The 72089-nt window shown below is 42.8% G+C and overlaps 1 protein-coding gene across 1 annotated transcript; it reads left to right on the top strand.

Annotated features, from left to right (window-relative positions):
- Positions 1–44448: 44448 nt before the first annotated feature.
- On the top strand, positions 44449–67108 carry ankrd50l (ankyrin repeat domain 50-like; the record flags this gene model as incomplete). Its single annotated transcript, XM_079276344.1, has 3 exons — positions 44449–44867; positions 60531–60742; positions 61494–67108. The coding sequence occupies 3 exons, from the start codon at positions 44449–44451 to the stop codon at positions 65042–65044; spliced, it is 4182 nt and encodes a 1393-aa protein (XP_079132470.1). The 3' UTR covers positions 65045–67108.
- Positions 67109–72089: the final 4981 nt, after the last annotated feature.

Raw genomic sequence — 72089 nt, 5'->3', positions numbered from 1 at the left:
GGACCTAAAATCGTTTTTGTTTTGACAGAGCGCGTCTATTTTAACCGGCGCTGCGCAGCTTTTTCACTCGTTCAGCGATGCAGGAAACGCACCGACCAATGCGTTGTAAATCACATCACGTGATGGCAGCTCAGCGAATCAAATATGGGTATTACGAGCTGTACACACACCGGGGGAGAGACGAGGAAAGAGAAGGAAGAGCAGGAGAATATTACGTGAGTCAGAGAAGTTATTTCACATGACATTCTCCAAAAAGAGAAAAGTGGTCAAAGATACCAGAGAGACCAGAGTCTTGAACCAAGAATGAACAGACACTTATAGGTTAATTCTTCACACGGACAGTTTAAAACCAGTGTGTCTCACATGTTTAGAGACCTTGACGATAATTAAAAGCGGTAAATGAAGCGCCACTACGAGACAAAGCACAACTCTTTTGAACAAACATACCCACTCACATCTAAATGAAGACAGAAAATAAACATAAGAGCCCAACATGATCAGAATCCTAACGCATGAATTCACTTCACAACAATGATGTTAACAGAGAGAATAGAGCTGAAACAAGTGGATTAATAACCACAGATAAAGATCATGCTCACTAATTTATCTTTTTAGAAGATGATAAAAATATATTGTGGCTTTTTTGACATCACTTCACACCTAAATTAACTGAATTTAAAGCTGCAGGACAATTCAGTGAAATTAACTTTTTCTAAAATTCATCACTTTATTTTAAGATGCACATTTTTGAAAAGCTTTCTGTTATGTTATTCTTTATTCCAGCCCTTATTGTACTTGAAATTAGAAGAACATTTATTCATGTATTTCTATGTATGATTTATAATCCATCCAGTTAAATTTGAAAATTGACAATAATTGTTAAAATATAATTGATGTGTACTTTCTTTATTTGATTTGACAGTTGTTGACGACACAGAGACATTACTACTAGGCTTCTTGAATATATATATATATATATATATGTAATGGCAAGCCATTCTGCCTTATATTTCAGGCGTCATTAGCGCATTTCAAAGCTTCAAATCTTCAGCGCCACTTCAGCTCACTCCATGCAAACATTTCATAGTTCATTTCAACATTTCATTCCAGGAATTTCCAAAAGGGACTGAACTTCGCAAGCACAAGTTGGTCACTTTGAAAAGTCAGGCAGAAAAGCAGATACAGTTTTTCCAAAAATTTACGAAGTACTCAGAGACCGTAACGCTTGCATCGTATCAACTGGCTTGGAATATTGCACGGGCTAAAAAGCCATACAATGAAGGGGAGTTCGTTAAAAAATGCCTCAGTGATGTTGTTGAAATCTTGTCTCCTGAAAACAACAAACTAAAACGAATGGTATCAGACGTACAACTGTCCCGCCACACTGTTAAACACAGAATATCGGACATTAACACGGCTATTGAATCACAGTTGCACTCTGACCTTCAAGCATGTGAGTATTTTAGTGTCGCATTGGATGAGAGTTGTGACATACAAGACAAGCCTCAGTTGGCAATATTTGCACGGTCTGTGTCAAACGATTGTGTGATCAAAGAAGAACTCCTTGACATTGTGCCATTAAAAGACAGAACCCGTGGCATAGATGTGAAAGAAACAATGATGGCTGCATTTGCGAAAGCAAATCTGCCCATACCGAAACTAACTGCAATAGCCACGGATGGAGCACCAGCCATGATCGGATCTGTGAACGGGCTTGTGGGGCTGTGCAAAGCTGACCAAACATTTCCCGAGTTTTGGAATTTCAACTACATCATCCACAGGGAGCAACTCGTGTCTAAATCATTGAATTTAAACAACGTCATGAAGCCTGTGATGGAAATCGTCAACTACATCCGCACACATGCACTTAGCCACAGGCAATTCAAGAATCTCATCGCTGAGCTGGACCAAGGGCTTCCAGGTGACCTGCCACTGCACTGTGAAGTGGCTGTCAAAAGGCCAGGTACTCTCTCGCTTCTTTGAGCTTTTAGATGCCGTGAAACTGTTCATGGAAGAGAAGGACAAGGACTATCCCGAGCTCTCGGACCTCGAGTGGATTATGGATCTGGCCTTTTTGGTCGACATGCTGTGTCACTTGGACAGACTGAACCTGACCCTGCAGGGTAAGTTAAAAATGCTGCCTGACCTGGTGCAAAGTGTGTTTGCGTTTGTCAACAAACTGAAGCTGTTCAAGGCGCATATTCAAAAGGGAGATTTAATGCATTTTCCCACTCTGCTAAAAGCCAGCGGGCAAGTCACCAGCGCCGCCCTGAATAAGCAAAGAGCCAGATATGCAACACTGATTGAAAACCTGCACGAACGCTTGTGACCCGGTTCCGTGATCTACAACTGAAAAGGCCACAGATTACGTTCCTCGTCGACCCATTTAATGCGGAGACGGACTGTTTGAAAGCCCCGCTAGTCACAGATGAGGCCGCGGCTGAGTTGGAGATGATCGATCTTTGTGAGGACCAACTGAAACCTGCTTTAAGGGAAGGGACCATTGAGTTCTGGAAAAGTGTGCCAATGGAAAAATACCCCAATGTCAAACGGGCTGCACTTAAGATACTGTCAATGTTTGGATCAACATAATAATAATAATAATAATGTATTTTATTTGTAACGCACTTTTCATTTTTTTTTTTTTTATCTCAGAGTGCCACAGAGCCAGTACATAGTAAAAACATGGTAAAAAGCATAGTTAAAACATAAAAAAACTATAATAAAATAAAAACCAGTGAATGAACGGAAACACAAAAGAAATAACTGACAGTGACTTAGGTCAGAAAGGCTTTCCTGAATAAAAAGGTTTTTAGGCCAGTCTTAAAAGAGACCAGTGTCTGTGTTGCCCTTAGATGGTCAGGGAGACTGTTCCATAGGCGCTCAGCGCCGGGTCAGGTCAACATACGCCTGCGAGTCTGTGTTTTCTACCCTGAAACACGTGAAATCAAAGCATCGATCTGTTCTGACTGACACTTATGTGAAAGAATTGCTTCGAGTGGCAACAACGGAATACAAGCCAGATTTGAAGAGGATTGTTCAAGGCAAGGAATGCCAGAAGTCCCACTAAGCAACATGCATAGTAAAAGAAAAACGCAATTGTAAATTATTATATTTTTGTTTGTGGACTTGGTTGAACTGAGAGTTTGTGTGTGTGAGACAGTGCACACAATGTTCATTGTTGAAAATGACTGGCCTGTGGTCTTAGTACTGTAGGAGTCAATTTCTGTCATTATCATGTTGGTGTGTGACATTTACAATAAATCTGGCTGAGCAGAAGTCTGTGTGTGTGTGAGGAACGGATGGGGTGATGTTCATGTGTGCCCATGTGTATGATGTGGCTCTTTGCGGTAACACAGTAAAAAATGTGGCTCTTAGTCTCTGACTGGTTGGCCACCCCTGCCCTAGTGGCAACACATAATCAACCATTCAACAAGCACACCCGGAAAAAACATGTTAAGCTAGTTTGTACTACCAGCATAACAGTTCACTAATGCTGCGCACTGAACCAATTGGTGAAGTCGACTCGTATAATAGTGTGTTTCCTTGTCGTTTACATTTTTATCATGGGCATCAGTCAGTCTTACAGTTGTGTTGTATTTTGTCACTGTTGTGTAACATCTCAAACCCTTATGGTGCGTTCACACCAAACGCGGCGCGAATTATTCGCACGAGTAGATTACATACAAAGTCTATGCACAGACTCGATGAAACTGGAGTGACGCGAATTCGCGATGGCACGGCACGATTGATGCGAATTCGCGTCAAATGCCAAATCGTCCCAAACGAGTGAGTTGAAATTTTTCAAATTAGGCGAAAAAATGGCGTGACGCTGTGGCCTATCAGCATTGACGTCCTGCCGTTGTTGAATCAGGAAATGAATACTGTAGCCAGTGTTGCCAATTTAGCGACTTTCTCGCTAAATCTGGCGACTTTCCAACTAATCTTTTTCTAGTGTTTTGGAGACTCTGACGTGAAAGCACGAATCGTTCGGCAGTTACTGTCCTCAACGAGCAGCGGGTGCTGCTGTGAGTTCCTCCACCGTCCCAAAGCACTCAAAGGCTGTCAGTCTCACAGTAGCCCCTCGCGTAGCAGTCCCAGCTGCAGAAAGAGACCCACACTCTCCGCGTCCATACTGCAAATGAATTGCGCATGCGCAAAGCCACCGCTGTTCCGGCCTCTCTCCTACAGCGCCCATTACAATTATGCAAATCAGGCTATGACGTCATTTAGCGACTTCTAGGACAGCCAATAGCTACTTTCCTTACTGAGGAGTTGGTAACAGTGACTGTAGCCGTCTGTTCACCCAGAGCTCTGCGATACCTCATATCAATAGAGACCGGACCAAACTTTGTGTATAAATGTGTGTGTAAACCATATGGTATAAACAATGAATAGATGCTGCCGTATTTATGTCTAGATGATGTTATTTTGAGTGTTGGTGGAGCTGCTACAATGTTAGCATACCCTAGCACCAATCGATCCGAGCTCCATTGAGAAGACAAGTACAAATCATTACCATCATCATTACCTAGTTATTTCGGAGTCCGTTTTTGTCAGTTTATTGCCATTAAATCACAGCCAAATCTGTTTATTTTATGTTCATACAGCTGTAGTAAACAGCGACGTGTGGCTTGCTAGACACAGTGAATACACCTCGATAAAATCCACGGAGCTCCTCTGGACAATGTTATGAACCCAGACATGACGGCGTTTAGTTTCCCGGGATATCTGTGACTTCCACAACACGTACTAAGCAGAAATAGAGGTTATTTTTTCTATGGTTGATGGCGGACAGTTGAACGGCTTTCAGGGCGATAAGCCACGCTCCCTCTCCGGCACGTCCAGCGTGATTCACGCGAATGAACACAAATAGTCCCCGGGGAGACCGGTGGCGCGAATGACGAGAATGATTCGCGCCGCGTTTGGTGTGAACATGGCATTACACACACTGTAACCTCCCTCCGCAAAAAACTTTATTTGAAATTGTCCACTACTTTGGTTTATGACCAAATACCTGCAAAACTAATTACATTCCCATCAGCCTCGGCTGTAGTTGGTGATACTGCTGATTAGCAAAAGACAGAATGCTAACGTGAACATCGTAAACATCAGCATGTCAACATTGTCATTGTGAGCATGTTAGCAGCATGCATTTTGCCCAGAGCTGTTGTGCCTAAGTACAGCCTCACAATGGCTGTAGACTGACGTCAGTGGTTCAGAAAGTAGAGAAAATATTAAAAACTTGGGTCACTTCTGAACATTCCACCAAATACTATCTGAATATTTTAACGTTATTATTATTGTTTTTTTTTAATACTGCATTTTCTGCTAATTAGGAAACAAAATCAGTCAAACATATGGATCCAAAAAACATGACCCCCATTTCAGAAACCTGGACCCTGACATCTAAGAAAAAGTAAAGTTTGTGTGATCACCTCAACTTGTAAATGGCAGATCAGCACTTGTTCTGTAAAAGACAGCATAAAACCACAGAGACCCGTGTCTGGATATTGTTTCCCAATTAGCCAGAACGGCGGTCATTTCGGCAGAGACTGTTGCCAACATCTGAAACAACAGCTAGTGTATTTAGCAATTAGCTGCAGTGTGGCCCGATGGGGGTGGGAGGGTCCTGGCAGAGAGAGAAAACATCAGGGACGGACCTGGAGACGGAGCAGGGTAGAGAAGACTAATTTCCCTCAGGAGGACTCAGATGCACACACAAGCGCAAGAATACAAAATGTATACACACATACAGACATATGCACACAGACTTGCATTTCGCCAAAAACACACACACACACACACACACACACACACACACACCACCTCTTTACATCTTTGATAAAACCTCAGGGGAGTTCAGGGTTGGAGCCAGTCGCTGCAAACTGAGTGTTGACCGGTGTGTTGTGTTCATGCCGTGTATCTCTTGTCTAATGAGGAGGTGCCAGTCCCACCAGTTAATTTAGCAGAAGACAATCGCACCCTGAGTCACACTGACATTTATGCAATTAGGACCTGCCTGAGAAATGTGTGTGTGCGTGGTTGGGTGTGCATCTGTGATTTTGTGTGTGTGCGTGTGTTTTGTGTGTGTGTGGTAAGTGCAGCAGTTCTGTCGACATTTTTATCAAAACTGACAGAACAGCCATGTAGCTAATTTTGTTTGCATAGAGATAATGGGGAGACACAATTTGAATTGCATCATGACATTAAATTAAACTGATTTTGTGTATTTTACAAGGCCTGTAACCGGTACAAGTACCTATGGGGGCACATTTTACACACACAGAAAGTAAGGTCACGGAAATGTGACCTTACTGCCATGAAGTTGGCGTGTGTATTGGAAAATATTGTTTAAAATAATTAAGTTATTCTCTTTTTTTTATTACTTTGTGACTATGAAACCTGGATGATTTAATTTTTTCAGGTCAGAACGTTTGTCAGTTTGTTCTCTCTTAGCCCTTAGCTCGTATTTACATAGTCCAAAATCACAAATTTACAATCATATGACATCCTCTCTATCCTTTTGATTTGCACAAGGGAATGATCCTCCAAAAAAGTGGGACAATTTATGGCTCAGAGTCTGAGACAAAAACTAAAGACAAACGATTGTAAAAATAAAATAAAATAAATATAATCACTAACAGATAACACCATGAAACTTCTCCATTGATTACTGGCATTATCTAATGCCAGTGGCGGCCCATGCATTTTGTACTTGGGCCTTCACTGCTGTCTTACCACCTAATAACCTCATGATGGCGCCACAGCTACGGTTATTTGTTTCTAGGGGTGTAACATCACGTATTCGTATTAAACCGTTCGGTACAAGGCTTACAAACCGAACAAATACAATGTCCACCAGTGCATTTGGAAAATGCAGAAGCTTAAATTGTGGTAAACATAATGTTTTCGGTGGAGACACCGGTCTGTCTGTTTAGTTTTCGGGTCAGCGTCTGACCCCGGAAGCAAAACAAAACACAGCTGAGGCACGTATGTTCTGCGAGGCTATGCTAAACTAGCTTAGTAAGGAAAACAACACGCACAAACTCAAGCTACATTCTCCCCGCAGCGTTTAGGCAGCTGTTCCCTACTGATTCAAACAGGGCTAACCAATCGCCACACAATCCCCATTTCTCCAGACCATAATTCTTGTTTGTGAAAGAAAACAGCCCAAACAGATTCAATTATCCAGACCCTAAACCCACGCAGGACGGTATGCTTCGTAATTAACAGACAATGCATATGGTCAAAATCGATGTAATTAACACAATGACAAGAGTGAACTCATAAGAACCAGTCAATATATTCACAACAAAGCATGACAAAACAATCCAGCAATGCTCACACGAGGGGCCATTCAAATATTATTTACATCAGGGAACAATATCCATAAACGACACGATAGGCAAAATGAACACACTGCAGATGTAAAGAAAACAAAAGCAGTTTCACTTACCAAATGCTGTTCTATTTAAATTAGTGCTGGGCAAGTTAACGCGTTCATTTTGCGTGAACGCATTCATTAATTAACGCCGACAATTATTTGTTAACGCATTTTTTAAATTTATTATAATTTTTTTTTTTTTTATTGAAAGACAAGAGACAATACATATACATAACAACAAGAGGATGACGAGGACAGTGGGATAAAAGCCAGCAACCATCCTATAGTCAGTCATTTTAGTGCACCATATGCTGAAATTCACGGTAAACGCATTTAAACGGCACAGATCGGGAGCGAGCGAAGGACTTTGAAAGTTAGCGGAAAGATTAACGTGAGACAACATCCGGTTTCTTCAGACGAACATCCGGTTTTCAGAATAAGATGCCAACAAAGTATGAATTATATTCACATTAAGTATAAAACATGCTACCTGCATCTCGTGAACCAAATGTTATTGCCCTTTTGTTCATGTAGCAGTACTTTTAAAATAATAAAAGTGCGCAATACACGCATACAATCCATGCGATTAATCGCGATTAAATATTTGAATCGTTGCCCAGCACTAATTTAAATACAAAGTCCATCCTCCTGTCTTTGTTTACAAAGAGTTTAATAACGCGGCTGTGCAGTACATCCGTGCGTTTCAGTTCCCGCAAGAGGTCCTTTTCAGTATTTCCCTATTCTTTTTCATTGTGGAGCTCCGTTTCCCTGCAAACTTGTTCGTTGATCTGGAGATCCACTCGGGTCCCTCCAAACGTTTTCAAGAGCACCGTAGCTTGTACGTGTCCCGCCGAACTTTGGTGTCGTGTAGCGGACTTGCTCAGGCAGCTCAGGTTACCAAATCCAGCATGGCTCCATACACCAAGACGTTCAGTCGCAAATAACAGGCATTCCCATGTCAAAGAATACGCCCAACATGTCAAACTAAAGATCTGATTGGTTGAAGACTATGACAATCAACAATATCGTCCCCATTCACTTAAACTGCACATGGACGCACTTGTGAGTCTGCAGGCCTGGGGCCTCTCTTCTTACCTAGAGACACAGGTGAAATCTGATTGGATAAAAGCTCTGCTTAAAACAAGCTGCATTGGAAGCAGAGCAACTGAGGAAGACAGTAGCTGTGCAATGAGAAAATAAGATAATGGGGAAAATTATTTTCTAAATTATAATACTTGTAGTGTATTTAAGAAAAAAAAAGTAATTATAAAATAGACATAGCTTTGTGATTCTGTTTAGGCCAGCAGAGAAGGCTTTGCAGGCCCTGATGGTCCGCCACTGTCTAATGTTAAGTTTTGGTGAATTTAGGAGAAATCTACAGACACAAACAGACAAAATAGTTTAATAAACAGTTGGGGTGTAACGGTACGCGTATTCGTATTGAACCGTTCGGTACGAGGCTCATGGTTCGGTACGCATGACGAACCGAATACGTTTGAATAAAAAAAAAATAATCTTTTTCACAAAAAATCTTTTTTTTAAAAACAAAAACCTTTATTTAACCAGGCAGTCCCATTGAGATTAAAAATCTCTTTTGCAAGATGTAAGTAACAATACAAGATCTAAGCAAGATGTAAGTAACAATACTACATGACATTAAGGAGCAGTTTTTGTTTTTTATGCTTATGTGTTGCTAAGAAGACACCCCAGAAGATGGGTCACTCAGGTATAGTTCCATCATTGTTCAAAGTCAAAGAATAACTTTATGATGTTAGTTGTAATGAATAAATATATTTTAAAATCAAGTACATTTCTCTGGCATTTATAGTTTTCTACTGTACCGAAACGTACCGAACCATGGCTCCACTGTATCGTACCGAACCGAACCGTGAGTTTTGTGACCCGTTACACCCCTAATAAACAGACATGTGTGTTTTGGAAGTTTTCTTTCCACTACACCTGTTATAGAAGCAAAATAGCCCAGAATCTCAAAATTGACCACTGAATGAAAAACCTGGTTTTGTCCTGTAGTGAACGCAACTTTAAGGCACTTCTGCATTGCCTTCACTTTTCAGAACCAGACGTAGCCGCCTTCTCCAAAGCCTGTATGTCCCGAAAAGCAACTTTAAATTCTCAGCAATTCTCCTATCAAAATTCAACATTCGTACAACATTCGTAGAGTCTCAGAAACACGCTCAATGATGTTTTGAGAATGGTTTGTAGTTTCAGTCCTCAGATGAACCATAGCATCTCTTACAGTCAGTCAAAGGTCACCACACAGTGCTGAGCGCTGTAGAAGCGATCGCCTGGACGATCGTGTGTGATGTAATGCTGCTTGCATCACAATGTATCTCCCCCAGCTGATGACAGTCAGGCCTGTTTCCCCTGCCAGCACATCCCAGCTGCTATGAGGCAATGTAGTCTGCCAGGCACAATACGGCATGTCAGCCCTCAACAATGGAGGACTTGTGCTCCCTGGATGGCATCATTGTCACCGTTTTTTTTTCTTTCTTTCTTTCTTTCTTTCTTTCTTTCTTTCTGATTTTGGGAGGGAAGGCTTTGTGAGTTGTTGTTGTTTGTGGATGTTGTTGTAGCTACATGTCTCTCTAGGTTAGCCAGTTATTAACCCTTGCATTGTTGGCTGGGAGACAATGGCTGCAGTGAGTGGTGATGCACGGCTCATATGCACTGGATGTGGGTCATGGGAAGAAAAAGGGGTACGATGGTGTCGTGGGATCGCAGTGAATCTATACCTTTAGCTTTTAAGGACGCCAAACCAGGTCAGACACGGTATGGCAAAACCAGACCTGGAGACTTGAGGTGGACTTATTACGTGGCTTTAGAAAGAAGACATAACTCAATCATCTCTCACAAATGAAACGTTAAATTAAAAAGCAATAAAGCATAAGGTTGCTCAATTTAGTCGCCACATCTATTCTTGGTCTGGTATGACCCGTAGCTTATGGTGGCTAAATTTAGAACGTTTTAAATAGATATTTCTGTGTTATTGTGTTATAACTTTGCTTATAGTATCGTCACACTACATTTTAGCATTTCCAGTTATTGTTGCCACAATTGCCACTGTTCTGTACTTTAAAGCTACTACCAGGAACTTTAAATTTTGTGATGATTTTGGCGGCCCCTGTGGACAAAAGCGGTAGTGTTTCTGAGTACCAGAGTCCCTTTAGAAAACCTCTCATTTTACTGCTGGGCTGGTCAATGGCGGAGACCCAGACTGTAGTGTGAGCTGAAAGATCTGATTCTGCGTGGAATCCGACGCGGTGGCACCAATGATGAGCATTAAGCATCACAATATAGAAATAGCCAATCTTGCTGATGGTGTTGTTTGCTTATGTACATCATATATACCGTACTTTCCGGGCTATAGACCTGTATATAGGCCGCACCTGCCAATTTTTAAAAGAAGAAAGAATGTGTACATAGATAAGCCGCACTTGTCTATAAGCCGCAGGTGTCCCCGTTGAACGGCAAGATGCTTTTAACAGTACTAAAGTTGTCTTCTTCTCTGAACATCATAACATGTCCGACTCGCTAGCTTCTAAGCTAATTTTAACATTACCGCCAATAGGGAAATGCTAACCGCAATTAGCAAGGCTACCAAATGGAAGAAGTAAAACGAAGCAACGCGTCTTCTCATTAGAATCTAAAAGCAACGAGGCAATCACTGTTGTTGTAACTCGTAGCTCTGAATAGCATTTACGGCTAACTGGCTTGGCCACTTAATAGGGCTGATGAAGCCGCTGGTCACGGCGCTCGCTAATCGCTCCAATAACAGCTGATTCCTCCGCAGACTTTTACAGTCCAGTAAAAGTCTGCATTTCTGTGGAGGAATCAGCTGTTATTGGAGTGATTAACGAGCACCGTGACCAGTGGCGTCATCAGCGACGTCAGTTGCTGCTAGTGTAGCAGTTGTGTACTCTCCGTTGCGTTGTGTTTAATTCAGGACACGATATCTTTTGATGGCTCCAACCAGACGTTTATTCATCGGACAGAATATAGCTGGTAAAAGACAGAACAGCTTCAGTGACTCTCATAGACAACGTTGTGGTCACAAGCTCCGGAACACATGAAAACAGCTTGCTTCTGTAAGAAATTTGAGTAAAAAACTGTAGTTAGTAGATATAATAAAAGTGTTTAATAATTCATAATTAATAATTCATAGTTAGTCATAATCATAAGGGTTTCGAGGATGCATAATTAAGATAAACAAACATGCAGAAGCATGAAACTTCTGCCAAGTTGCAGAAGTATAAACTTTCATTTTGAAGGATTATTATAGATGGGATTAAAACGTAACTGACAGTCATTGAATGTGATAGTAAACTCAGAGCCAGACAGCCGAATACACTCCTGGAAGTTAGCCAATAGGAATCGAGATAAATGGAAGGGGAGGTGTTTCGAACAGATGTGGGTGGTTTAAGTTAAAGCCTTTTTCTCTCTCACCTGGATGCTCGCAGAGAACAGACGTGTTTTTTATATCTGAGGAGCTGAGTAGAGTTTTTTGCAAATGGGGTTTTATTGTTTTAATATGTCATAGGAGTATATACTCCATATGTATAACTGTAATCGTGCTTACATCAGTGGAATTAAATTCCTTATAATTGTAATCCAGCCTTGGTAGCGTTATTATTGCAGCGTGTCGACGGCACATGGCAGTCACATGTGCTCTGGCCTTCTCTCTTGTTGTGAGGTAAAATTCTTCCATAACAAATTTGGCACCCCAGATGGAGACTTCCTTACCGGCCTCGCTGCGTGGGCTGAAGGCTGCACTGGTCAAACACACTTCCTGGGCCCATCATATCGGTAGGCAGAGCCGTTTCATGAAATCTGTGAGTTAGTTTTGTAAGAACTTTAGAGGAAGTGTCTTTGGCTAGCGTTGCTAACAGCTAGCTCTGAGGTGCCGGTGAGGACGTTCCCCGGAGGAGGCCTCGTTCCACTGAGGTAAGCTATGATTTGCAGTCTGAAGTATACTAGCAGGGTGAGCAGAGGGGACTAGTTCAGTGAATACTGAGATTCAGAGCGTTTGGTAAACTGCGAGGACTGGGAGCGCTGAATCGATAAGCGTTGATGGGCGGCAGCCCTGATCGGCCGAACTGCGTGTTCTTTGGGAGTGGCGGACCAACACTGCTCGGTATAGGTAAGAGCCCGATGTCCGCGGATTACCTCGCCGGCCTTACCTAGAGTTTGAGTTTTGGATGGTGTGGTTCAAAATGGAATAAAGACACTGACAAGAAGGAGCTGGTGAGCCAGGACAGCTTCGGTAGCTTTGGAAGCAACCAGGCACTGCTGCCGGGAATCGAGTCTGCAAAAGGTAAGATTGCCGCGGGGTGCTGGGAGGCTTTTGAATGCAAGATATTAAAGGACGTTCGGGTGGGTAAAAGATAAATAAGTCCGGTAACAATTGTGTCTTGTCATGTGCGTGGTTGCCGTGTTGGCGATACGATTGTGAGAACACACTGGGTGAAAGGTTATATACGACGATCGTAGGGTCTGGTTAAACCAGAGGATTTAAGGTTACTAAAAAAACGGACATTAAGTCCGATAATACGTGTGACTAGTCTGTGTTTTAGCAGCGTGGAAATACGTTTAAAATGATGACTAAATAAAACAATAATACGTGTGACTAGTCTGTGTTTTAGCAGCGTGGAAATACGTTTAACATGATGAATACCGTTGCATGACCTGTGGTAGCTGTGTGAGGAGCTAACGTTGGCCACGACGTAGCTCCGGGTTTATTGTACTGTGTATGAAAAATAAAAGTGCTTGTAAAGAAAATAACTGCTGGAGTGTGAGAGGAGACAGAAGGCGTATGAGTGAAAATAAAGTGTGGGATTTTGGTGAAACTTGTGTGTGCGTATGCTCCAGTAGAAGCTCCGGTTTTGCTGTTAGCATTCCGTTAGCATATTCCGTTAGCATTTACGTAGTATATTTGCTGGCAAAGGCTGAATGTAAACAGGAAGGTAGATAAACCGTAGAAGAAGAAAACGCCAGAAAGCAACTCCACCAACTAGTGGCCAGGAGGAGTAACTGCTAGTTAATGATAATAATAATATTAAACCTAGTGTTTTGAATCTGTCATTACATTAGTACTAAAAGAGGCTGACATCTGGTGACTTAGAGAGACAATCACAGCATAGTTTTATGCCACCCAGTGGCTTCCTAGATAAATTACACAAAACAGTCTTAGAAATTCATTGTCTATGACCTTTGTGCTTACATCCTGACTTTAGTTTTAATTAAGCATTATAACTTTAGTTGTTGACTTTGGTTTTAATTCAGCATTTTAACAAAGATTAATGGTTTCAGTTGTTCTTCAATTCTTGAACTTAATTGTGATTCATTCTTGTGCAGACCAGAGTGTAAGTGCAGTTCAACAGTTTGACTTGCCTTGGTATTTCTGATTGAATATCTTGAACACAGTTATTGATTTTAAAGTTGAATTTAATATTTAATTGATTAATTATTCATTGTTTTTTAATTTCATTTTACTTCCAATTTTAAACCTTTCGAATTCTGATTTGGAACTGGATTGTGATCGTGATTCTGATTTAGATGTTGAGTTTGATTTCGGAATTCTAGCTTCAATTTTGGATTCGAGATTCCTTCACATATCCAGTATTGACTAATTTTGGTACATTTACTAATTTACACAGTTCCTAAGAATCAATTTTGACACAGACGGCGCAAACATATTTGAGAGGTCATTGACCTCTCTTACACTACAGACGTATGCTAACATTTACTGCTGAATTTTTGGCAGTTTTGTGTTGGTTTTAGTCAAGGTGCGTGGTTGAGTGGGTCCAGATCTGGGAAGTGGAGCAGCGGATCCCAGTTTTGGAGTCAGCGGCCACACACCATACAGCACAGAGGGTGAGTTGACTTTGACTTCAATGACAAGTGTGTACATTTAACACACACATTAGAAACTAGACAAACACCACGCACACCCACATAACACATGCGATTGAAGGATTTAGAAAGTTACAGCAAGTTACGTTAACTATTATGCTAAAGTGTTTAGAATGTCACATGCAGGCTGATTCACTGCACAGCACATTTAGAGCATTTATTGGACAAAATATACTGCTGCTGTCTCTGTTTCTCTGTTCCCCCACAATCTGAGTTGTCAAGGGGGGAGATTCCACACTCGGACTCACTTTACTGACTACAGGAACAACGCAGTTCCGGGCACCTGTGTACAGAATAAAGGGGGGACATGGACGTGGAGACTCCAGGGGGCTGCCAGGACGAAGCAGGTCAAATGGGGTGCAGAGGAAATAAGATAAAACGGGAGTGGAAGATGGGGAGTGGTGAGTATAAGACAGACGGTTATGTGTTCCCAAAACCCAGAAACAGACAGAGAGCAGCCACAAGTGATGATGACACCCTTGACGACACTGATGAGGACAGAAGAGAAGAGGTAAGTGGAGCAGCCGGAGGTTGTCCACTTCCCAGACGGTTCAACAGGAAAAGGAAGGCACCAGAACGCTGTCGAGAACGTCTTTATCCTGTAAAAGGTGAGATGCCACCATTAGCCCAGACCCAACAGTACCCCTTGCTGGTGAAATACAACGGACAAGCGGAGTATGTGCCATGGGGACATCGAGACATGGACACACTGGAGAAGGCACTGCCACCGCTGGGAGGAGGAGCCAGCCCTTGGATCCGTCTCTTTGAAAAACTCACGGCAGCGGATAAATTGGCACTGGGAGACATACGGGCCATGATTATCCGCACAGAGGGGACAATTAAGTTAAATGCCCTAGAAGCAGGAACGGGAACGGCCCGCAGAGTGGACCAGACCCCATTCGACAACTTCCGAGGAATCTACTGGGAAACTATGAGAAGCATCTGGCCCACGAAGCCAAACATGACTTCCCTCAGTGGATTGAAGCTAAAACCAGAAGAAGAGCTGCATCGGTATCTAAAAAGAGCTGAAGAAGAGTGGCATGAGGCCACAGGGGGGAGACATGACGGCAATGAAGCCACCACTGTAGTATGGCGACACACTGTGCAGAAGGGCCTGCCCCTACCAGTACAGACAGCGCTGGGAGGAGTGGTAGGCTTGAGCAACATGGAAGATGCCATGTGGAGGGAACACCTAACTCACTACAACCAGAGACATCTAACTGAGGAGACAAGAGGACAGGAAGATCTGGAGAGAATGACGCGGCGGCTGCTGAAACTTCAAATAGCGGCGGCCGACAGAGAAATAACTAGAAAACATCTGGCCAAGAAACAGATGGCCGTAGCCAAGGCTCAGGCCCCACAACAGCCCCAATATCCAGCTGCACCCCCGACCTCATACCAACCAAATCCAGCAGTACCAGCCCACACAGTGGTGTACTACCAACCTCCACCACATTACAGAGGCAGAGGACGTGCACGCGCATCTAACAGAGGGAGAGGTAACTACAGAGGAGGTTATGAAAGACCTGTAGGTAGAGGGAAGTGCTACGTATGTGGGAGAGAGGGTCATTGGGTGAGGGATTGTCCACATAAAAGGAGAGGAAGACAGATCAGTGCACCACCACAACATGCTCCGTTCCCACCACAACATCAGCAGTACCTACGACCAGGTCCAGCTGGACCTCCTCCCATGAGACATCAACAGATGCCCATGCTGTCACCAGGACCATGGGGAGGTTCAATGTATAGCCAAGATACATAGATGGTTGCCATGTGATCCCTTACAGCAGAGATATCGAGGTGAAGGGGGGATATGGTAAGGTGTCAAACATTTATGGTAAGGTGTCAAACATTTTTTGTAGATCCACATTTAGAATAGTTTTCAGTAAAGGTGCTACTCACAATTTTTGAGATTTAATAACGTCATGATAAACCACAACTAGACTTGCTAACTCTAGAAATTGAGAAATATACGGGAGCTCTAACTAACATGAGCCGAGTGTTGTTTCCTCAGGTGACAAACGCAGAAGCAGCAGCTGACGAAAGGAAGCAGGCTGACGTGTCACCAGGCAGTCTGGTGTGGATAAAAGTCCACAAACGCAAGTGGAGTGAACCAAGGTGGACCGGTCCATGGGAGGTAGTATTGGCAACCTCACATGCAGTAAAGGTGAAAGGTAAAACTGGAGCTACTTGACACCACCTCACTCACTGTGCAGCAGCGAAGGTAACGAGTGTGACACTCGCAGAGACAGGAGTGAACATCAGACAGGAAAATTTGAAGCCAAAGACACCTCAAAAGAGGGGTTAGACAGTACTGAAGATGACGTTTCCCCCACAGTTTAAGCGAGGGCGTCCATTAGGAGACTCTAGGGTCAGTGGGTTATGGAAGTCTGTATTTATTTTATTCCTGAGTTCTTAGTTCTTAGTATGTGGAATTAACCACAGACAGGAACCAGAACACATGCATGACTACATCAGGATTCGAAATTTAGCTTCAGTAACTAATCAAACCGATCTCAGACCACGTAGAGAGGCTTCTCCGACGACACTCACCTATGAAAATGTAACTCTCACTCTTACGTTCAAAGAAGGTACAACATCAACGGTCCAGTTCGACTTCTGTGAAGTCGTTTCCGGTCCCAGGTATGAACACATCTACGGGTGGATGTCCAAAACCTTGTGCATCATAACTGACGAGTGTGGGCCCGCCACAAATAAGTATGGTAAGCTGTTATCGTATCATAACTGTGATTGTGAAGATTGGGGATGGGCAACGATGAACACAGGTGGCGAGGGTTTAGGAAAAGACCCCAACCCAGGTCTTAAAGACCGACTAAAGATGTTAAATGCCCCAGCTTCTTATCACATGTGTAGAAAAGGGGTGGGTAGATGTAATCCTTTAAGACTTACCTTAACAGACCCAAAATTGACTGACGGAGGACTTTACGTAATACAGGGAAAGGCTACTGATAGTCCTGCCCCACAAGGGCTCATTAGGATTATTGTTAAGCCTGTAAAAAGACCAGGTTCGACATACGACTGACGCAGAGAATGAGGTAAGGGGTGGAAACCGGAATGGCAGATGGGAATTTATGGTGGGTACAATATACGGCTTCAAGCCAGTAGTACAGATTGTATTGTGTGTTTAGGATCTAGACCCCTAGCAACACCAGTTCCTTCAAGATTCAGACTCCTAAGTCCTGAATTAGTTGTATTTTAACTCTGTTTACTGATGACACTTTGCCCCTCCAACACACTTGTCAGAGGCTACACTGGCATTACCCACCTGTAGAATATAATACCCCACCTCTGTTCAAGGTTACAGAGGGTCCATTTGATTGTATAGTCTCAGATACAGCTAAGGGGCCCAATGTAGGCAGTACTATTGAAGCAAATTGTAGCAACAGTCACAATGCTAGCAACTATCTATATAACAGTGTGTTAAGACAGACAGCACCTAGAGCTGATTTATGATGGTGGTGTGGAGGAAGAACCATATATCCAATCCAGCCTAAAGATTGGACCGGTAGATGTGCGTTGATGCAACTTATATTGTCATTCTATATCCTGCCTGTCACTGATGCAACTTATGGAGAACTCATCTCTCCACGCCCACATGCTAACAGAAGATCCAAAAGAGATGCCGGTGGCCCGAAGGGGGCCTTTGATGACCAAGTGTACATAAGATGACATAAGACTGCCAAGGGGGGTGTCTAATGACTTTCAAGCCAGAAATCAAATAGCAGCAGATTTAGAATCTGTTTTCTCTCAGAGGGTGATGATTAATAAAAATGTCGATTGGATCAACTACATTTACTATAACCAACAGCGTTTTGTAAACTTCACCAGTGACGCCATATCAGGACTGCATGCACAGCTGGCGAAGACTAGTTTAATGACCTTGCAGAACAGAATGGCATTAGATATGATTTAGCAGAGAAAAGTGGCGTGTGCCAGATGTTTGGGTCTGCGTGCTGTACTTTCATTCCAAATAACACAGCTCCTGATGGATCGGTGACCAGGGCTCTGGAGGGACTGACAGCACTCAGCCAAGAGCTAGCAGACAACTCTGGTGTCACGAATCCGTTCACCGACTGGTTGGGAAGTATGCTTGGCCAGTGAAAACATACATTTTTGGCAATCGTAATTATTCTGTGTGCTGTCATCATAGACCGCCTAGTTGTCTGTGGATGGGGGTTCCCTTGCATCCGTGGACCTCTACAGGGGTTTATTGCTTCACCGATGAGCCAGACACCAGTCCAGGCAACCAGTTATGTGACGAGGATGAGGACGAATTGGCGCTTCTGATGGCCACAGTCTAGATGAGGCCACCAGCGGTGCCATAGCGGAACTTCACAAGCGGTTCCTGACCATCCTCTCGGAGATCCTGAAGGACCTGATAAAGGCCCAGATGGACTTCTAACACATCCGGTGAGATATTGGAAATTTGGGAAATAGACTGATTGTTCTGGATGAGTAATTTGAGATTTTATTTTTGTTTAATGGGTTATAATGGGATTTTAGGGTGTAAAGATTAAGAAATGTAATTTTGACAGGTGTAAAAGAACAGTCAAGGCTTCTCAGTATGTGTTCTCTAGCCTACAGGCTGTATCCTGATCCTGCCAGCCCCAAGACATGGAAGGCAGTGATTTTCAACGCAGTCGATCTTTTCCTTTGTTACGGATTCTATCTTTCCCTTTTTAAATTTTCCTTTTTTGTCTTCCTTTTACGGACTCAATTTTTCCCTTTTTTACGGATTAAATTTTCTTTTTTTTTGTCTTCTTTTTGCGGACTCAATTTTGAAACGAACTGAACAGAAATACTTGAAATGATATCTGTGTGCATGAATTGTTTGCCTCTGTGTAGATAGATAGGGAGCCTCTCCCTGGATTGAGTAGGGGTAAGGTCTCCAGGGACATTTGAATAACTAACTACATTTGAGTAGCTAACTCACAGTGAACTGTGAGTTAGGGGGGAATTGTAAGAAATTTGAGTAAAAAACTGTAGTTAGTAGATATAATAAAAGTGTTTAATAATTCATAATTAATAATTCATAGTTAGTCATAATCATAAGGGTTTCGAGGATGCATAATTAAGATAAACAAACATGCAGAAGCATGAAACTTCTGCCAAGTTGCAGAAGTATAAACTTTCATTTTGAAGGATTATTATAGATGGGATTAAAACGTAACTGACAGTCATTGAATGTGATAGTAAACTCAGAGCCAGACAGCCGAATACACTCCTGGAAGTTAGCCAATAGGAATCGAGATAAATGGAAGGGGAGGTGTTTCGAACAGATGTGGGTGGTTTAAGTTAAAGCCTTTTTCTCTCTCACCTGGATGCTCGCAGAGAACAGACGTGTTTTTTATATCTGAGGAGCTGAGTAGAGTTTTTTGCAAATGGGGTTTTATTGTTTTAATATGTCATAGGAGTATATACTCCATATGTATAACTGTAATCGTGCTTACATCAGTGGAATTAAATTCCTTATAATTGTAATCCAGCCTTGGTAGCGTTATTATTGCAGCGTGTCGACGGCACATGGCAGTCACATGTGCTCTGGCCTTCTCTCTTGTTGTGAGGTAAAATTCTTCCATAACACTTCAGACTAGTTATACATGTAAATAAAATGACATTTCAGTGCAATATACCTGGTAAAAGACAGAATAGCTTCAGTGACTCTCATAGACAACGTTGTGGTCACAAGCTCCGGAACACTGTTAAATCAAAAGGGACAAATACTTAAGCTAACTGTTGTTGGCATGTTACTCATGCTAAATGCTGAATGCTAAATCCGTTAAAACCATTTGCTCTAGAAATTATAAATTAAAACAATTATACGAACAAAAAGGGACTTCTAGATATCTCTCTCTATATATATATATATATATGTATGTATGTACATCAGACATCGAATGAAATGTTTCACAACGGAGCTTGTCACAGGTCAACCTACCATGAAAACAGCTTGCTTCAGACCAGTTCATGAAAGCGGGGCGCACCACTAAAGTCTGCAAGCAGCCAGCAGAGGGCGCTGTTACACACAACCCACTTCTTTCCATGGGGAACTAATGATACGTTGTCAATGATATTTAAACAAGGAAATAATATGAAAATGACAAGGATTAGCAATAACTTAAATAATATAGTAATACTAGCAACCAATGGCCAGGATGGCAAGTGGAATCATTAACTCTGTTACACTAGCAGCAACGCTTGAAATTAGTTATCCAGGTCGCCCTGCCTGTTTGTTTTTTTCCGGGTACGGGTCACGTGATAGTGAGTGTGACGAATCAGGGACGGAGACGTCATGGCTGGTAATGACCAATCCAGTGGCGAGCACGGGTGTGGGCTCATGTTTTCTAACACACATCCGTATCCGACTTTGGCGAAAAATCCATACATTAGCCGCATCGTTGTAAAAGCCGCAGTCTCAAAGTTTGTGAAAAAAAGTAGCGGCTTATATGCCGGAATTTACGGTCGGCATAAATATTGAATTGAGACTGCTTTATAACCAGTTAAAAGTTCCTCAAAGTAACTTTAATCCAGAGAAATGTGTTCTTGAAATTTGACTCAGACTCCTCTTGGGCTAACTTTCTTATCCTGCAGTAAATCGTCATTTTGTTTTTTTTGACAACCTGGATCTAATTTTCATAGTTTGGTTGTATCAATAAAAAACAATGTATCCATCAGTTTAATCACGGAGATCTCAAACATACCAACATGACTAAAAAGAAGTAAAATGGGCCGGAGGACATGTGCAATATAGTGCAGAGTATGAGACGGGTGTCAAAGCCACAAAAATAAGACCAAAGTCATCTTCATCTTTATATACGAGGGAGGTTCGGTTACTAGTGAGGGATTTGCAGTGGAAGGAACATTAATTGGTCGAAAAGGTTTTGCTTAATGGAGCACTGATTCTTGACTTGCAGTGTCGTATAATTATCCCTGGGTTAATACTCCTAAGTCATTTGACAATTCAAATAACGAGCCTTTACATAAACAGGTGCCCTCGTATAATGACACTGGTTAATTCCTCAGGCCAAAGTGTTTACAGGGTCTGTTCTGCTAAACGATTCATTAAAACTTGAGAAAAACAGTCCCATGAGTGTAGATTTCCACTCGTATAAGGTTAAACAGGCATCTGTATCTCTTTTTGGCATTGCCAATATTGTTATTACATTATCTGAACAGGCCAAAGTATTGATATTGATACTGAACTAATGTGTGTCATTGCAGTTTGAACAGTAGTCTGTAACACATATATTAGGGTTCATTGGTGTAGAGTTAAAAATTTAGTCATGTTATGAGTGAGGTTAGGTTCAGGGTTGAAGTAAAGTCAGTCTCCCTGGATTACCATGTGAAAATCTATACCAATGAGGATGGTATAGATCAGCGGTTCCCAAACTTTTTAGGCCTCGCACCCCCTTCTACATCCCGACCGGGTTCGCGCACCCCCCCCCCCCCCCTTAATTAAAAAAAGAAGCAACAGAGCCTTTTAAGCCGCATAATAATCGGACCAATGAGAGAACAGTTTGCTCGCGCGTGGCATTTGTTTACAATATTTAGTCCGCTGTTAAATGTTGCAGTGTGAACACAAACCGAACAAAGGAGCAACTGCAACATTGTATCATATTAATCCCTGAATCAGAACAAAGCAAACGAACTGAAGGTGTGAAAACGCCCTGAAACACTGCAACAAAGTTTCAATAACTTTCAGTGACACAAGGCGTCACTTTTAAAGAGCAATACGGATCGCGAGCACACACGCACAGGCTCAGAGGCAGATTATCACATTTAATTTACAATTAATGCGCGACTAATGTAGCCAGGATGTCTTCGGACAAAGCATCGATGCGGCGCGACACAGTGTTGTTGGACACCGGGATCATGTCCAACTTTTTTGCTTCTTTCTCTCCAATCATACATTCCACCATCTCTCTGGCAGCTGGCAAGCTCACGTCTTCGGCGATTGTGTGCGGTAGCCCCTTTCTCGCTATTCTGTACCCAGATATGAAGCCCGTAGTGCGTCATTTATAGACCAACACATGAATGAGACTGCAGCTGTTTTTGGCTGTTTTGTAACTCCTCCAATTTCGATATAAACAATGTAAGGGGCTTTTGACTTGCACTGGCATGCTTGGTGTTCAGGTGGCGACGTAAATAAGAGCTTCAGACTGTTCGCCAGAACCTCACTGCACACCACGCACTGTGGCTTTGGGCAATCTGCGTTGCCAATCCAAGTGAAGCCCAGACACACATACTTTTCATCATATTTCCTCTTTTTTTCCCAGTCTGCGCCGTCTCATCTTCCTCTGACTCTGGCTCGATTTCTTCTCCCGGTCTCTCCCCAATAACGCACCTCTCCGTTCCCCTCGCCTCCGATTCCTCTCTCTCTCTCTGTCCCTCTCCTCTTTTACGACTGATAGCTTCAGATGTCCCACCTGACAGTTTTTAAATTAAAATTACATTTTTTTTAATATTTAATATTATTACACCATCAGACCGCCATTACACTTTTCCTCTCGCGCACCCCCTAGAGGCAGCTCGCGCACCCCCAGGGGTGCGCGCACCCCACTTTGGGAATCCCTGGTATAGATCATGGCTACCCATTATATCCTACATTGTGTGTTTCCTGATAAATTTAACACTGTGAGTGCACACAATGTAACTAGACCATTAACTGTGGGGGTATATAAAGCAACGTTTGATGTAAGGTTAGCAGGAGAACAAACAGCAGAGGGTTTAACATAGAAACTAATAGAGCTAGACAACACTGCTAGTTTTTCTGCCATGATGTCAACGTCAACAAAGCAACAATTTCCTCGCCCACCAGAGGGCTGTGTCACTGTAACGTACACAGATGTAGTTATCTGGCTGAGGCAACTGACGCTGGCATTCTTATCAGAAGACGGCCTCCATTTCCGCTGCACCTGTATACATCCAACACATTCTCACTCCCAACTCATCAAATACCAACGCTTCATCAGTGGCAGGCGACAACCTCCGGTTCTGCCGATGAGAAAGTGTCTTAAGATTTGCATTCTCTCTACTGACCAGCAGGGGGCGACTCCTCCAGAAGTCAGATTGTATGGAAGTCTATGAGAAACTAACCCTACTTCTCACTTAAGTTATTAACTCAGTAAACATTGTAAACATGAGTTTATGGTGCTCAAGTTTCATACTTTCAAGTATTCTTCAATACAGCATGATGTTCATTTGGTAAATGATGGTATATTTAGAGTAAAATAGGCCATAATGTATGATTGACAGGTCACAGCCGCAACCACTACGTCAATCCTCCGCATTCAAAACATGGTAACTTCCGTTTATCAGTTGCCAAATAGCGAAGATGGCGACGGCCGTATTCCAAATTGGCGACGAGAAGACGCTGGACTTAAGGATTCATAAGGTGACCAACAGGTGACATCACGATAATTACATCCACTTCTTATATGCAGTCGATGGTCAGTGGCCCTAAGCTTCAAGCTATGACGCTAAAGATCAGTTTATTTTCGGATTTGGATTTGTCAGGGACGGCGTGGCAGTTTCCACTTGTTACATGCATAGTGTCTTTTCAAAATAAACGTCCTTCTTGAAGGGAAGTTAGGTTTCGGCAACAAAACCATGCAGTACTTGACCAGTTGACACCAGGTTGCCATATCAGGTCACAGTTTTACCGGGCACCGAGCCAAACCTGTGAAGACCCATGAAGAGGATCCCTTCTTCTTCTTCTTCTTCTTCTTCTTCTTCTTCTTCTTCTTCTTCTGTCCTTCCTTAGTGTTTCAACCTCACACATTTTGTTATCACAAAGTAACTCCTGCTCCTCTGCTCCCCTCCTCCACTAGTGTAGAGTTAAAGTCATAATCCCCCCTCCCCACCTCTCCTCCCTCACCGCTCCATCTCACCAGGTCCCCCTGAGCTTTGCCCGTCCTCATTAGTGGGTATTTTTCACATGCTTGTTAATTGTGTCCCGCTTTCTGCACCACCTGCCCCTCCCTCGCCCTTCTCTTTTTCCTCCTCCTCCTCCTCTTCTTCCTCCTCTCTCTCTCTCTCTCTCTCCCCTGCTCATCTGTGCTCTCTAACAGCCACTAATTGTCATCATAAGGATGCGTCCGCTGTCACAACTGAAGAACAGACTGCAGACCGACAGTGTGCAGGATGGCTCCTCTGGCCCCTGGAGGCCTCTGCACCGGTGTCTGGGGGGCCCGGAGGACCTTGGCAGGCAGCAAACCTCCCTCTGCAAGTGTAGCTAATGAAGACAGGATGAGAATTTTTACCTGGCTGAGGAGGAGAGGCAGTGAACTCAACATAGGCAAACTGGGAATTAATTGTAAATGAGAGGGAGGACAGAAAGGTGTGGTGGCTGCTTAACAAGGTGACAATGGTTAGAATAACACAATACTATAAACAGAGGATGACTACCTTTCTTGATGATTTCATCACTTAGACTCTTAGCGCTACCTATGTCAAATTTCCAATCAGAATTTTCACTCAACAGGAACTAAATCAAACCTGTGTCCATTTGAATCCCCTCACTTCTCTGTGGTCACGTTTAAGGTCTTCCTTTATTTCTTTATATTTAGAAAAAACATTGTTCCACAGCAAAAACAGTAATCATGATTGTTTTTTTTCAAGACAGTGAAATATGATGATGCCTCAAGTGGACTACTGCATCAAATGGAATATTCTTGTGCATCATTTCACACACACTAAAATGTGGCCTGATATAGTTGTTACTCTTTGAAAGCTTGGGGATATCCATCATAATTTAAAACCTAATTTGTATGCACAACAGGATTGTTTTACGGCAAAAGTATCTAATGGTTAGATATATGGGATAGATATAAATCCAATAAAAAAAAACCTTTACAGGCCAATATCTTAAATCAATCAAATTAATTGTAGTTTGAGTAAAGTTGACTAAACTGGCACAGCGTTGGGATTTTTCTTTACTCTGCTGACTGGTGTTTGTGTGCCTGCACACATGTTTGTGTCTCTATGTGCAGCCAAGCATTTGTCTCCATACATGCACATGTTAGTGTGTGCGTGCGTGTTTGTGTGGAAGTGGGAATTTGCGCTTTGCGGCATGTGTGCTCTCAGCATGGGGCCACGGCCGGCCCCGTGCCGGCCAGCTGGAGGCGCAATCTGTTGAGGGGGCGCGCTGCTCAGTGGTGGGAGGTCGGCCGGACCCACAACGTCGCCCCAACCATTTGCCCCAGCCTCCCCTTCTGACCGGGACGTGCAGCTTGGCAGGCCCAGCCAGGGACTGACAGCCCCGCACAACCCAATCCACAAGAGTCAAGGAGGAGGAGGAGGGAGGAGGAGGGAGGAGGAGGGTGATGGGGATGTGGTGGCAACTTTGGGGAGGGAGGGAGGGGGAGACTGCTCACAGCAAGGCAGCGAAGACAGCAGCAGAGCAAAGTCCAGGCACACTGCCAACTGCAGAGAGAACAGCAGAGCGAGCCGATAAAGGAGGGAGATGAAGAGAAAAAGGGGAGAGAAGGAGGGTAACAAGAGAAAGGATACATTTGGAGAGGAACAGGGGGAAAATAAGACTGAGGGAAGAAGTGTGATTGGATTTTCTTGTTCTTTTCTAAATTAGTGAGGCCTCCGTGTATTTCATACAAGTGATGTAAATAATTGTCATCGTTTAGAGTAAAAACATGATGGATGTATATGATGCCATTCCCATGCTCACTAATGTTCCCTTAGTTGTTGCAGCAAATTTGGGGTTGATACCATTTATTACACACATTTAGTACAAAATGAAACAATTTTTGACCACTCTGTAATTGATCAAAATAATCCAAAATCTTTCCATAATCCCACATTATGACATCAAGACCTTGAGGAAAACAATAGAAATATATGTGATGTGATTTGGTATCAAAAACGTACCACACATTTGGAGATTTCTGGAAGAATCAAATTTTTGGATGGCACACATTTTTGTTCTGGAATCTGCTCAGAAACCCCCTTATTGTCAATATTCTTACGAAAAATAAAATAATACCATACATCCTTTGAATGCCCTCAGTCTCTAGTTTATGGTTGCAAAGTTGAATGAGGCTGTGATTCTCCTAGAGGTCACAGCAGGTCATTTTATGCAGTGACATCAAGTTTTCTTTTAAATTGTCTCACTGTGTAAAAATGGCTACTATGGGGACTGACATGATCACACATGAATACAACTGAGGTCACTGGATGCACAAGAGTATCGGCTTTCCAGTCAGCTTTTGCAATTCCAAGACTGTCGAGGACACCAGTATGCAGATACTATTTTTAGAATGGCGGAAATAACACATTTTTACTGCATGCAAAAGCTGAAAAAGGGATTTTGCCCAAAACTGGGATAAAGTAGGCATGTCTGTAGAGTCTTGGGGGGTAGCCATTTATCTCATTTTTATTCAGGTATTTGTAAGTGATAAATGTTCACTCTGGCTTTAAAACCTAGCCCGCTACAGTCTCTTACAAACAGTAATTTTGGCAGGTAGCTTGCTATATAGTTTGAAGGCAGGCAATGGGATGATGTCATTTTGAAGTATATGCTCCACCGACCATCCACCTCTTTGCCCATTTTTAAAGTCACGCTGTATTTTCACTGCCAAGTGGCGAGGGCCGGAGCCACCCACTTTGAGCTTCACGTCTAGTCACAAACTAATAGATGACGTTACCGAAACATTGTCCAAATAAAGTATGGTTCAAACATAATAGAAATACATTTCAATCAAAGATAGTTATCTCAAGATGTTACCATTTATAGCAGGGGTGTCAAACATACGGCCCGCGGGCCGGATCCGGCCCACTGCGTCATTTAATGTGGCCCGCGAATCCGCCAGCCAAAAAAAAAAAAAAAAAAAAAAATTTTTTTTTTATTTATTTATTTATATATCCCCATGGTCGAAATTATGAGATAGAAAGTCGAAGTGATGAGATAGCATGTGTGCCGACATTAAAACTATCACAACAGGTGGACAGGAGATGCAACAACCCATAAAGAGGATTTCCAACAAGTGATCGTGCCTTTCTCAACATGCGTACTTCTCTGCACTTGTGAACTCGTGGACTTGTGAAATGTCATCAGTGCCCAAGTACTGTTCCAATTCAAAGTTCACATCGAGCCAAGCACGGTCCTAATGCCCGGATGTGGCTCCGCCCATTTTACCGGGGATGCATCGGAGGTGACTTGTCTGTACTTGGGACAGCCAAATATCCCAGAATGCATTTTGTACCAGCAACAGTAAACAATGGCGGAGGAGAAATCACACAACTGGAAGTTGAAACTTTCAAAATACTACTGTTGTTAAGTCACAGAAAATAATTTTAGGATGTTTTGAGGCGAGAAGTTAGTTGTTTAAGCATTTAAGTTGACCATTCACGCCGCCGGTCTCGCCGGGGGCTATTTGTGTTCATTCGCAGTGGACGCGCCGGAGAGGGGGCGTGGCTTATCGCCCTGAAAGCCGTTCAACTGTCCGCCATTAACCATGGAAAAAATAACCTATTTCTGCTTAGTAGGTGTTGTGGAAGTCACAGATATCCCGGGAAACTAAACTAAATATATTAGGAGAAGTTACATTTACACCATCTTACATTTACAACCGGCCCTTTGAGGGCGACCGTGATGCTGATGCGGCCCCAGAGTGGAAATGAGTTTGACACCCCTGATTTATAGCAAACGCAGACACCACGGCACAATAAATGCACACAACCAGACTGCTTCTGCACCAAAATAATTTAAGAACAACTGGCCTAAAGGCCCTTTTCCCTGAGCTGTATCTACATAATTTAGTTGCGTCGATTTGTGTGTGTGTGTGTGTGTGTGTTTGGGTCCTTTCTGTGTGTCTTTACCAAACTGGTCTGCTGCTCTCTCTGACAGTTTGATGCAGGGCACTGGGGTTACATCTGAGGGAGTGTTTTTAGCGGTCACCAGTCTACAGAGGGGACGCTAGCTGGCACCATCTGGTCATGAGATCCAACGTTTATCTGGTAGTCTTGGCCAATGTCCATACCTGCTTGTTCTGCACACACACACACACACACACACGCACACACACACACACACACTTACTGGGGGTCATACCCTAAACGACAGGCTGAGAGCAGATGTCCGTCAACCCTCCCAGTCCAGTTAATTAAGCAGAATCACAAACAGCAAGGACACACATGCATACTGTACACACACACACACACACACACACACACACACACACACACATGCACAAGCATACTCTATGCCCACAGCCGGATAGTACAACGGCCGTTTGTCCTTACCGCAGAGCTGAAGAGAAGAGATGACCACAAAGTCACGACATACCTGTGTTTGTGTGTGTATGTGTTTGATTTTTCTAAATCATTTTGTCACTCAAAAGCTGCAACAGGGATATCAAAGTGATCGTGTCATTAACTGAACTGTAAATGGTGAATCTTATAATAATAATATTTATTTATTTGTTTGTTTTTACTCCGGCCTATTGTCTTTGACCAAACATTATGGTTCAGACGTTTCAGGTTTTGGCCAATTCTTGTTTCACATTTAAATTTAAATTTTTTTTAAAGATGCACAATATTTTCCTGGAAACAAATAATTATCTCATAAACTGTGTGTGTGTGTGTGTGTGTGTGTGTGTGTGTGTGTGTGTGTGTGTGTGTGTGTGTGTGTGTGTGTGTGTGTGTGTGTGTGTGTGTGTATGTGTGTGTGTGTGTGTGCTGTCGGGCTGGCAGCCTCTGTGGTTGACTGTGGCATCATATCAGTGCCGGTGAAGGGCCTCAGTGTTTCTCCCTCTATTGTCATCCCAGCAGCCGGTAGGATGAAGTAAAGGATTGTGCGATCCAATGAAGCGTGCTGTTATCAGAGACTTCAGCCCTGGACATGAAGCTGACATCACCCCATTGCCTCAGTTTAGAACTGCGTGATGCACAGCAGGTCACTGTGAGACGACGGGAGGGAGAACCCCTGAAATTGCTGCAAAGCCATGTGGATCAACCGGATCATCTGTTTACCAGGCCTGGTTTCGCTGAAAGGGCAGTCTCGGCACCTAAACCAAGGCCTCAAATGAAAGACGTTTTGTTGGACACTTGGCACTTGGACTATAATTTGACTTAAGTTGCAAAAATGAGGATTCGACTGCTCTGAGGCTTGATTTACTTCGGACTTGACTCTCCAAATTTGACTTGACAGTACAAAACATTCAAGTCAAGTCATGCTTTGGCTGTGGAACATCCTGAAATAATAGATTATTAAGAAATAATAGAATATTAAGACAGAAGTGGGCCTTGCATAGCCACGCAGCATTATTTTTTAAGAATAAAAGATATTTAGACAGAAAACTGTTTGCATTCAGAGACTTGAAATGCCGAAATCTTAACTTGCAATTTGAACAGCAGAAATCTTTCAATAAAAAAATATATTTGTACCTTTTTTTGGACTTCTAGACTCATAGAGATGTGTGGGTTCAAACCATGTCTGATCCCACTGCATGGAAAAGGACAGATTGGAAGCACTGGCAGGTTATTGAAACACAATTCAATAGAAAGAAAACCACAGTATTCTGGTATGTGGGGGGTTCACATGAAGGAGAACTAACATCATCCACATTTCAGTCTAACGCTCCCTGTGGCACTCAACTCTCTGCCTCAGAGGAATAAGATGATATCACACCTGCACCGACTTATCTGTGCTGCTCTGCTGGACAGAAACAACAGACATGCAGAGAGACTGAAGCCAGAAGTTCCGCTGGCATGACGAGCAAGCCGGTTCATGAAGTGGAACTCTTGCGCCCTCTACTGGTGAAAAGCCAGAATGTGCGCTCGTTCTGGCTTTGTTAGAATGCTCCTGAGAATGATAGAGACAGTGTTCAATCAGTGTTTTTAATTAATTAATTGATTCAGAATAATTGCTGACTTCACTTGTAAATTGCTAACTTAACCTATAAAGTCAAGTTAGTCAGGGCTCAGCAGATCTGCAGAGAGGGAATACATGTAAAATGTGTATACAATGTGTATACAGGCCAGCATGCAATTCAACAAATATATATATAACATTTCCAAAGATGTCTTTTAATTCAAGCCAAACCGGACTTTCCTTATAATGTAGGTTATAGGTTTGTCTGCATGTTTATTACATACTATATTACTGTATGATATGTAATATATGATATCTACCTTATATCTATATGATATCTTAAGTGCAGGCTTTTAATTGCTCATCTGCAGGTTTTCAGTTAAATTTGGTACAAATTGAATGCATGACAATCCCTTCAATGTAAAACCTTAGCTCTTAAAGGGGCCTCCAGCAGCGTGATGACCAGCATAGCGAGAGTCGGTCCTGGTTGGAGGAGGAGACTGCAGGTTGAAGGCGGCAGGAAAGCCGGATCTGGGTCTGTCTGGGTGCTGGTCGCTGGGTGCTGGTCGCTGATGGAAGCCCTGCTGGAGGAGTTTCTGGTGATTGTGGCCAGGAATCAGACCCGATGGCACGCAGGCATTAAGAATAACCATACAGAAGTAGCGAATATTCTCGCTGATTGTTCCATTATTTTATTTTTATGTAGGTTGTGTAGAGGCATCAGTATCAAATTGAGACTGTTTCATAACCAGTTAAAAGTAGTAACATTCAAACATTCAAAATTCATTCAGCATACAACTGTCCATATCTACAATGTCTGATCCCAAAACAATGCAGCATTTATTTAAAAAAAAAATAGCCTAGCTCTTTTGAGATGTCACCTCTGACCAGTGGTGGGCCGTTCGGGCCTTCAGGGCCTTCTCTGCTGGCCTAAACAGAATCACAAAGTTATAGCTATTTTATAATTTTATAATTTTTCTTAAGTGATCAGCATTTGGTAAGTCAATTGCGTTTGTTTTTTTAACATCTAATATTTGAATGGCCCGTGCCCTTGAGTGTGTAGCAGAATGCGTGTTGCTGCTGTTGTTTTCCCGTTAAGCTAGTTAGCGTAGCCTCCTAGAACACTTGCAGAGCCCCAGCTGTTTTTGTCAGGATCCAGGATCCCTGTCTGACCCGGTGTGTGTTTCCCCTGATCTCCTCTCCTCATGTGTCCTGTCATTCCCCTGTTTGTTGTTGTGTGCCATGTGCTCTGTTTGTCCTCTGCCTCCAGACACCTCCCTTGATTGTGCACAGCTGAGGACACTCCAGCCGATCACCTCCTGCAGCCTGACACACCAGACTCAGGGCCCACTAATGAGTCTCCTGTCACTACATAAGCTCTGGTCCTGCAGTCTGGGGTTGTCAGGTCGTACCGTCTTTCACCCGCTGAAACCCCGTGGCATCCTCTGCCCTCCTTGTGTTTATGGATTACACTCCGCCGCTCTGCCCTCCTTGTGGTCTACGGATTACACTCCGCCGCTCTACCCGCCTTGTGTTAAACGGACTACACTCGCCGTAAAGCTGCCAGCCCTCCGGTGTCGAGCCACGGGACTCACACCGTCGATCTGGCTACTCTCTGGTATCGAGCCACGGGACTTCACGTCGTCAACCCACCAGCCCTCCGGTGTCGAGCCACGGGCCTCACACCGTCGATCTGCCGCTCGGGTGTCGGACCACGGGCTCCACACCTGCACGCACAGTCTAAATAAAACCTGTTAATATTAACTTCTGTCTCCTGTGGTCTTGCGTTTGGGTCCTACCTGTGAACTCCCATGACAGTTTTTTGTTGTGTTTTTTTTGTTCCAGTTCAGAGGTCACACAGACCGTTGTCTCCTACATGAGCGCAGAAAACATTATATTTCCTACAATTTAAGCTTCTGCATTTTCCAAATGCACTAGTATTATTCAAACGTATTGTTCGGTTTGTAAGCCTCGTACCGAACGGTTTGATACGAATACGTATATTCAACATACATATTCTTTATTAAACTATACTATATTGTTACAGCCCTAGAAACTAATATTAACCGTGGCACCATCATGAGGTTATAAGGTGGTATTTCAGCTGCAGGACAGCAGTGAAGGCCCAGGTATAAAATCACAGCCCGCCACTGCCTCTGACACATGATTTATCGCCCTTTATACTACCATCACTACTACAGTACTACTACATCCTTTTGGCTCGCTAACTATTGCCGCGTGTAAACAGCCCTGTGACTGTTTTCACCAGTGTGCAAATAGACACTCGTAATTGTGTGCTCATTTAGTTTCACAGAGCCATTACACAAAGGGATAGTAGGGTATTCTTACACTTGATTAAACATGATTAAACACGATTGTCTTACTATTCGGACTGAAAAATAATTTTCTTCACAGCGAGTCTGTTGAATCTAGGACATAAGCTTCTATTAATAAAGAGAACATAATATGATGAGATCAGAAAATACTGAAATCAGTTTTTAATTTCCAATAAATATTTGTTGTTACATCAAGGCCATCATTGGAGTCAGCCGAAAAACAACCCTGACGTGACTATCTTTAATCTCTAACATGTTCTGAGGACACAGCCGGTACCCAAAGAGATCATTTTTAGGAAGGAATACGTCTCAGTATGGAGAAAGAGCCATAGACCGTGCAAAAGAAATGGACATAATCACTTTGACACCACCCATGGGCAGGTGGGTGGTGGATTGCCATTTTGAAGCCTCAGCCGTAGCCATCTTCTTCTTTTTGGCCGTCGCCATCTTGTTTTTTTGCAACCAGAAGTGATTCGAGAGGGTGGAGCTAAGTACAATCGAACGCGGAATAATACATTTTTACACAACCAAAATGTTGCAATTAACTTTCATGAACTGAAAACACACTATGAAAGGGTTGAAGTTGTAAAAGGAAAACACGGACGACTCCCAGACCGGACAATGGTGTGGTAGCGACCTGTCAATAACAAGGCAGCCACGCCCTAAAGCATACTCTGATTTATGGTCTATTATGTATTGAAGAAGACTTGAAACTAGAGATTGAGACCATAAACTCATGTTTATAATGTTTACTGAGGTAATAAATCAAGTGAGAAGTACAGTCATTTTCTCATAGACTTCTCATACAATCAGACTTCTCTTTGAAACCAGAGGAGTTGCCCCCAGATGGACATTAGAAAGAATGCAGGTTTAAAGCACTTTGACATTGGCTTCATTGTTCAGACCGGAGGTTGTCATCTGGGAAAGATCAGAAGAGTCAAAGACTGGACTGTATCAAGAAGAACATATTGTTGAGATTGGTGGTGCTGTATCGCACGTTGACCAGGTGGACACAACCTTTAAATAGAACCACAACAATATACATGTTATTACACAACTTGAAACTGCTGCAGTGAAACCAGAACATGGTTTGATTCGACAGAAAGCAAGCAGTCACTTGGTGCTCTGCAATCTTTTGACATGTGTTTAAGTGTGTGTTGGGAAAAATCGAAATGACTAATTATTATGTGTTTAATAATTAGTGAATGTTATACATTTAACAGAGGCTCGTGTCCTCTGTAGTGTTTAAGGCCTGTGTCCTTGTGTGAACGATCTGGGACACCAGGCGTCTTCAGCAAATGTTTAGTCTATTAAGAAGCAGTTGATTGCCGAAAGAACACTTCAGCTGTTTGTCCAATAAGAATGATAATAAACTTGTTGAAAGCGTCAATACTTACGCAGGGCTCATTTGCGACCATGATTTACGAGAAAGTGACCTTTGTACTAGAACAAATTGTTAAAGTGTCCAGATACGTAGACGCCTGTGTGAAACACAAAATGTGTGCGTGTTACCCTGTGCCAGCCCACTGCATGTTGTTTACTTAGTATAAATACCAGAGACTCGGAGACAGATCTTCGAGCGGTCTTGATGTACATTCTGTATGTGAATCAACCCTGCCTCCTTCTTTGCAAAGAATAAATGTCCAATGATTAATGATTTTTACACCAGTCTCGAGTGAATTTTTCTAACAGTGTGATTCGTTATGAAGACATAAAGGACACTTCCCATGATAAAGAGATCATGAGAAGAATCCTACTCATAATTCCTCAACATGAAGGGACCTACCCTTGGGAAAAATATGCAGGCTCCCTTTTCGTTCACTGCAACAGCGTCGTTCTCAAGGCTCTGACAACTGAAATAAAAAGAAAGTTTTAAATGTTATCATTCATGGTGAGAAATATCTCCTAGAGTGGATGTCAAAATGATTATGAATGCTCTCCATCAATTCTCCTGATACATGGGCTTCAGGCCAGGAAAATTACTCTAATTCCACATCTTCTATTCCTTTTTGCATCACAAGATGCAATTCATGAACAGCAGCAATGTTTCAAAGCACTTTCCCCAGCTTATAATTTGAGAATGTATTGAGAGTTTAAAAGCATATGACTGCAATTTTTTTTGAACTTCTAAAGACTGAAAATAAAACCTTGCATTCTGATTTTCCTCTTACTGTCCAATCAGATGACGCTTTGAACTGTTCAAACCCAAGATGTCTTGATTTTAAGGCCCCATTATTGCTCCAGATGTCTTCTTTACCCTTTTACACTTTTCCCGCAAAAAAAGTCAACTTGATACTGCATCTAAAATATAGTCCTGTGGGTTAAATGCTCATTTACATTGATGGAGCCTCTAATGGTGGGTCTCAATGTTTTTAGGGGCTTAAAATATAACTTTTGTTTTTGCATTTTGTCATCGCTAGACAAGTCTCAAGCAAGTCCGAAGTCATTTTTTTCTTGGTCAAGTCGAGTCGAGTCAAGTCACTCGTTAAAGCAAGTCCAGACCCAAGTCAAGTCACATTAAGATTCTTCATTTCATAATTTCTTGTACAAAAAATGAACACAGACAAGTTATTTGAGTCACCATGTCCCAAGTCTAGTCACTGGTCTTTAACTTCTAAGTCCAAGTCGAGCCTCAAGTCATGTATTTTCTGTTAAGTCAAGTTGCAAGTCATCATAGCAGTGACTCAAGTCCAAGTCACAGTGATTCAGGTCTTCATCTCTGGTTGTTGCTGCGTAATGCAACAGGGCTGCAGGAACTGTTCATATGACAGCACAATTAACGGAGGCAGTGTCAAGTTTGGGTGCCAAAGGAGGATGAGAGGACAAATCAAGGAGATTATGTTTGACATGCCCCAGAGCTGTGCCCCAGGAAGCTCTACACCTGCCATCCCACTGCTCCAAACAGGCTTCCAGGAAAGTGAGTGAGGCAGCAGAGAATCACAGACATGAGAAGGTTTCCTTTTCACCGTGATAGTGTATGTGTATCTTACACCCCTTAAAGGACATTATCACCTTATACATTCACACTTCATTTTATACTTCATTTTATATTCGTGCACATTCAAACTCAAGCACTTTCCTGAAGATACCGCAGCTGTTTGAGCAGCATTGATTTCCAGTGTGAACCGTGTTGTTGTCACATTTTAAAATAGTGTTAGTAATTTTGGCTAAATGCAAATAATTATAGGTTTAGCATCAAATATATCTGAATCCCAAAGGATAAACTTTCCTACTGTTTTTAAAAAGGCAATGTGTTGGTGTGCAGTGTAGAAGAGACTGACTGATCATCAAAGCCAGAACTATTATTTATATTAAACCCACCCAGAAATCCTCTCTTTACATTTTAATATTCTGCATGTATTCTTTTTAAATATTTTAGAACAATACATGAATTTCAAATGTTTTATGAGAACATACAGAACATTTCAAGCGTTGTTTTGAAATTCACGATACAGAGATAAACCTAGAGGGCAGAAACAGATCAACTCTCACTGGGGGGGATTTTAAGGAAGCATTTAAAGCAGGGGTGTCAAACATACGGCCCGCGGGCCGGATCCGGCCCACTGCGTCATTTAATGTGGCCCGCGAATCCGCCAGCCAAAAAAAAAAAAAAAAAAAAAAAAAAATTTTGTAAAAAATTTAAAGTTAGATGTGAAAATAAAAATATCCCCATGGTCGAAATTATGAGATAGAAAGTCGAAGTGATGAGATAGCATGTGTGCCGACATTAAAACTATCACAACAGGTGGACAGGAGATGCAACAACCCATAAAGAGGATTTCCAACAAGTGATCGTGCCTTTCTCAACATGCGTACTTCTCTGCACTTGTGAACTCGTGGACTTGTGAAATGTCATCAGTGCCCAAGTACTGTTCCAATTCAAAGTTCACATCGAGCCAAGCACGGTCCTAATGCCCGGATGTGGCTCCGCCCATTTTACCGGGGATGCATCGGAGGTGACTTGTCTGTACTTGGGACAGCCAAATATCCCAGAATGCATTTTGTACCAGCAACAGTAAACAATGGCGGAGGAGAAATCACACAACTGGAAGTTGAAACTTTCAAAATACTACTGTTGTTAAGTCACAGAAAATAATTTTAGGATGTTTTGAGGCGAGAAGTTAGTTGTTTAAGCATTTAAGTTGACCATTCACGCCGCCGGTCTCGCCGGGGGCTATTTGTGTTCATTCGCAGTGGACGCGCCGGAGAGGGGGCGTGGCTTATCGCCCTGAAAGCCGTTCAACTGTCCGCCATTAACCATGGAAAAAAGAACCTATTTCTGCTTAGTAGGTGTTGTGGAAGTCACAGATATCCCGGGAAACTAAACTAAATATATTAGGAGAAGTTACATTTACACCATCTTACATTTACAACCGGCCCTTTGAGGGCGACCGTGATGCTGATGCGGCCCCAGAGTGGAAATGAGTTTGACACCCCTGATTTAAAGGGATGCCTGCAGAATTGAACCCTGAGTTTCTTTTTCATCCACAAAGTCGGATAGGAAGGAACAGCTCCTTCCTATCTCCAGGCCATGGTCAAGCCCTACACCCGCACCCGCCCACTTATCATGTTATGCTCACCATGCAGGCGAGGCTGCTAGCTGTAGCGTTAGCATGTTAGCTAGTAGCGTTAGCAACATGCGTTAGTAGTAGACTCTTTATGGACTATCGCTGTAGCCTAACATTATAAAAGAGTTTTAGGACATTTTACATATAAAATACACGGCAGACAGCGAGTGGGGCTGTACACAGTTTAAATGCGGAGGACGTGAGTAAAACAAAGTAATGTCTAATAAGAACACGGTCAAAACATTGTTGTTTGGCTTATAGCAATATCAGACAATATAAAGTATATACTGGTCCAGGTCAGCATCGTTCCGTTGAAAACACATTTAAAAGACGACTATTGTCTCCAGTGAAAAGGCGTTCAAAACTGGTTTAAAAGTCAATATTTTAAACCAGTTTTGAACGTCTTTTCACCGGAGACAGTCCGAGTAAAAAATGAAGAAACTATGTAAAAATTGTGACTTGGTTAGGCAAAATCTGAATTACGAGATCTATTGACTGAAATTTGTTTTGGCTTTTTGAAATTTTGACTCTCACCATGTTTGACTTGTTTGGGACCAAAACCATTTTTCAAAAATACACTTTTTTCATGAAGTACACTTTCAAACTCTTCATTAAAATGCATAGTCTGTGGAAGTTACATTTTAAAAAAAAGTAAAGTGACTTCAGCTCAACAGTTTTGACGAAAGTGTGTCATTACCACACATGTCCAGTAGAGGTCAATATAGTACGGACTGACTGACCTCCACATTGGAGAAATATCATCATTGATAAAAAGTCATGAAACAAATGTGCTGTTTATTTAGGAGATATCCTCACAGCAGTTGTGAAGCGAAACAGTGATGCAGGAGGTCAGAAAACAAACAAAAAAAGATCTGGTGCCACGATGTGTCTTTGTCTCTCTCTATATACATTTGTGTGGATGAGAGATGAGCTCCATTCATGACATTATCATGTAAATCGCATGTTGTTGACAAAAGCCATTAAGACATTTTTGGTGTTTATAAGAGCATGTCAGAATGTGGAGAATTGGCTAACAGGGTGAAGAGGTCATTTCTCATTTCACTGTGAGTTCAGTCGTGTTCGTGGGACAGCTTGAAGGCCCGTGGTGAAGCAGAATTTAAGCAGAGTTTAAGTGGTTTCGGATAAAAAGAAGAAAAAAAACATCATGTCTCTAAGTCAGCTGTAGATTCTGCTGCAATTGTTGGAAGGATACTTTAGGAAGAACTCAGGGCGTCTTACTGGGACAACTCACGAAAGGCCGAAGGAATACTTCCAAGATGTGGAGACCCAATTTGTCCATTTTATAGTATAAATTTAACACATTGAATTTGCTGTTTGTGACTCTTAAATTATCAAAGTCTGTTTCACTGCTTTTTATACAAATGTGATCTAGACTTGAGAACATGTTGCAATGGAATTACACCAGACCCTATTTTCGGCTCCCTTGCTCGGACCACACCTTGGAACTTGGCCTTTATTTTGATCTCAAATACACATCGAGCAAAGTACTCAGGACTTCTTCTGTGGTCGCTACAGTAGGTGTCTCCAGGACCATATGCCATGACAACACAAAGACGGACATAAAGGTGAGAACTCTGTCCCCGATGGTTACAGACATACAGCACAGAATAAGATAGATATAAGAATAGATTGATGTTGTTGTAAATTTACTAAATTGTAAGGTGTGGCTTTTGTTCATTGTTTGGATGACGGACTGTGCCTTTAAAATCAGTCAGGCCTTTTCAGACACACTTTTATTACAGTGTGTGATAAAATACACACTGTCAATCAAAACCTGAGAGACTATAATCAATACTATTTTAAGTTAATAGCTGATCAGCTTGATTCAAAGTTAGAATTTTTACATACAATTTCATATTTCAGATGCATTATCTCTGAATTCTTTTTGAATTTGAAGTATTTTTGACTAAGTAAGTTGAAAATAGAATGTAAAAAGTCTACACGAGAGGCTAAATCACAATTATATTATCTTTAAGGTAAAAAAAAAGATTCTAAGATTATAAGTAAAGTATTAATATACTTTGTAACAATTATGACATACTTAGGCATAATCGGGAGATTTAGGAGATTTAACAAAATATATATATATTTTGACTTTGTACCTCCGACTGTTGACTTTAAAAAAGTCTTAACTGACTGAAGTCTACCTCCTAATTTTGATTTAGCCTATTATCTTGTACATTTTACCGCCTAAGTCAATTTCTTGTTAATTCGTTATCTCCAACAATTCATCTCGTCATACCATTGACTTCATCTGACATGTTTAGGCTCTTACAGTAAAACCAAGACGAATGTGTAGTGCAGTGTAGCATGTCGGTGTGAAACCAGACTGCAGGGGATGTCTCTTTAGCGACCGTTTCATTTTCGTTCTTCCCCTCAAACATCCCTTTTCACAGTGCGCACGGCGGCAGAGAGAGAGCAGCCCTACCCCTGAGAGAAAGAAGAAAGAGACGGCCAAAGTGATACTCTGAAATGTACATATATTCTTCTTCACCTTCAACGTAATGGTGTGGAGGATTGTGTGAGCGGACACACGTGATTATAACCCAGCGAAGCGGAGCTTTTGTCGGTTAAGGAGGGAGACCGAGATGGGGCACGCGTGTGTGTAAGGTAAGACCATCCACCCGTCTGTTCAAACAAGCAGACAAAGTGGACTATTTGCTTTGTGTGTTTTTTTGTTTTTGTTTACATTGGCGTCGAACACTCGCGCGTGATTAACGCGAGTCGGTTAAAAGACACACGTTAGTTTCGTAGATTCGGGTGTAACGTTACACCTGTAGGGACTAACGTTAGTCATCTCATTGTTGGTGAGGAAGCAGACACCTGTAGAGCCCGACAGCGAAGACGAATGGTCACAGCGAGGGAGCTGATTGGCTGTAATGTTCACAGCAGGACACACTAAACTAATAGTTCATGCTGGAAACAACAGAGTTCGTGATGTATTTTGTTTTTCATAGGCTAGTGATTAAAAATAATTTTAAAACCTATAAATGCAATACACATATCTTAATTTATGTACAGTGTCTTGCATTTATGGGGATCTATTGGCAAACATATATAATATTATATTTAAGATGTTTTCTTTTGTGAATAATCTCCTGAAAATTAGAATCATTGTGTTTTTGTCATCCAATGAGTCGTTTATACCTACATAACGAGTGTGTACCAGGTCCCCGGGAAGAGTGCCGGAGTTTGACGCGAATTTGACACAGTGGTCAAACCGTTTAATTACAACTTCAGGCTCCGTCACGTGATGCCATTGGGCCTACATAGACTTTTTCCATAGACTTGCTTTGGGAAATAGATGTTTGTAAACTAGCGAGTACATTTTGTTTTGAGGTGAATCGTCTTTCCAGTGCTAACTGTTGAATCCCCCTTGTTTAAATCATTAGAGTTGTAAATGCACAAATGTGAATGAGCCCGAGAACTACACTGGACCGAGTGCTGGGATGCAGGGTTTGAAGGAAACGCTATGGTGATTTAGCTCTATGGGCTAGATCTCTACAAGATCTGGCAAATTTTAGCGGAACTTTATTTTTCATGCCCTACTGAGCAACTATCTCAATGAACAAATCCAACGTGAACCAGTTCTCTATGTACATCTATGAAGAGGCTTCAGAGCCAATCGGCAGGTTTCTACAGTAGGGCCGTTTGCGTTTCACGTTGGCCATTGTAGTTGAGAACAACAATGGTCTGCAACCAACTGCAATTACTTGTCATTTAAAGGCATAGTTCAACATTTGTTTATATACCCTATTATGCGTTTTTGGGGGGAGGGTTGTGCTCTAACTTTTTATTGTTGACGAACGACAGTTCATCCATTTTGTCCTTTCCTGTGAATATGAAGTATGGAGCTAGAGCCTTGATAACATTAAGACTGGAAGGGGGGGGGGGGGGACTTCTATGACAGGCTAGGATAATGGTCCCAGCTAAGAAATAGTCTGACCCATACACTTCTGTTTTTGCACAGACTGAACAAACAAGATATAGCAAGATGGTTAGTAGAGGGGCTGGAAGGTGCATTTGATCACCTCTGGACGCATTCAGGCTAGCCCCCCCCCCCCCCCCCCCCCGTTTTCCCTCTTTATGCTAAGCTAACCAGCTGCATGCTCCAGCTTCATATTTATTGTACAGACATGAGAGTGGTATGAATCTTCTCATCTGAGTTTGGCTAAAAAGCAAGTAGAGGTCAGTGTAGTTCCCAAAATGTGGAACAATTTCTTTAAGCCGTACACAAATAAATCTTAAAGAACCATTTAGAACAATTTATAGTTTTAGAGGCAGTTAGGTGGCGTAACCATTTCTCGTCTGAAAACGGTTTAGCCATCCTCCCGGAGGAAAAGTGTAATGGCGGTCTGATGGTGTAATAATATTAAATATAAAAAAAAATGTAATTTTAATTTAAAAAGTGGGATTTTTCACAAAATAAAAACATGAATTATAAAAATTCCCTTTGTAAGATTTAAAATGAAAAACGTACAATTTAATAAATGCACTTGAGCTCCTTCCGGCAGACTTACCACCTGCCGCCAGTCGTACACACTAGCCAGCCTAGCTTGTGCAGCTAACGTCAGCTAACAGCGAACTTCATTCATTCAGCAACATTCATGCAAATATGCTAAACTGGCTGAAATCGGGGAAACTGTCAGGTGGGACATCTGAAGCCATCAGTCGTAAAAGAGGAGAGGGACAGAGAGAGAGAGAGGAATCAGAGGCGAGGGGAACGGAGAGGTGCGTTGGGGAGAGACCGGGAGAAGAAATCGAGCCAGAGTCAGAGGAAGATGAGACGGAGGAGACCGAAAAGGAGGAAGGGATTGCACAGACAAATTGGGAGCACATCGGCCCATCGCGGAGTCAAGGTGAAAAAAGAGGAAACGAGGGTGAGCATCAGACTGGGAAAAAAAAGAGGGAAAATGATGAAAAGTATCTGTGTCTGGGCCTCACTTGGATTGGCAACGCAGATTCCCCAAAGCCACAGTGCGTGGTGTGCAGTGAGGTTCTGGCTAACAGCTGTCTGAAGCCCTCTTATTTACGTCGCCACCTGAACACCAAGCATGCCAGTGCAAGTCAAAAGCCCCTTACATAGTTTATATCGAAATTGGAGGAGTTACAAAACAGCCAAAAACAACTGCAGTCTCATTCATGTTGGGTCTACAAAAAACGCACTACGGGCTTCATATCTGGTCAGTTACAGTACAATAGCAAGAAAGGGGCTACCGCACACAATCGCCGAAGACGTGTGCTTGCCAGCTGCCAAAGCGATGGTGGAATGTATGATTGGGGGGAAAGAAGCAAAAAAGTTGGACATGATCCCGGTGTCCAACCACACTGTGTCGCGCCGCATCGATGCTTTGTCCGAAGACATCCTGGCTACATTAGTCGGTCATTAATTGTAAATTAAATGTGATGCAATCTGCCTCTGAGCCTGTGCGTGTGTGCTCGCCATCCGTATTGCTCTTTAAAAGTGACGCCTTGTGTAACTGAAAGTTATTGAAACTTTGTTGCGGTGTTTCAGGGCGTTTTCACACCTTCAGTTCGTTTGCTTTGTTCTGATTCAGGGGTTAATATGATACAATGTTGCACTTGCCCCTTTGTTCGGTTTGTGTTCACACTGCAACATTTAACAGCGGGCTAAATCTTGTAAACAAATGCCACGCGCGAGCAAACTGTTCTCACATTGGTCCGATTCTTATGCGGCTATAAAGGCTTAAAAGGCTCTGTTGCTTTTAAAAAAAATTTTATTAAGGGGGGGGGATGTAGAAGGGGGTGCGCGGCCTAAAAAGTTTGGGAACCGCTGAACTAGAGCTACAACAAACCGTATATGAAACTATTGAACAATCAGTGGAAGTTTAGTGGAGTTTAATTAATAAAATATTGTAAAATTTACATTTGAGAAGCTGGAACCACAATCGTTGTTTTTTTTTGCTTGGTATATTATAAATCGACTATCCAGTGTCTCAATTAAGTCTTTCTTGAATGATCAATGTTTCAGCTTTAGACTTTACATGATTTAATTATCTAAAAGTAAATCTGAATTAAGTCAAACTCAATTCCAGAGGCATGGTGTGATGACAACAACACCTCAAAAGATTAAAAAGTGATTTTCATGAAACAAAACTTCAATATCACGATGTTGCTTTATATCATGGTATTTGTGACGACAAAGCCAAATGAGCAAAGAGGTGGAGCTGAGGCGGCCCAGAGCAGACAGCTAGCAGCTAGCACCCTGAGAGCGGTCACGCCCTCAATTATGCCAAACTTTAAACCTTGATTTAATTTAAACGGCACAGTTGTCATGACTGGGGATATTAGCTTTCGAGACCAGGCTATAAACATGTTTACATTTGCTGTGAAGTTGGGCATTTTAATATGGGGGTCTATGGGGATTAACTTGCTTTTGAAGCCAGCTTCAAATGGCCATTTGTTGAACTGCAGTTTTTGGCAATGCTGCGTTGGCTTCATTCTGCAGCACTGGTGGCTGCCACTTGGTGTAGTGTTGCCCTGTGACTGAACCTTGACCCCAGGTAACCCCTCCCACCTGTCAACTGTTGAATTGCTCACGGCCACATGAGTCCCCCCCATCTCTCTCTCTCTCTCTCTCTCTCTCTCTCTCTCTCTGCTCTCCTGTGCATGTTCTGACATGCCGAAAAACACAGTGGGAGGGAGGAGTCAAATAAACCCCAAACAGGAAAAACCGGAGAGCGTGAGAGACGGATAGAAAGAGAGATGGCGGGAGGGAGGTGTGAGGGTTGTAAAAGAGCTGAGGGCATGAGAAAGTAAAAGAGAATTTCATGCTAAGGCTGCAGTTTTGGATAGATGAAACTGAGGAGGGAAGACTGTAGCTGTCATTAGAAGACGGAGGACGACTCCGTCATCAGGGGAGGGGTGAGATACAGTGTCATTACTTCTGTGAAAAACATGCTGGCAGTTCCTCTCTTGACTCATTCCTTTTCCCTCTTTCTGATTTCTCACTGAATAGCTCCACGAACTCCAGGAGAGGCACGCCGAATGCTGGCAGCCATGGATCCTCCTCTTCGCTTTGGCGCTTCGAACCGTGCAACAAAAAGATCCTGACAAATCCAAATCAAGACACCGAAGAGGTGATCCATTAGCTGACTCCTCTTCTTGTCAGAATTATGCCTTAAGGCCTGCAGGGGGAAGGACAGCCACTGATAATGATCGCCTGATGCAACACTTTCAGGAACCGCCAGTGTGAGGAAATACCCAGAGCTGTCACAAAACCAGAGGTGTCACCAGTTGCAGATCTACCTAAAAGTTGGGAGTATGATTACTGGAGGAGCATGGGACGGGGAGTAAAGAGCAGTGAGTTGTCTCCTGGAAGTCAGACGCCGGGAACAAATGAGTAGCGGAGGATTTTCCAGCTTGCTCCAGGGCCGGCGTTTCTACTGCCGGGAATGGGCCCTCGACAAGCTGCGACACTGCCTGGACACCCGCACCGTGCCGGGGCACCCGCCAGGGCTGCTGGTGATGGGGGGCCCTGGCGCCGGGAAGACCGCCCTGTGCACCGAGGTGGTGTGGCCCACCTCGAAGGCAGGGCTGGCGGTCGGGCTGGCACCGCGCTGCCTGGCCTCCCACTTCTGCCAGCGGGAGGACCAGCGGAGTACTTCGCTGTGGAGGTTTGTCCTGGGCCTGGTGGAGCAGCTGAGGGCCTCACCTCTCCTCTCTCCTGGGTACGAAGAGACCCTCAACAGCCCGTCTGTATCCTCCTGTCTGGAGCCTGTCGCCTGTCAGAGAGACCCCGATGACACCTTCAAGAGGTTTGAATCTTTTTTTTTCTTCCGTAAAGAATGTTCAAAGTTTTTGATGGTATAGTCACATGGTTGTTCTGAAGAGGGTTAATCTTTATCATAATAGGTTTGAGGGACATTTCAAGGTTGCCAAATGAGAGGGAGAGGAAAGTTTAAGGAAAGTGTAACAAGCCTGAAACCCATCCAGGCGCTCTGCATGTGTGTGCTTGTTCAAGAGCGTGGCTCAGCGCAGCACGGTGCACGTGTGGTATCACATTCTATAAATGGTGATAGTTGGATGAAGGCAGGAGCAGCTGAACAAGGTTACATCTGATATGAGTCAGTGGGCAAACAAGTGGTTTTATTGGTGAAAACAACAAGGTGAAAACCTGCGCCGCAAGTTCCTTTTTTTGTTTGGTGAATTGACAGTTTCAACATTCGTTTGTGGTGATCCAAAACATCCAACGTCGGTAGTCATTTTAGACACCATAACCCTGATCATGAGAATGTGTAATTTGTTTTGATTTCAACCAGACATGCTATGATTTGAGATCATTATGATCTTAATGCCACACAACACCGATAATCTGAATTTGATTTGTAGCTTATTGCTTCAGTTCCAACTAGGGCAGGATGGTTAAATCAATACAGCATATGTACGTACAAAATCAATCCAATTCATTCTTAATACAGTTAAACACTTGTTATTGAATGGTATGTGTACAACAACACTTTGCCTGGCATAGCTAAATTGTACAAGATAATTTTGTAAAAATGATAACATATAATTGAGCCTTTGCAAAGTCCCGGCCCCCACTGCTACTCCATCAAGGTGTCAGAACCACCGTGGAGCCAACTTCCCTCTCTGAATAACTATTCTGTGAAGGATCTACTACAGGGATTCCGAAAGTGTGGTGAGCTGCCTCTAGGGCAGGGGTCGGCAACCTACGGCTCCGGAGCCACAAGCGGCTCTTTAGCTTCTCTGTTGCGGCTCCCTGAGGTCCCCAACTGGCGCACCAGATCTGGACTCAGGAACTAAAAACGATAGATAATTCGGAATTATACATAGTGCACGGAGTTTAAACTTTAACCGGCGCCTCTTATTCAGCCGTTACAGCCCTTGTGCAGGAAACACACCGACCAATGCATTGCAAATCGCATCACGTGATGCAGCTCAGCCAATCAAATATGGGTATTCTGACAAGTTTCCTGATTCGAGCGAGGTTTACACACACGTGACACACGGGGGAGAGACGAGGAAATAGAAAGAAGAGCAGGGAAATTGCGCTGATCGAAGAAGTTATCTCACATGATGTTCTCCAAAAAGAGAAACATGTTCAGAGAGAATATAATTTATAAGCAAGAATAAACAGAATCTTACATGTTAATTATTCCCACGGGCAGTTAAATCCTCTACCCCTGTCAAGCGCTTTTCACTGCAGGTGGCTAATCATGATTTTCAGACCCCCGCCCTCTGTAAACTATCAATGGATAAATCCAGAAAAAGAAAAGTTACGGGGGAAAATAGAGAGTTTGACTCTGCGTGGACGTCTTCATTTGCTTTCACTGCCAACGATGCTGGCTTACCTCTATGCTTCCAGAACAAGCACACAGCATTTGCAGAAAAGTGTCACACTGGAGTTGAGTGAAAAAGAGCGATTTCTCAGCTGCTGTAGAAAACTCTCCTCTTCATAAGAGTTTGATATTGTTATATCAGGTAAAATTGCAAAAGAATTGTCTTTATTCTTGTTCTATATTTTGATAAATACAACAAACTATGGTTTTTGTATATATAATATATACAACTTTATAAACTGTGATATCAAATAGCTTTTCCAGGCAAATTTTATTTGGTGGAAAATAGGGCAAAATGGCTCTTTGGGTAGAAAAGGTTGCCGACCCCTGCTCTAGGGGGTGCGCGAGAGGAAAAGTGTATTGGTGGTCTAATGGTGCAGGCTTTTTTCTCCTAAAAATTACATTCCCCCAAAACTAAAATGCATTCTCAATTACGTTTGACTAAAAACGTTTTTTCTCCCTGATTACATTTGTGTTTGACTTATTACATTGACTTATTACAAATACGTTTCTAATCAACATTTTAACACTGTAACCTTTTTACAGCTAACAGCTAACTTCATCCATTCAGCAAAATTCATGCAAATATGCTAAACTGGCTGAAATCGGGGAAACTGTCAGGTGGGACATCTGAAGCTATCAGTCATAAAAGAGGAGAGGGACAGAGCGAGAGAGGAATCAGAGGCGAGAGAAACGGAGAGGTGCGTTGGGGAGAGACCGGGAGAAGAAATCGAACGGCAGTCAGAGAAAGATGAGATGGAGGAGACCGAAAAGGAGGAAGGGATAGCACAGACAAATGGGGAGCACATAGGCCCATCGCGGAGTCAAGGTGAAAAAAGAGGAAACGAGAGTGAGCATCAGACTGGGAAAAAAAGAGGAAATATGATGAAAATGATCTGGGTCTGGCCTTCACTTGGATTGGCAATGCAGATTGCCCAAAGCCACAGTGCGTGGTGTGCAGTGAGGTTCTGGCTAACAGCTGTCTGAAGCCCTCTTATTTACGTCGCCACCTGAACACCAAGCATGCCAGTGCAAGTCAAAAGCCCTTTACATCTTTTTTATCGAAATTGGAGGAGTTACAAAACAACCCAAAACAACTGCAGTCTCATTCATGTGTTGGGTCCACAAAAAACGCACTACGGGCTTCATATCTGGTCAGTTACAGAATAGCAAGAAAGGGGCTACCGCACACAATCGCCGAAGACGTGTGCTTGCCAGCTGCCAAAGAGATGGTGGAATGTATGATTGGAGAGAGAGAAGTTGGACATGATCCCGGTGTCCAACAACACTGTCACGCCGCATCGATGCTTTGTCCGAAGACATCCTGGCTACATTAGTCGGTCGCGTGAAGAAGAGTGAGTTTTATTCTCTGCAAGTAGACGAGTCTACAGATGTGGCTAATCTGGCCAATGTTCTGGAGTACGTCCGTTACCTTTTCGAGGTCAGCTGGCGTTTCAGACAAAAAACAATGAAATTAAAGAACAACAGAATTCCTGTAAAGCCAAGAATGTCATAAGCTAAGGATGTAATAAGTAGGGTTGGGTATCGTTTGGGTTTTTTCCGATACCGGTGCTAAAACGATACTTTTAAAACGATACTGGTGCCTAAACGGTGCCTGAACCGATACTTTTTTCTTCAAATTGAACAATATATTAACAGTTTAAAGTATACTATAAATATAAATGAATACAAAACACTTGGCTTCAAACTACAGCTTCAAACTATAAACAATATGTTAACTGTTAACAGTTTACAGTATACTTAAATAAATATAAATAAATACAAAACACACACACACACACTCTGTACACACACTACAGCTTCAAACTTCAGCAATTATTTTTCAGAAATATGAGCATATTTTCCATCTCTGGCAAAATACGACACGTCTCATGACTTATTTTATTTTACCAGTTGGTGGCGGTAATGCGCCAATTCGTTGTTTGCCAACCGCCAGTTGGTCTCAAAGGGGGAGAAGAAGAAGCGTTTGCGTGCCTGTGTTGTTGTGCTTATGAGTGACAGCGCTAAATACCCCGTTGTAATAACACTATGAGTGAGGAGCGGAGGACCGAGTCCTGGTGCCAGGACGGAGTCATCAGAGTAGTGTAGAAAAAGTATTTCAATCGGCGCAGGCACCGAAAGGAAGCACCGAAATCTGCGTTGCGTTTCGGTCCGGTAGACACCGGACGTATAGGAACCGGTGCTATATTGGCACCGAGTTTCGGTACCCAACCCTAGTAATAAGGTACTCTCCTGATGTTAGCTCCACAAGTCTTTACGAAGAAGCGTAATATTTTGTAATGTAAAGTTGACAAACAATGATTTTGAATTATCAGCACTCATTAGCAACACTGTAATACAACATGCTTATACATATAAAAAAGCTCCGCCCTCACTCATAAAAGAGTCATTCAGGCTCAAACACAGTGGTAGCTCATGTTGTGGGAAAAGGATCCACGAAAGCTTTACAGCTGCGTCCAAACAGAGGTGTTTTCAGCAGGTCAACAGTCTAACAGGTTTAGACAGTCAACAGACAAAAAACTGTTTCAAAGCCTGTAAATGTAAAACCCATTTGGCCATCACAAGAGAGGCCATGACAGTCACAGGAAAATTGACGGCAGCAGCTATTCTTCTTCGTCTTATATTTATTTCTCCTCTCATAATGCGGCCCATTCACAGCACACACAATGGGCCTCCACTGTGAATGAATGCTACTGTGTTTGTTATTTACGACACAACTTCCCTTTCAGCGAGGGGGTAGAAGAAGAAGAGAGAAAAAAAAAAAAATAGAACAAAGAGGTGAAAAATACCTCCAGTACCCCAGTGACCGTCTCAGTGGCAGTCAGCGAGGTCACCCTCCTCTCTGGGACTTCTTTTTTTTCACTCTCTCCCGGCGCGTTTACTCTGCAATGAGTCTGAGCCTTTTTACACTCCTCCTGTGTTTGCCTACCTCTGGTGTGAAGTACCGAGCTGGATTCCTCACTCCCCCTCAGAATGGCTCACAGCCAGACGCTGTTTGTGTTTGGAGCGCTCTTGAGAGAAAGTGTCTGCGGGCGAAACCTTGCCACGTGAGAACAGCCGTTGACAAACTGTTGAAACATGGGCTTGAATGGGCAGTGGGAGGACGTACATGGGACGCAGGTTTTGCCTTGAACCGGCTGAGCGATGGGTGTTGTCAGCTTTTGGTGAATTTAACTCAAAGTTGTGTCATTATTTGACAGTTAGGATTAGTTTCACACCTGTGGCTCACTTGACCTGCGAATAAAAAAATGTCATGTTGCTATTTCGTCTGGTCCATGCTTCATGTTCACACTGTCGTATTACAAACGTACCAAGAGGACAGTGGGGGAAGAAGTTCTTAGACGCTTTACCTGTAAGTAAAAGTTGAAATATTGAGAATACATTGTAAAAGTAAAAGCCCTGAATTAAAAAGTGGGCTTACGTTAAAGTACAGATGTGTACGGAAGCAAAATGTACTTAAAGTATTCAAATCAAAATGACTTGTAGTGCAGGATGACTCCTTTTGCAGTGCTATTATAGAATATTATATTTGATTCTGTTGTTGTCACTTATGAATACACAAGAGCATGTTAATGTTGTAGTACATCAGTGTGGAGCCAATTTAAGATACTTTGTATACTACTGGGTAGACTAGTAGTATAGTATAGTACATATCATATATATCACATCTCATGTTTTCGTGTTATGTTAAATGTAACTAATATAGGTGTCAAGGAAATATAGTGAAGTAAAACGTATATTTCCCTCTGAATTGTAGTATAAGTATAAAGTGGCATAGAATGGACATACTTAAAGCTTGGGTAAGTAACAGTGGAGAAAACAGGAAGAGTACACCACATTTCAATCAGGAGAGACTTGTTTCATAAGTTAACAATGATTTATTATACAAGCGTCAAATATGAAAAGTGCAAAGTCTTTGGCGATTGGACTCCATCCTGAAGTACTATCACCGAGGGTAGGGATACTGAGGTCCAACAGGCCTAATCCCCCCTTGGAGTCCAGACACTGGTGGTGGTGATGAAAGGAGTTGCTGCAATCTGATGATGAATCAGGCGCATGACTGTGATGCTGACTGGAGGCGACTGGGGTGGAGGAGGGTTGCATCTGCTTCGCTGAAATGACAACTGACAGCAGCAGAGAGGAGAACACTATTTAAAGATTGACAGCAACGATATGATTGGCTTGAGGAATCGGTGTGCCGAATCTGGTTGGTTACTTAAAAGTGCACGCCCCCAATCAGCTGATAGAGTAATTACAAGGAGAGGAAAGACAGAGATTAATAGTGAGTGTCTTCCTGACTGAACTTGCGCTTGAGCTACATTTAAAAATGTATTTAACGGGAGAAAAAAACACCGCAGTGTTGCCAACTCGTTTTTCACTAAATTGCTTTTTTGTCTCTGACAAATCTTCACACTTGCATGCTGACATGTATACATGACGGCATGCGCATACACACATTGTATACTCATATTTATTATATGGTCTACTTGACTGCAACATCTATTATCATATTATCCTGTGTTTGCCACACTTTGCTTTTAAACCACAAACTGTTGTAGTTATGTTTTAATTCTGAGCTGGTGATATTTTCTTTTAGCCTGTTTTATACAGTATTTGTAGTCTTGCCTATCTTGCCCATGGCACTATTGAAAAATGTTCTTTTGTCTGAATGAGGCTCGCCTGGTCAAGTAGAGTTTAAATAAAAATGCAATAAGAACACATGGACATCAGTTAACAGTGTAGTGTAAAAGGAGTTTTACAGCCAGTTGGGTCATCCCTGACCGTGATCGTTGCTCCTGAGCTCAGTAACGCAACACAATGTTGTAGTATTATACCGTGCGTTTCATTACAAGTAAAGTCAACATGTTTCGCATTCAAATTCATGCAGCAACGGGATACATGCAGAAGAAAAGGCAACGATAACGAGAAGGAATGCATGGAAAAAAACATGACACAACTGAATAACCGAAAAAACCCTCAAACATAAACTACAGACACGCACCAACAGTGTAGTATAATAACGAATCATAAGCGTTCGAAAAATAGTGGTCATCATCAGGCAGTTTGTTCCAGGACCAAGACCCTCTCCAGATCTGAATCTTACTCTAGGTTCAGTTAGAAAACCACCACCTGAAAACCTGGCTTGTTTGTGACAAGCTAACCTTTACAAGCTGAATTAAAGCTCAGGGTCAAAGGTCACCCACCGTCCTGTGTCCAGGACTATGTGGGCAGAATAGAATGGAGCGGAAAGCTTCAACCAGCAATAAAGGATCATTAACGTTTCCTCCTCCGCAGACCTCAACGTGCGCCCGTTGAGGGAGTGTCGCTGTAATCGGATGACTAATGCAAAAAGGTATGATAAGCTTGTTGTAACCCAGATGTAGCCATCACCCAAGGGCAGGGCTTAAATCCGCTTTTAATTGCAACATATGCCCCATGATAAAAGGCAAGGCTACCGTGGAAGGCAATGAGGTGTTAAGGTAATGAGATGACTCAGTGGCCATTTGCTACAACAAATCCTCAGACTTTACTTGGAGTAAAAAGGACTGCAGTGTAGATGAGCCGGAACATTCTGGAGCAACAGAAGGTGTATTCTACAACTATATCACATTATATCACGATTGAACCTCTCTGACTAAAGACATTATCTTTGTGTGATTACTATTCACCTACATTTTTGTACTTCTCAAAAAAATTTGACAAACAATAATTAAAATTCATCATATAAAGCCAAATCATGGAGAAAGTTCTACACGCTTCTCAAATTTGCAGAATTTTTAATGTGATTGGGTCTTAAAACTGTGGGTTGCACAAAATATGAAATTTGACGATGTCACCTTGGGAACTGTGAACTTGTGATGGGCATTTTCTTTAGCTATTTTTTAGCATTTTTAGTTAGTTAAAAAAAAAGAAGCAATTGGCGGTGTAGTCTCGCATTTTTAAAGTAGATGTGGGCCACCTTGTCTGAAAGAATGACTCAACAAACATCATGCAATGTAAATGTTATTCATTAATTTATATAACATTGTCCTTCAGGAGAAAATTAGACATCCTATTCCACACAGCAAACACCATATTATTTGAGTCTCATTACTGTTTAGGCTACTTTCTTCTACCTTATTTATCATGAAGGGAGATGTGTCAGGAAGTGGGCGACTTACCACCTCTGCTGAATAATAAACCCTGAACTAATGTACATGTTGACACCAGTACGCGATGCTAGTTAAAATGTCCATTATGTAAGGACAGGTTATGGACAGTTTAATAGAGGAGGTAATAGTTACTTTTTATATTTCAGAATCAGAACAATGTGCATGTAGTAATTCACAATTTCACGGCTGTAGCTCAAACACGGCCGATTTGTTGCCAAAGTCTTATCGTTACGGATGATTAATTTCTGTGATGTTGAAATTTCACTCCCCACTCCTTTGCATATGTTCATCCCGAGACTGATACTTTGATGTTGACCTCAACATGTTTGGCGAATGACCCTGCTTTAAGAAACTCAACTTCACAGGCTTCTGTGTGATTCAATCGCCAATCCTTCTGGATTTACCAGAGTACACTGAAACATTTGAAGGATCTTTTTCCCAGTGCTTTTACAAGATTGGAAACATTGCTTGATTTTTTTATTAGGCACCAGAAACAAACAAAATTGCCAACGTCTATTGATCCTGTTCATGCTTAAGGCAAGGCAAGGCAAGGCAAGTTTATTTGTATAGCACATTTCAACAACAAGGTAATTCAAAGTGCTTCACATAAAACCATTAAAAGCATCAAAACATAAGGCAAAAGAAAAGGTGATTTAAAAACAATTAAAGAAACAGTGTAAGAAATAAAATTCAGTCGTAAAAAGTAAAGGAGATTTAAAACATACATTGAAACAATAATTGATGTCTCCCTGAGACATTACGCTGCACGCAATCAACCATACACTGCCGCAATTCTGCAATTACTCGCACACAAACCACGTCTGGAAAAGATCTCTGCCGATCTGCGTTTTATAGTGTACGCCTTGCACGAACTCGGTCCCGGAGGAAATGGCGACATATTGTACACTTTCTAAATTTGAATCGATGTCTCCCTGAGACATTGCGCTGCACGCAATCAACCATACACTGCCGCAATTCTGCAATTACTCGCACACAAACCACGTCTGGAAAAGATCTCTGCCGATCTGCGTTTTATAGTGTACGGTCCCGGAGGAAATGGCGACATATTGTACACTTTCTAAATTTGAATCGATGTCTCCCTGAGACATTGCGCTGCACGCAATCAACCATACACTGCCGCAATTCTGCAATTACTCGCACACAAACCACGTCTGGAAAAGATCTCTGCCGATCTGCGTTTTATAGTGTACGCCTTGCACGAACTCGGTCCCGGAGGAAATGGCGATATATTGTGCAGTCCTTTTAAAACCATTAAAAGCATCAAAACATAAGGCAAAAGAAAAGGAGATTTAACAGCAATTAAGAACAGTGTAAGAAATAAAATGCAGTAGTAAAATGCAGAAATGCAGGAAATTGATTAATATATTAATTGAATGTGGTTCAATTAAAGGCAGCAGCAAACAGAAAAGTCTTCAATCTTGATTTAAATGAGCTGAGGGTCTCAGCAGACCTGCAGCTTTCTGGGACTTTGTTCCAGATATGTGGAGCAGAAAAACTGAACGCTGCTTCTCCATGTTTAGTTCTGACTCTGGGAACAGATAGTAGACCGGTCCCAGACGACCTGAGGGGTCGGGATGGTTCGTAAGGTAGCAGCAGATCAGAGATGTATTTTGGCCCTAAACCATTCAGTGCTTTGTAAACCAACAGTAGGATTTTAAAGTCAATTCTTTGTTGGACAGGAAGCCAGTGCAAAGACATCAGAACTGGGGTGATATGATCCACCCTCCTGGTCTTAGTGAGGACTCGAGCTGCAGCGTTCTGAATCAGCTGCAGCTTTCTGACGGACTTTTTACAGAGACCTGTAAACACACCATTACAGTAGTCCAGTCTGCTGAAGATAAATGCGTGGACAAGTTTTTCCAAATCCTGTTGAGACATAAGTCCTCTAATCCTTGATATATTCTTCAGGTGATAGTAGGCTGATTTTGTAATTGTCTTGATATGGCTGTTCAGGTTGAGGTCTGAATCCATAACTACACCTAGATTTCTGGCTTGGTTTGTGGGTTTTAACATCAGTGACTGAAGCTGAGCGGTGATTTTCAATTGTTCATCCTTGGTACCAAAAACAATTACTTCTGTTTTATCTTTGTTTAATTGAAGAAAATTCTGGCACATCCAGATGTTGATTTGTTCAATGCAGTTACCCAGCCCTTGTACGGGATTATAGTCCCCTGGTGACATAGTTATGTAGATTTGTGTGTCGTCTGCATAATTATGATAACACACTTTGTTGCTTTCCATAATCTGAGCTAGTGGAAGCATGTAGATGTTGAACAGAAGAGGCCCCAGTATTGAACCTTGGGGAACACCACATGTCATTTTAGTCAGCTCTGATGTGTAATCAGCCACAGACACAAAGTATTTTCGGTCCTTCAAGTAGGATTCAAACCAGTTAAGTGCTGTGCCAGAGAGTCCCACCCAGATGTTTAGTCTTTCTAGGAGTATGGCATGGTCGACCGTGTCGAATGCAGCACTGAGATCCAGTAACACTAAGACTGAACTTCTGCCATTGTCTATGTTTAAGTGGATGTCGTTGAAAACCTTAACAAGAGCAGTTTCAGTGCTGTGGTGCTGTCGAAAGCCTGACTGGAAAACATCAAAGCAGTTATTTACGGCCAAGAAGTTGGTCAGCTGTTGGAAAACCGCTTTTTCAATTATTTTACTTAAAAATGGGAGGTTTGATATTGGCCTATAATTTTTCATCGTTGCGGAGTCTAAACTAGCCTTCTTTAGGAGCGGTTTAATAACTGCAGTTTTTAGGGCTTGTGGGAAGACACCTGAGAGAAGGGATGTGTTTACAATATGTAAGAGATCAGTGGTCATGCAGTTTGAAATATTTTTGAAAAAGTGTGTTGGTAGAATATCCAAGCAGCAGGAGGATGACTTCAGATGTTGTATAATGTCTTCTAGGCTTCTACGGTCGATTGAATGAAATTGTGTCATGATATTTGAATGGATGTTATTCAAAATCTAAGTTTCTTTTTAGGTTTTTACCTAAAATATGGGGGTTTAAAGAAAACCTGTTTGGTGACTAAAGATGACTGGACCTTCTGGCCTGAAATACAGACATTAACAATAATGACAGCACACACAAACGTGAACCCTGTGCTTGCTGCAGGACAGGGATTCCCAAAGTGAGCTGCCTCTAGGGGGTGCGCGAGAAGAAAAATGTAATGGCGGTGCAGTCCTGTCTCCTAAAAATTACGTTCCCCCAAAACTAAAATGCATTCTCAATTACGTTTTACCAGGAACGTATTTTCTCCCTGATTACGTTTGTGTTTGACGTACAAATACGTTTCTCATCAACATATCTTTGCCATACTCTAGTCTTTATTATTTTTCTGTGATCTGCCTCGCCTCTACCCCGCCACCCACGAGTTGTTGACCCGCGGCCTGTTCCGAGGGCTGACAGACCTGACGATCGGGTGCCTCGCGGCGGGGGCGGCTGGAGACCTCGCGTCCCGGCGCCAACGGGTGAGCGCCCCGCCACTCGGAACCATAAAACCAAGTCCCGGATTTCACCCGGGGGACATTCTGGAGGTATTGTGACCGGGTGATGTGATTCGTTGCTGGGGAGGTATGAGCTGAGAGTGGCGGGGTGTTATGGAGGTATATATTACAACTCGGTGTTGTTCCCGTGCGTGGATGAGCGCATTTCTGCCGGAGACAGGCGGCGTGTTGTGGTAGTATTCTGACCGCGTAATAGGGAGAAGGAGAGGCGGTGGTGGAGAGGGAAAAATGTGAAAGAGATGGTGGAATGTATGATTGGAGAGAGAGAAGCGAAAAAGTTGGACGTGATCCCGGTGTCCAACAACACTGTCGCGCGCATCGATGCTTTGTACGAAGACATCCTGGCTACATTAGTCGGTCGCGTGAAGAAGAGTGAGTTTTACTCAGTGGTGTATAAAGTACTCAAAAGCCATACTTGAGTAAAACGTAAAGATACCTTACTGGAAAACTACTCCAGTAAAAGTAATAAGTCACCTATTAGAATACTACTTGAGTAAAAGTCTTAAAGTATCTGATATTTGTTGTACTTAAGTACAAAAGTACTTCAGTATCAAAAGTAATTTTCTGATATTAAATGTACATCATAACCTGAACATTAAATGAACATCATAACCTGTTCATTGAAAGTAAAAGTACAAGTAAATGCTGTTAATAAAAAAGCAAAGGGTCAGAATTTTGAGAATTATGAAGTTTATTCTTTTCAGTGCTGTGGCCACCATGACCAAGGACATGGAGCTGTGTTGAACATAATTGGGTTGGCTGTGATCCATTCAGGAGCAACAATGTTCAACATAACATATTGTACATAAGTATACTTTTGCATATATGAACTTATCATCATAATTCTCCGAAAAGCAATATGACACTATGAAGGAGTTGCGTTTATAAGTATGCTCATTCCGACTAGAGGATGTAGAGGGCCAATGCATAATATTGTGTTCAGCAAAAAATATCCACTTGACGCATCAGGTCAGTGTTTAGAGAAAGGACACCTGCCTTGTAAACTCCTATGGGCCTGATTTGAACACAATAGGCAAAGGTTTTTGCTCAAGCTGAATCTGCAATTGGGCGACTGCTACCATCATAACTCCATCTGATCATCCACAACATGACTCAAATATCAAAACATGATCAACACTAAAGCAGCAACCCAGTCATAACTTGAAACTGAAACATGTCCTGTTCATCTTCAAAAGAAGTTGGTTTTCAAAATTGCGAGAATTCAGTCTCGCTCTTCTTGGGCTGAAGACTAGTCCTGCGATGCTAAATAGTCTTTCACAGGCCGCTGAGGCAGGTAAAGGTGTGTTCAGCGTCACAGACAGCTATAATATAAGTAGTAAAGTAAAGTACAGATACCCAAAAAAACGACTTAAGTACAGTAACGAAGTATTTCTTCTTCGTTACTATACACCACTGGTTTTACTCTCTGCAAGTAGACGAGCCTACAGATGTGGCCAATCTGGCCAATCGTCCGTTACCTTCGTAACGTTACGTCCGTTACCTTTTCGAAGGCACGGTGCAGGAAGAGTTTTTGTGTTTTTTATCTTGTAAACAAACGCCATGCGCGAGCAAACTGTTCTCTCATTAGTCCAATTTTGATGCGGCTCTGTTGCTTTTTTTTTTTAAGGTGTGTGTGTGGGGGGGGGGGGGGATTGGGGGTGCGTGAACCCGGTCGGGATGTAGAAGGGGGTGCGTGGCCTAAAAAGTTTGGGAACCGCTGCTGCAGGATTATTGGGTTTAGCCTCTGTGTGACCCATTCACACCAGACTGCTCACAGGTTAATCACTGTTTGTCACCTTTAAAACTAGACAGGGGGACTGTATGTGCAGCTCTGTACAGATTTCTGCTAAACGGAACACTGAATGAAACCAGACCTGGTAAAAATGTATTGTTCAATGTGTTTTCTGACATTTTTACAATGAGATTCAGTATTTTGCTGTAGGTACAGTCAGGGGCGGACTGGGGGAAAAAAGTGGCCCGGGAGTTTACTGTCAGACCGGCCCACTCAATACACGGCGTGTTGCCCACTCAATGCATCGCACGTATCGACCAGTCAGTGGCCTACTTGGAAAAATACCCATACACTTAACATTATTTTGGATGATTACAAATAAATTATATCATATCTGGTTTTTTTTACAACATTTGGATCCACCAATTTGCCTGGATGGACACATTGAATAAAATGATACTCGCTATTGTAACACTCCAAGGTAGGTATAGTTTGCAAGATGAATATGCTTAACTCTGGGATAGTATCAGATGGTTATATTCAGTGGTGGCTGGTGGAACATGTTCTAGGTAGGGCTGTGCCACATCCAATCAATTTCAGCAAACATCCCAGTATGATTTAATGCAAAACAATTAAGGTATCAAACACGTATTACTACTTTGCAGTTACATATTTGACTTTTATTCCAACATGAAAAAAAGCAGTAAATAACACTTTGACAAACACGTCAGGACATCTTATTTGTGTCACCCACACAGGGAATTCAGTATAATATAATATATAAATCATATAATAATATGCTGTATAATATAATGATATATATCATATAATAATATTCACTGTAATATAAAACACACACACACTCATAATGATGTATTTAGAACTATATATCATTTCTCAGCAGGTGCTTCATGTCCCTCACTCCCTAACTGTCCGTGCTGGATTTGTCCCCGTTGTTTTAAAAAGCTAAATAAGTTATTAGCATGACGTCATCCAGCTAGCCAAACCTGTCTGGTGTTCAGCAAGTGGAGAAGCTTCGCATGTACTGCTTCCCTTTGCCGCTAGTCTGCTGTTTGATTGTGCAGTTTCTCCGCCACAGTTCTCCTCTCAAACGGCTCATGGAGGAGCAGCGCTCGCGCAAATAGGCAGATACAGCAAATAGATTCTGCCCCAAGCTGAATCTATTTGATGACGCTGATTGGCTAAATTGTATGTCACTCATTTATATCTTTAATCAGCATTAAAGCATCATTGGCTTAACTGCTTCATAGACCCGCCACTTTGGGGCAGATTGCATGCTGGGTGTGTGATTGTGTGTGTGTGTGTGTGTGTGTGTGTAGGGGTGCTGCCGGCTCACAGATGGAAACCATGAGTGTGAATACAGATCGCGAGGAGTAGTATAAATATCAGTCAGCGATTCTTGACTTTAAGTATGAGAGTAAATTTAACGTGTTCTGTGAAGCATAGAATATAGTCGGGGTCGGCGATCTCAGAGCGAGGGCCGGTTAGTGATGGTGGGCCGGTATTAGACCGGCCCAAAACCCCGTCGGCCTACCGGGGATTCCCCCGGTATCCCCCATGGCCAGCCCGCCCCTGGGTACAGTGTTATATATTAGTTTTTAGTTCATGAAACATTTTCAATAAAGTTATAAAAGACACGAAAAATGACAAACTTATTTTCTTTTTGGTCTGTGTAAAAAGTAATCGAAAGCAACTATTTAAAATTCAAAGTTGTATGGTCAATGATTCTAAAAGTAGTCACAACCCATTCCTGTCCCAGTTTAAACACAGGTCTGGTGCTGCTTGGCTTTGTGTGGATGGGGTGGACATGGGTTCCTATAATAGCTAGTATTACCATACCAGAGCATCATCATAGGTGTAAGAAAACAGTAGTGTTTGTCTTTGGCTCAGGCATGTTTTTCCTGCAGCCACAGTAATCATCTGGAAGCAACAACTTCGTTCTCAAGAGTCCCCCTTCCCTCATACAACTTGCACTTTCATTATGTAGTGTTCATGCTCCAACAGCTCTGTACAGTTATCTTGATGGCTGCAGGATTTGATTCTCACATAAATGAGTCGTTAGTTTGAACTAGCAAGGACTAAACTAGGGTTTTTACAGAAGTGTACGTAAAAATAAATTAAATCAAAGCTCAGGCATGTTATATTGAGGGGTTTTAAGTGTCTGGAAATTACAATCGGTTGAAGTACTTCAAAAGGATAAGTATGGTAGGATTGTGTGTGTGTGTGTGTGCGTGCGTGCGTGCGTGCGTGCGTGCGTGCGTGCGTGCGTGCGTGCGTGCGTGCGTGCGTGGGTGGGTGGAGCGGGACATTTCAGAGGTTCCATGTACCTGAGTCACCATCAGATCACAGCAGGGTGCGGGTGCTAACTGTGCTCTTCAAAGGACAGTTGCGCTGGGATTTATGTTTTTTGGCCAAGTTCTGAATTTCTTAAATGTTTTACGTCATATTCCAGAGTTTAATCACAGTAGAAGATAATACATTTGCGATTCTAGTTTCCTCGTCACAGCTGTATTTCAATGTTAAAGGTCTGAGATGTCGTTTGAGGGAAATGTCATCTTGACAGTACACATCAACCTGCTGTGTTTTTCTGTGACTGTAATTAATCTGCAGATATTTAATCTCTTCCCTTGTGTGTCTTGGCTCTTTCTCACATGTCCTTAGAGCAGTGTTGGGACCCCTGTTAGACCTTCCTCCTCCTGCCCAGACTCTGATGGTGCTGGTGGACTCCCTGGATGTAGGGTATGGGGCAGGCGAGGGGAGTGGAACGTCGATTGCGCAGCTCCTGGCTGCCAATCAATACCTGCTGCCCGGCTGGCTGCTCCTGGTCTGCTCCGTCCGCCGCCACAACAAGGCTGTGTGCAAGATGTTCTCAGGTATGAAGAGAGAGTAACTCATCTTAATGGGATTTGCACTTTAATATATTATGTTGTTAATGAGAGTCTATGTGGGGCCTGACAGAAACATGGACTACCTCATGCATGTGTGTGGTGGACATTGGGCAGCAATGATTGGACATTGAAATCGCTGACTGTTATATATTTGTCTCAACACTGATTAAGTCTGGGCTTTTTTATGACAATTGATTACATACAGTAAACAAACAATTATTTTCAGAATTACTACCATGGCCAAATAGGTTTTGAGATGAAAATCTAAATCTAATATTTTTTACTTATTATTTCTTGTGATTTTAACATCCACATTCACCATGCATCGAATATATGAATACAAATACAAAAGTTATACAGTATTGGCCTTTTGTGTAGCTATAGCTATAGAGACCTTTGACTGTAACTCTTGTTAAAAGCTGGTACTAGGTTGATTGCTCTGGTTATAAGCTCCAGCTTTATCTTACTAATATATTATGAATGAAGTGAGGTGTTGTTTTGTAGCTGCTGAACAGTATACACATATCTCCTCTTCTCTGGTCAAAATGTTCTTTAATAAGGTGTTCTCTACCTAGACACTTCAAACTCACTTCGAAAATAGAAAAGCAGAGACAGAAAATACCACTTGATAGTTGTCAATACCTGTGCCAGAGAATAACCAAAATAACATATCACTGGTATCAAGTATATGTACAGACTATATTGGGTTTAAAAACCTGCTCTTTCTGTGTTTTAGGTTTTCGTAGGATCTCTCTAGACGATCTGCGCAAACCTCCGCCAGTCCGTGACGTGCAGCAGTATATCCTTTGTCGGCTGGATGAAGACGCAACACTTCGCCGTCAGCTCACTCCTGACACGGCCGACATGCTGAATCTGCTGCACATTAAGAGCGGCGGCTGCTTTCTCTTCCTCGAGCGCGTGCTGGATGGTGTGGGAGGTGCACTGGTGGGTCTCAGGGAGATCCGTGACATTCCTGGGACTCTGAATGGCCTCTACCTGTGGTTGTGCCAGAAACTTTTCCCTCGGGGGCTCTTTGTCTTTGTCAGGCCTCTCCTCAATGCCCTCTTGGCTGCCGCAAGGCCCCTCACGCCTCAGCAGCTTTTCACGGCAACATGGACACATGACACCTCGCTCAACCACCAGGACTTCCAGAAAAAGCTCCGAACCCTCACACCTCTCCTGATCGATGGCCCTGAGGGAACCAAACTACTTTTTCATGCCAGCTTTGCTGAGTGGCTGACGGACGTTAAGTATTGCACACAGAAGTACCTGTGTAGCAGAACAGAGGGTCACAGTATGCTTGCCATGGCTCTGACTTTGCAGGGACCCCACCTGGACATTGCGGACACTTGCCAGCTAGCCACACATTTAGTTTTATCAGGTCACCATGAAGATAACCCCTCATTATTGGCACTGTGGATGCTGTGGGCAGGTGTGCCTGCTCTTATGACTAGTGGCAGTATTGCACTAACCCCATCCATAAGCCAGCCTCCTGTTTTAGTCAGTCAGGAAGCCCTTCAGCTGTTAATGAGTTGTGGGCTCGTCTCTGCAGCCTGTCTTTCAGATTCACACCCAAGAGTTGGAGTGCATTGTACAGGTGAAGAAGGGAGTAGTTTAAAACAGGCTTTTGGAAGGGACGTGTCTGTAAAGAAGCTTCTAGGCTGTGGGGTCTCTGTAAACCAGCCTGGTTCTACAGATGGACAGATCTTGCTTGCCAGTGCGGCCCACCAGGGTTCGGCAAATGTAGCCAAACTTCTCCTGGCTCGTGGATTGGATCCACTGGTCAGTGATCAACAGGGTCAAACGCCACTCACTTTGGCTTCCAGGCAGGGGCATGTCAAAGTGTTGTCTGTGCTCCTGGATTGGACCAATAGCCAGGGGCCAGAAACTGCTGTGCGGATGATGGAGCATGTCGACAACGAAGGCTGGACAGCACTGCGCTCTGCAGCTTGGGGAGGACACAGCGATGCTGTCCGGCTTCTGCTGGATGCAGGAGCAGATGTGGATGGATGTGACGCTGAGGGCCGTACTGCTCTCAGAGCTGCTGCGTGGGGGGGGCATGAGGAAATTGTCCTGACCCTGCTGGACTATGGGGCACAGGTTGACAAAGCTGACAGCATGGGCCGCACGCCGATTATCGCTGCTGCGTATATGGGACATCATGAAGCTGTCGAGATATTGCTGGACCACAAAGCAGAAGTTAACTTAGCTGATGGAGATGGGCGCACTGCTCTGTCAGTCTCTGCCCTCTGTGTTCCTACAGCAGCTGGGGTCAAAGGTTATGGTGAGGTAGCAAGTCTGTTACTGGAGCGTGGAGCAGATCCAGGACACAGAGACCATGATGGAATGACACCATTGCTTCTTGCAGCCTACGAGGGCCATTACGACACAGTTGAACTTCTGTTAGAAGCTGGTGCTGATGTAGATGAGACTGCTGGCCCTAATGGCAATGTCTCAGCAGCAGCGGCTGTCACTCCCCTGCTGGCAGCTGCAGCAATGGGCCACATGAGGACTGTGTCACGGCTGCTGTTCTGGGGAGCAGCTGTGGACGCCATTGATTGTGAAGGAAGAACGGCACTCTGCCTGGCAGCAGCAAGGGGCAGTATCGAGGTTGTCCGCACCCTGCTGGACCGAGGCCTGGACGAGAACCACAAGGATGACCTTGGCTGGACTCCATTACACGCTGCTGCCTGTGAAGGCCATCGAGGTGTGTGCGCTGCTTTGACGGAGCAAGGCAGCATGGCACGTGTCGGAGAGATGGACATTGAAGGACGCACCCCTCTTATACTGGCTGCCCAAGAAGGTCACTGGAGCACCGTCAGGCTGTTGTTGGACAGACGTTCTCCCATTGATTACAGGGCGTACGATGGACATTCTGCCTTGAGTGCCGCCCTACTGGAGGGCCATGTTGAGGTTGCCGAGCTGCTTATGAGGCGAGGGGCTGATACTGATGTTCGGGACGGAGAGGGAAGGCCTCTGCTCTACCTCCTGGTGTTGGAGGAATGCCTTGAAAAGGCTAATCTCCTCATGGAGAAAGGAGGGGTGCCCCTGGAGTCCCGAGACTCTGAGGGCCGTACAGCACTTCATGTGGCTTCCTGGCAGGGGTGTATTAAGATGGTAGACCTACTGCTAAAACATGGGGCAAACCCCAATGCGCAGGACACAGAGGGGAGACCCCCAATCCATTCAGTGGCTTGGACAGGACATGCTGAAGTAGGACATCGTCTCCTTGAAACCAGTGGTGTCATTATAGACCTTGCGTGTCAGCAGCGGGCAACAGCTCTCAGCATCGCCGCCCAGCAGGGACATGCAAACATTGTTGCAATGCTTCTGGAAAGAGGTGCAAATCCCAATCACATGGATAAATATGGCCGTAGTCCAGTCAAAGTGGCTGGGAAACACGGGCACTTCAGCATTGTCAGACTCTTGGAGAGCTACGGAGCCAAGCCATACGTAGGCCAGTTGCCTAACTCTAGCAATGTCTCCCCTTCAAAACCCAACAAGATCCTCTCCTCAGGCATCTTCGAGAGTAGTGGAGGTGAAGTGACAGCCTCCTCCTCTTCAGTATCTTCTCCCGGCTCCACTGCCGAACGATTCCACTCCATGCAGAACTCCCAAACCTCATCTACCTGCCACTCGCTGGCGACGGTGCAGACAGTGCCAGCTGACAGCCTCAGCTTTATTCAGCAAATCCAACAGCACTCACTGCCCCGCAGTCGTAGTCGTCCCTCCACCCTCCCCCCACCAGGGAGCTCGGGCATGGGCAGCCTCCATGGAAGCAGTCAGAGGCATCCCAAATTCAGCCCTCCTACCACTGTTTGCACAGTCGCTGCCATGGTGCACAACTGCGCACTGCCTCAGAAAAGCTTGTCATCTGGACTTGAATATCATGACAAAATGAACAAACAAAACTCAAACTTAATTAAAGCAGACAGGACTACTAACGCTGGTGGCAAATGGAACTCAGTCATGGCTTCCCTTGGGATAATGCCAGGGCAAGATAGCCCTGCAGTAGGTGCTAAAAACAGAGAAACTCCTCCTCTGGGCTACCCATATAGACTACAAAGCCCACTTCAAGGGGAAGCTTGGGATTCTCTACCCCAGAAGAACATTTTGTCACCTGCTTGCTACAATTTTAGCCCAGACCCACCTTGTAGTGCCTTGCCGGAGGATGTTATGGTCGCTATGACAACCACAGACCCAAAACTCAATCTGAAACAGGCCATCAAACTGCAGTTTGAAGGGCCCACCAGTGCAGCCTTATACAAGAGAGAGACACCCCTGTGACTGGTATTCCAGTACGTGAAGTTGGCTATTGCTCCACATTCTTTACAAACCTTTTATTTTGTTGGAGTATGTGGGTTAATTAACAAACAGTTCATTCTCAGTAAATTAAGTCATTTAAATAAGTAATTTATCAAGCAGACTGACAAATATTCTCTGGTTGCAGCATTTCAAATGTGAGGATTTGCAGCTTTTTTTTGTTTTATATAATTTTACATCAACATATTAGGGTTTAGTCATAATTATTTTGAAAACAAATGATTGATAATGCCGCAGTGTGCGTATTTACAGGTTATGTTGTGGTACCAAAACAAAACAGTCTCTGGTGGTGCAGACATTTTAATTGTACTGACAACATCTTTGTTTTAGGTGGAGTTGGACATTTTTGCAGTTAAGACAAGGCAGTTTTCACTGTGTACAATGACTTTCTGGGTTCAGAGGAGAGAGGAAGTGATCCCTCTCTCCACCCCCCTTCAGAAAATCAGAGGAAGAAGGAACTGAATGACATCAAAGCTTACATTCCGGGTTTTCCGTTGCCTGTTGTGTGTGTTGAGTAAGGCTCTCAGAGTACATACACACTACTCCGTTTCTATTTGGAATTGGAGTTTTCAAATAGAAACGATCTGCGTCCACACGGGCGTTTCAGCATCGTTTTCGAATTGATCTGCATCCACACGGCAACCTTCGAAAACGGATATCACGTGACCATTAACGGTCACTGGGCATGCGCGTGACGGTGTAAACAGGAAGTAGATTGGTTGCTTAGTTAAAAAAAATACGACAGAGTAATACAGTAGTCTTTAATAATGTGTGTTTGATACTTAAGATCTTCCTATAACATATTCCTCTATAAACTCAAACAGACAAAGTCTTAGAACTTTTATTTTTCAGACTTAGTTACAGCGCTGCGGGTCTTTCTCTATCTCTCTCTCTCGAACATATCAAATTTACTTTAAAATCAACACTTACACGTAAACGTTGACTAGATTATGGGTCCATAAATGTGGTCAACACACATCTCTCACTCGTTTCCTTGTTGTCTGTTCTCACACGTAGCTCTGCTGGTGGCTCAGCTATCTGTCCTACTGGATAGCATTTACTGCTAATCGTGACTTCAGAAAGCCGCTCCGTAGGGCTGATAACGCTGCTGGTCACGCTGCTCGCTAATCGCTCCAATAACAGCTGCTTTCTCCACAGAAATGCAGACTTTAACTGAACAGCTGCTGCTGGTAAATACAACAAGGTCAGCAACGCCTGCAATCAGTTGTCCATGTTAAATTAACCTGGTAGTCGATCGATAATCAATGTTGTTTGTGAGCTTCCGGGTAAGGGTCACGTGATAGGCATGTGACGAATCAGGGAAGGATACGTCATGACTGGTAAGAACCAATCAAGTAGCGAACGCGGGTGTGGGCATCATCGTTTCTGAATGTATCCGCTTTCGGCCGTCTACACGAAATGCAACCCCGGAGTTTTCAAACTCCTCCGACCTCGGGAGCGTTTTCAAACTCCTCCGTTTACGGTGCTCTGAAACTCCGACATAGTGTGGACGCTCAGTGTAAACGTAGCAAAACATATGCGTTTCCAAAAAAAAACTGAGTAATGTGGACATGGCCTCAGACAAGATCCTGCTTATTGATTTAAAGTGTAAAGCACAACTATGTTCATTTTCAAAGTACAACTTATTTTACAGTTTGGGTTATGTTTTAATTATTTCTTTTGCCAGTAGAAGACCCCTTTTATAAGCAGTAAACAACTTTGTTTGAGAGCTTTAGGCTTGTGCCTTGATCTTTATTGAAGCCTTTGATATTTACTATAAACTGATCTACACCTCCCATCGGTCCATTGCTGACGACCATAAACAGTTTGCAGAAACGCCAACCTACCGAAGCCTGACCCACTGTGGGGTTTATGATACAAACCATAAAAGACAGCCAAGTGTACTCAACCAATTTGGCTCGCTCGCAGTGTGTGTGCGTCTGTGAGCAGGCAGGAAGGAAAGTGAAAATTGGACCATAAACACTGGGGGTGGTTTGTGGGAGGTTTGTTAATTCCAAACTTGTACATTCTCACAGAACAATTTCTAGTTCTTTATCATTTTTGCATTGAATTGATATTTAATTGCATTAATTCATTAAAGTGGCGAACAGTGCCATAAAACATGTCTAACTCTTCCATGTCTGCTTATTTGTGAATATTTCATGCACTATACTACTGAATGTCACAGAAAGCTTCTGATGTAGTAGCAACATGCAGAGATGAAAGTCTGGCAGCGGGCTGTCGTGGCCATCTGGGAGTATAAAACCAAGCGCTTCTAGACAGTTTTGAAACTTGAGAAAGGAGGGCTCTGCAGACCGAGTTTTTGCGATATGTTGTATCTGTGAAACTCTTTTGGTATTTGGACCTTGAGAGCCACATTTCAGAACTTCCTCTCTCATGTGTGCTTTCATAAAAAAGCATAGGTGTGCTGTCAATGTAAGCTCTATTGTCGACATTTACCTTGACGAAGGTCTAAAGCCTCAAAGGCTTTATTAAATGATATTTGCGTTGGACCTAAGTTTATTTTATTTATTTTCAGGGACAATGCACACCAATCAACAGTTGAGCTGTAAGTGAACAGAGCTTTTGCCTTCTGGCACCTTAGCATTGTGTTGTGTGTGCATTGACCTTCACGAAACAAGAGTTTTGAAGCTAACATTTTTTTTTTCTGACCAATTTATTCATCTCCCTTCAGTGAATAAGAATACCCCATCATTTCAGTCCCCCAACATGTCATTCTGACCAGGAGTTGACATTTACATATCCAGAACTGCTGTAGATACCCATTTCGTCCAGAATATGGATAGAAACCCCACGGAAACATTAATTGTTTCAGGAAGACTGACAAAAGAACTGCTCCGTGAGAAAGCTACATATAATGGAACAAAGGCTAACCCAGATGTGTGGTCGGACTTTGGCTCTGAAGCACACAGTCACTGACATATGTTTAGGAGGTAGAATGTTTCTGTTTAATATACTGTATTCCTAACCATGTCTGTGAAGACTGACAGCCATACATCAGGGATTTCATAAGGCTCTTTTTATACTTTTTGCTTCCATTCCAAAGAGCATTTTGAAAAGGTCAGTTTTCAGTGGTGGAAAATGTCAGCTTGCTGTGGCAGGAAGGCCAACTTGGAGAAAAAGAACAATCTGCATCCAGCAGAGTGTACCGAGTGTACTTTATTTTAGTTCCTTAGTCAGCCCCGTCACCAAGGTGACTGGCAAAAAGAGCCGGCAGTGTGTGCTTGCTATATGTTTGGATGCGTAGGCTGGCTTGTGCTGACAGCTGTGTTACTGCTCTAATAAGGACAAGCTGGAAAGGCAGGCAGTAGCTTTCAACGACTGCCTCTCTTTAATCGTATGCTCTTCAATAGAACATCACCGTACACAGAACAAAAGCAAAATTACGTTTTGGAAATGGGTCTGCTTAACACCTTTAAACACTTTACACAATAACTGGAGAATACAGCAAAAGTTGTATTTGCTTGACACAATGAGAATCGTAAACTTCTAGCCTCTTCTGTAAAAATTCACTTTACTTTAATCTGGTAATTTTGCGTCGGTGTCTCGTGTGTAGGAGTCCAGCCATTTCCATAATTTCTCCTCCACAGCTCAAGTGTTAAGTCAACATCAAGGAATACATTCAGCACAATATTAAGATGTTCTTATATAAATGCGTTCATCTATAATTTAAACAATGCTTGCTCCTAACAGACAGAGTGACTGAGCAAGTGGTACGTTTATTTGTGGTATTTACTTTGGTTTGAAGAAATCTCCCGAGTGATAGTTGTATATTTATTTAGTCAATCAACTGCCAAAATCTGTTTTAAAAGCCACAATTTAGGCAGCCTCTGAGTGTTCAAATGTATGAAAAGATTAATGAAAAGATTAAACAATTATTTGTATCTGGACCATGTTAAGTGAGCGAGAGAGAAAAGCAAGATTTTCTTGAAGCATCCAAACTATCTTCTGTAAATATTATATAAGACCTGAGTATGGAATTGAGCCAGTGGAAGGAGTAATAGAGGCTTAATGGTGAACTTGGAGAGAAGGAGTTAGCTGACTGACTGAGGAACAGGAAAGCTGTATGACAGGATGACCAGCTGGCTGGGAAACAAGAAGGCTGGCTGTCTGGAGAACAATGGAGGAACAGGATAGTTCATTTGCCCGGAAACAGCTGATAGGTGAACCTGATGACCGGGGAACAGGAAGGTTAACTCTCTCACACTCTTTAGTAACACCTGGTGGCAGTGGCAGGAAAATACAACAAATGTGTCTGCGCGTTTCCCCCGAGTACATTTGTGTGTAAATTGGGTTTTGGCTTGACTCAAAGAAAAAACCAAGTCTTTGTATGACGACCTGAATCCTGCACATGTATCCTCGACTCCACTTGCACATCCTGACTGAGGTGAGGTGATTTGTCCTAGCAGTGAGCTAAAGATAGCATGCTGAATAGGCTGAATAAGTTTTGTGTGTATTAAATGACACAACCAGTGCACTGTTGGATGGTTAATGTTTATGAAAGATGGAGATTTGGAGATTGCATTGCTTTGATCAACAAACAAAAATTTGTTTAATTAGAAGCGTATATTCCCAGGGTCCTTTATTCCCCAACCTAATAGCCTCTTAATATGATACTTTTTCAGGATTTTACATTCTCAGCAATATGTTCTTCAAGGATAAATGTTGAGATCAGCCAGTTTTCTTTTTTTCTTTGACATTGATATCTCCACTTTGGCTAACTGGATCATCATCCATCATTTTATCATTTAAACTGGATTTGAAGTGTCCATCTCCAATTCACTGATCAGTCATTTGCAATTTGAACTGCGAAGATAGCCCTTACTAATCTCTTAAATTGTTATCTTATATTAAGAACATAGTAGATACGACCCGTGTGGGGAATGTTAGCTTGCCTACTTCACATTATGTGTTGCCTGTCCACCAAATATATTGTTGATTTGACTGAGTGAGGAGCACACTGAGTACTCTTGGGACATGAGATGGAGAGCAAGTCCAGCAAATAAACAGAACCACACCGAGGACGTTCAGAGAATCTTGCATGCAAAAAATTCCCAGCAAATACTCAGGGCCTGGGGATAGTTCATGGGGTTTGAGAATTTACAGCTAAACTAAACAAAGGCAATACAAGAAGATCAAAACCAAAGTATAATCGAGCAGCCGCTGGCAGCGATCACTCCATGTACACAAAATAAATGCCGCTCCTGGGGAATGCTGGAGCAGGGCTTTTATGCCCTAGCAGCTCCAGGACCAGGTGCTCTGCATCAGGTAATATGCCCTGTTCAGGGACAAACTTTACAGTGGTTAGACAGGGGCAGTCACATATGCAAGTGACGAACTATATATATACCATACAGTTTTTGTTTGAGGGTCACAACCACTTGTAACAAGGTTAGATTAGATTAAATTCTAATTAAGTATAAATACTGAGACAATGAAATGTAGATTAATATCTAAGTGTTAGATTAAATTCAAATTAAGTATAAATACTGAGACAATGAAATGTAGAATAATAGTCTAATGTGAATATGTACAGTGGTTAGCTTACAATATAGGACACACAGTAAGGGGTATTTGTATTAGCAGTAAAACACGTGCAGTAGTGAAAATAGACAGTACAGCTATATACACTAAACAGAACTATGATATGAATACATTGTAATGTAGTTCAGAAAAGTATTGTCAGTAGTACAGAGATGTACAGGAATTTGAAAGTATCTGTGGGGCTGGTAAGGGTAGGTGCAGTAGTATAAAAATATAAAAAGACAAAATATATCAAAGTTAAATATAACAAAATATAAGAATCAAAAAATATCCCGTAAACAATAAAGACATCGTTTTGCGATATGTGTGTGTGTGTGTGTGTGTTATATCTGTCTTGTGGGGACATACATCTGAATATACAGTCCCATTCTGGGGACTCGCCTTTTTTGGGGTCAAATGCTGTCCCCATAACGTAAATAATTACATTTTAGGGTGAAGACTTGGTTGAAGTTTATCATAGGTTTAGGCTAAGATTAGGGTAAGGGTTAGCCTTGTAGTGGTTATGGTTAGGGTCAGGAAAAGTCTCTTATAAATGAAAGATCACCAGAAGTCATAAGTGTATCTCCTTTTTTAAACAAGCATCTAAGAGCATAAACCAGAGCAAAAGTACACTGCAGAAACAACTGAATACAATAAGTGCAACAAACTAATACGAATACAATAAGTGCAACAAACTAATATGAATACAATACGTGCTAAGTGGAAGGCTCAGGGTAGTACTTCTTGAAGAGGTGAGTTTTCAGCTTGTGCCGAAAGATGGGCAGCGACTCTGACTGTCGTCAGTGGTGAGTTCATTCCACCATTGTGGGGCCAGGACAGAAAAAAGCCGTGACCGGGTCGATCGGCCACAGGGACCTCTGAGCGACGGGGCAACCAATCGCCCGTGGGCAGCAGAACGAAGTGGTCGGGCGGGGGTGTAGGGCTTGACCATGGCCTGGAGATAGGAAGGAGCTGTTCCTTTCACTCCCCTGTAGGCTAGCACCAGAGTCTTAAACTGGATGCGAGCTGTTACAGGGAGCCAGTGTCGAGAACGGAGAAGGGAAGTTTTGTGGGAGAACTTGGGGCGATTGAACACCAGGCGAGCTGCAGCTTTCTGGACAAGCTCCAGAGGTCTGATGGCCGACGCCGGGGTTCCGGCAAGTAGTGAGTTGCAGTAGTCCAGGCAGGAGATGACAAGAGCCTGGATTAGCACCTGCTTCATAGCATGGCTTGTAAAAATAAAAAGTTAGAGATCTACTTTAGCTGTTGTATTTCAAAGAAAGGACAACAAGCAGGAGGAAAAGATCACAATAAATAGATAACATTTCAACAAACCATTTTTATTTATTTATTATTGTTAACAGAAAGAAGTCAGCACAACAGTATGTTTTCTGGGGATGCATATAATTATTACATATTAATCTCTCTTCATCTTTAGAACGAATGAAACTTTGTTTTTGCAAAT

Source organism: Melanostigma gelatinosum, assembly GCF_949748355.1.
Source record: "Melanostigma gelatinosum genome assembly, chromosome: 10".
Taxonomy (NCBI): Eukaryota; Metazoa; Chordata; class Actinopteri; order Perciformes; family Zoarcidae; genus Melanostigma; species Melanostigma gelatinosum.
Note: the sequence above shows the minus strand (reverse complement) of the source record. Positions and strands in the feature narration are given on the sequence as shown.